The sequence below is a fragment of the Hippichthys cyanospilos genome, chromosome 22 (genome assembly GCF_059441005.1).
Source record: "Hippichthys cyanospilos isolate Australia breed blue-spotted pipefish chromosome 22, RoL_Hcya_1.0, whole genome shotgun sequence".
Lineage (NCBI taxonomy): Eukaryota > Metazoa > Chordata > Actinopteri > Syngnathiformes > Syngnathidae > Hippichthys > Hippichthys cyanospilos.
The window spans coordinates 8499550-8568402 of record NC_142390.1 but is presented as its reverse complement, the minus strand read 5'-3'; the positions used below and the strand labels follow the sequence as shown (position 1 = coordinate 8568402).

Here is a 68853-nt window from a genome sequence, read left to right as displayed (position 1 = left end):
GTATATATATATATATATATATATATATATATATATATATATATATATATATATATATATATATATATAGAGAGAGAGAGAGAGAGAGAGAGAGAGAGAGAGAGAGAGAGAGAGAGATATTCATGTATTCATGCATTGTTGAGCCTACGAATGCGCTCTGCTAAGCCGCCCGCCGTCATGTCATCACTTCCCTAGCTAGCCTGGCAGACTGGGGCTGCGCTTTAGTGCCAATGTCCTCAATGTCCTGGTAATATGGGAGCTTCGCCGCGAGGGGATTATATCGCTGCAGCGTCTGCCTGCCTTGACATCACCAGCTAAATTTGGGTATGTCCGAAATTAAGTCCCCAAGAAAAAACGTCATATTTTCTTAATTTTGCTGGTGTCTAGATACCAGCAGGTGTCAGATGCACCGCACATAGACATCGAAACCAGCGTGTGGCACTAAATCAACTCCCTTTTAAGATGGGTGAGGCAACAGGTTACTGGTGCTAAGCTCATCCTCTTGCAAGAAAAACACACCTGCCCTCAAGGCTTACCCATTGATAGTCCCGAAAGGGGCCCCACACTGGCAACAGGGTGGAGGATAGGGAGTGGCACATAAACAACGATGAGCTCCCCTGGGTTGGTTGTGAAATTAACAAAGTAGTCAGTTATTTGCCCCTTACTGAACCCACCTTGCGCTCATTTGGCTGTTGAGAACTGAAAAAATTATATATATATATATAATTATATATATATATATAATTATATATATATATATATATATATATATATATATATATATATATATATATATATATATATATATATATATATATATATATATATATAATTTAATTATATATAAATTGTATATAATTATATATATATATATATATATATATATATATATATATATATATATATATATATATATATATATATATATATATATAATGTTCTGGTTAACCGTGAAGGAATTGTTTTGTTATTGTTTGTCTGCGATTTTGTCAACTGGCGCCCTCTGTTGGCTCAGGGTTGAATGTTTCAGCGAGTAAATGCAGGTCACATGTCAAAGAAATGTTTGCAGTACCCCAAAGTGGTCCAACCTGTGAGCAACCTAGTTTTCTTTGTTTTAGTCTTATGCTTATGGCTTCTAGGTAATGAAAAAGCCAAATAACCTCACCTGGGTCATCTTATCCACAGAGACAGGGATGCCATCGATGGTGAGGGGGGGCAGCTCCGATGCTAGCTCCCCACCAGCGGGGGCGTGCTCTGCCAGGGCGTTTTCTAGGTCCTCCAGTATCATGACCCTGTACTTCCTCACCTGGACCAAGCACAGAAAACTTGTGTAATGGCAATCCTTTAAAAATAGCTGGGTGAAAACTTGGAAAACCACTTGCGTCAATTTGACCAAACTTTCTGTACTTAATGACCCGCCACCCCTTTTTTTTTGGGTTGTTTTGTAGAATACTACCCAGAAGGTTTGGTCGAACTGACCCAAGTGGTGATGGAACACAACTACTTGGACATCTGATCCATCTTACCAGCATAATTACCATTATTTTGTGTTGTTGTTGAGCCAAACTGACCATTTTTTGCTGCATTAAACTGAGCCAAGATTTGGTAATTGAGCCAACTTGATAATTGTTTCTAATTATGCAGTACATGATTACTCAATATTTTGGGCATCATGTTATGTTGTTACTGTATGTGGAAAACAACACAGAAAGTGTTGTTAACCGAATTTTTGGGGAGCCGAATTACTCCAAATGTTAGGTCAAACTAATTCAGAGTTGAACCCTTTTGAGCTATATTTGTGTTTGTTTGATTTTTTTTTTCCACCTACTATTTTTTTCAAGTCATACGACATGTACACTCACCACATTCTCCAAAGGAGCAGCGCCAAAGACTTTAAAAACTGGGTTGGGTTTGTTGGGGGTGACGCACAGCACGATGGCCTGCTGGCCCACACGGGTGGTGTACTCATCCAGGGTGGCCCTCAGCTTCCTGTCGACAAACCTCTCACTTACTTCTTGAAACATGATTAACTCACTTTCTCTGTCGACAGCTAACCTGAGGAGACGAGTCTGCTGTCTTTTCCGGATGGACGGGTTGGATTCAAAGATGTGGGGCCTTTTCCTTTTCTTACCCGTCGCCACAGCGGCCGCTGCAGCCATGCCGACGGGACCTGGAATAAATTGACAAGTGGAGTTTGGAATTGTCCTAAGGCTGTACAGAAAGTAGAGGAAATTCAAATGGCCGTAAATGGCAATGGAATAATGCAACAGCTCCACCTCGTGAGGACTCTCAAACATTACATCAATTTCCTGTGGTGGTCATTGAAATGGACCAGTTAGATCAGTGGTCCCCAACCTTCTGATCACCGCGGACCGGTCATCGCCTTAAGATTTATATTGAGGACCGGGGGGGGGGGGGGGGGTGTGGCGGCTGCTCTAATAAACACATCACAAATGTATGAATTGTTATGCAACGTGCACACCGAACGCCGAATCGCTACGCTCATTCGCGGGGCTTTCTGTCGCTGTTGTACTTTTTGTCCACTTTTTTTGTCAGGCAAGGAGAGGAGAGGGGAGGAGAGGGGAGGGGAGTGGAGCGAGCTTGCTGTGCACTTTACGGTAGATCCGGAAAGAAGAGCATTGCTGAGAACTTTCACTTTTCTGGGATGTGACAGAGCCAATATTTTGACCGACAGCACCTTTATTCTTTGCGGCAATACTCGCCTGCCAAAAAATAAAACTTTTAATGTCACAACCAAGTGGCCGTGACCGTGCTAAATATTGTGCTGACAATGCTGCGCGATCGTTAGCTTAGCACAGTAACTACGGTTCAACAGCTGTTAAGTGAAGCAAACGCTGCATATACCAGTTGTCCAAAGTTCTCGCTTCAGCCTTTCTACAAGCCAGGTGAGTGCTCTTGCTTGGCTGGGTTTTGTATTGAAAGCTCAGCAGGCCATGTTGGATCGCTCCTGGTGAACGCAAAGCGGCCGCAATTATTCATTCCTGCCCCCTGCGTGAGCCGTTGAATGTTCCCGAAGTTGATTGGCTGTGGCGCCGCGAAACGCGGAACAAGTAGGAAAAAAAAAAACTTTAAGCGAAAGGAGAAATTTTGCTTCCTGTGACCGCCCGCGGCCATTTGCGTCGCTCCATTCGCATCCATCGCGTCACCCGACGTGCATTCGCGCCCAATCACGCGAACTCCATTGACTACGATACAAAATGCTCCGCTTTTTCGCCTCATTCGCGTTCGGCGTGCGTGTACCATTAAACTAGATCATCTCCAAAACATTATTTCAGGTGCAGCCCACACGCCCCCGGTACCAGTTGATCCACGGACTGGTACCGGTCCGCGGACCGGGGGTTGGGGACCAATGAGTTACATTACAATCAAAAGTTCCTGTCATTTCAAAATTTTTAACACTTTCATCCAACCTGCGGCGGCCAGATGGGCGGTGACCTCGTCGTTGCCAGCCGAGTTGAGGATATCCGTGTCGTCGTAGGGATCGTCATCCGGCGAGGAAGTGGAGTCTTCGTCTGCGCTCATCATGGACGTGTCGGTGAACGTGGTCACATGCACCTATAAAACATTTGATTCATTTACCTGTTGAACCTTTTATGTCTATTTTTTTTCATGCAAAACCTGTTGACTGACAGCGCTGGCCTCGATGGTAGTAATGTGTTCTGTCTGGTGGGCGGCGTGATCCTCCATGATCGACGCCTAGGTCTACACAGCTGGGTCCGGGGTACAACGGCTGGGGTGAACAAATTGCTGTTATATGCAAGAGTAAGTATTTTATTAAACTCAACCCACAGATCTTGGCATGGGCCAGTTAGTGTTCTCTAGGTAACGTCTGTTCAAGTTTAGGACTTCTCATAATTTTAAACAGAATTTATCCAAAAGGATCAATTGTAGCAAATATGCTGAAAAAAAAAAAACATATGAATGCTAAACCCTTTCAGATATGTCAATTGGCATTAATAAGAGGCACTTAAATGTTTTGTATTCACCTTCATGTTCTCAAACAAAATTCGAAACAAAGCCACCCCCCTCCCCCACATTGGTGCCTCTGACCACCTCACTATCATGCTAATGCCTGCATACAGACCAAGAGTGAAATTCATCAAACCTGCACTGAAAGAAGTAAGGGTGTGGCCACAGGAGGCGACCTCAGCCCTACAAGGACTGCTTTGAGTTAACAGACTGGGACATTTTTAAGGAAGCAGCCACCTACAATGGCATCACAGATATTGAGGAGTACACAGACACAGTGACCTCCTACATCACCAAGTGCATGGACGATGTGACCCACATCAGGAGGACCACCACACGGGCCAACCAGAAGCCATGGCTAACAGGAGACGTCCACAGGCTGTTGAGGGCCAGAGACAAGGCCTTCAAATCTGGGGAGAAATCAGCCCTGAGAACAGCGAGAGCCAACCTGTCCCGTGGCATCAGGAAAGCCAAACAAGAATACACAAGAATAAACAAGATAACTTCTCACTTCAAGGACAGCAAGAATGCATACAGCCTATGGGCAGGGCATTCAGGCTATCACAGTCTACAAACCTGCACCACAAAGATGCGAGAGCGACTTCACTCTGCTCAACAACCTAAACAGTTTCTTTGCACGCTTTGAGGACCAGAACACCACCCGCCCACAGAAAACACCACCACCTTCGCACGACCAGCCTCTGTGCCTGTCTGCTGCCAGCGTGAGGAGGACACTCTCTGCCATCAACACCCGGAAAGCAGCAGGTCCAGACAACATCCCTGGCAGGGTGCTAAAAGACTGTGCAGAGGAGCTGGAAGATGTTTTTACAGACATCTTCAACACCTTCCTGAGGCAAGCCATTGTGCCATCAGACTTCAAAGCTGCCACCATCATATCTGCCAAAGAAATCCTCCCCATCCTGCTTCAACGACTATCGTCCGGTGGCACTGACACCCATCATCATGGAGTGCTTTGAACGACTAGTCCTGTCACACATAAAATCCATCCTGCCCCCCAGCCTGGACCCGTATCAGTTCGCCTACAGGGCAAAGTGATCCACAGACGACGCAATCTGCTCTGCCCTCCACCCGGTACTCACCCACCTGGACAAGAAAGACTCATATGTGAGAATGCTGTTCATAGACTTCAGCTCAGCGTTCAACACCATAATACCACAACAACTCACCTGCAAACTGGACAAACTGGGCCTCAGCACCTCACTCTGCAACTGGCTGCTGGATTTCCTCAGCCAGAGGCCTCAGGTGGTGCGTGTTTGCAACAACATCTCAGGCAGGATCACCCTGAGCACGGGGGCCCCACAAGGCTGTCTGCTCAGGCCCCTCCTCTTCACCCTATATACACTTGACTGCACAGCAACCCACAGCTCCAACCACCTCCTGAAGTTTGCTGATGACACAACACTGGTGGGCCTCATCTCCAACGGCGACGAGACCCACTACAGGAAAGAAGTGGAACTTCTGACCAGATGGTGCAAAGACAACAACCTCCTGCTAAACATCAGCAAGACCAAAGAGATGGTCGTCAGCTTCCAGAGAGGCCACACCCAACACCCCCACTGACCATCGACGGTGCTGCAGTGGAGAGGGTGAGCAGCACCAAGTTCCTGGGGGTGCACACCAGCGATGACCTCTCCCGGACCACCAACACTGCATCTCTGGCCAAGAAAGCACAGCGGCGTCTCTACTTCCTGCGCAAACTGAAGCGGGCAATGCGGTGCCACCCATCATGACCACATTCTTACAGAGGAACCATCGAAAGCATCCTCACCAGCTGCATCACCGTGTGGGGCGGGAGCTGCACTGAATACAACAGGAAGGCTCTACAACGCATCGTGAGGACAGCTGAGAGGATTATTGGTGCTCCACTCCGCTCCCTGCAAGACCTGTACACCATCCACCTCAGCCGCAAAGCCATCACATTTGTCACCGATACAAGTCACCCTGCACACAGTCTGTTCAGCCTCCTGCCCTCCTGAAAAAGGTACAGGAGCCTCCGCTCGCGCACCCCCAGACTCAGGAACAGCTTTATCCATCAGGCCGTGAGACTGCTGAACTCTCTCCCCTCCCACCCGTGAAACTGCTGAACTCTCTCTCTCTCTCTCCCCTTCTCCCCTCCCCCCTCCCACACTCAGCCCCAGCCAGAAGAAACACCTAGCTGGCAGACGAACTTTAGGTTATTCGACCCCCCCCCCCCCCCCCAAAAAAAATCAAACTTTGCTCATGCACTTGCAAAATTTGCACAGACTTGCTGCTGCCATATTTATTTATAATTATACTTCTATTGCACTAGCGATTACACTTAGAACTATAACAACTACCTCAAATGCACACAACTGGGACAACCACAGCCAGAGTTGTCCTGCTTTGTCTCGTACTGTTGGATTGTCTTGTCATATGCTGCTACTTATGTCTTGTCTTGGGATACTCTTGCCATACCTGGTTTTTGTATTTAGTTTTTAGTTTAGCAACACTAGGCAAAGTAGATCTAACATACTGCACATTACATTACTATAGATAAGAATTTAGTTTTTAGGATTGTCTCATCTTGCGCACCTGCACTTTGATATTGCACATATAAACGCAGAGGATAGTGAGAAATGCAATTTCGATTCCTTTGTATGTTAAGCACATGTGAAGAAATTGACAATAAACTTGACTTTGACTTTGAAATGCTTGCTGTGCATCTTCAACAAAAATGTCAGCTTTGGTCATGATAAATGTTCTAAGTGTTCTGATTTAACAAAACTTTTTAGTCAAATTTTACTCTCACTTAAATTTTTACTGATATTTGGTATTTGACATAGTGATGGGCCACCTGTGCCCACCCCTCCAAAAAAAAAAAAAAAATCTTCAAATATCGCTAATGACAAATCATGTTTGGGACAAAATGTGGAAGACAATTTAAGGGGAAGACAATTTGGGGGAAAAAAACTGAAAATGATCAAAACTTAGATCAAATTGAACAATTTAGACCAGGAGTGTCAAAACTTGCAGCCTTCGGGCTATTTTGAATGGCATATCCTAAAATTAACATATTTCTTCCCCACACTTCCAAAATGTGAAAATATCATATGAATGGTTCCAAAGAAACTGCTTAAAAAATTGTGATCTTACATCAGGTGTATAATTCTGTTCTGAATGCAGAGATGGGATTTAGCTTCTGTTGATTGTAAGGGCTGATATCTAAACTATTAGATATAGAATGATACGTATGTCCAATCTTTCAAAAATGATGTAATTACAGCATTAACCATATGCAAATTATTTTGGTGTGCTTTCTAAATTAACCCTTTTGTTTGTCAGCAAGACACAGCAGAGTCACTTTTACCAGGGGTGTGTTTAGTTAATCCAAACGTGGCAGAAATGCATGGAATCCAAATTCAATACAGTACTTTGTTTAAACCAGTGTGTTATGTTCATTTCTCAGTACAGTAATATTTTCTCTGGGTTGATTTGGCCCAGGGGTGTGTTCATTTGTGCAAAATGTCAGAAACATTTTGTGTTTACGTGCATGTGTATACTCCTAATAATACATTATGTTTCCTTCATTTTTCCTCGGGAAGAGCAGTAATATTTTTGGGTCGTTTTGAGTCGTGTTAAGCTTAATTCAGACAAATGTGGGAAATATTTAAATGCACTGACAATAATGTGTATAAATGCTATTTTTACCACATGTTATATGTTATACTGTAACATTAATAGGGGGCAGTTTGACAACATAAAAGGAGGATAAAATAAAAATAAATAAATAAAAGTAGCCTTTGCATCCTTCGATTTTTCTGAAAGTTTGGACACTTCTGGTTTAGACGAACTTGTAGGCACAAAAATATGTTCATTATTCGGCTCTTTTTTTAAAGATTTATTTCCCGACCCTATACAGTGATCATGGAACTCCAAAACAGAAGCAATTTTGGCCCCACAGCCTACTGTCGATGCAGTTTTTTTTATCTCCTTGATGGAGCTACAGCTAACCACGCTAGCCCTTTCCTACATATAGCTTACCGCCTAGCGTGCTAACTATTTGACTTCACATACTCAGTACGTGTAAATTAATAAAAGCAGCACGCGTCGTAATAACATTGTTATTAAACAAGCACAATGATGTGTGCTCGCTGGAAAAAAAAATTAAAAAAAAGCTATCCTGGCACTAGAGCGATGTTTGCATCAATCCCGCGCAATAATAATGGCATTAAACCGATGCTATAAGCTAGCAGCGGCCTATCAACTGCTATTCTCGTCTTTGAGCTTTTCTTTCCTTGCACCGAAAAAAAACCGCGTAAGAAAAAGCCCGATTCGCAAAGCTTTCGAGTCACGCCGGCGATCAACATCTCGACACTAGCATCGCTCGACCAACAAACGCTACCGGGTTCGCGATGCGGCTGCGCCGGGGAAGAAATAAATGGAGATTGCGCGGTAGGGTACGAACCTCAGAGCGGCTGCGCTACTTCGGGCCTGCGCGGTACAGCTGGGATGGAGCCGAGCAACAATGGACGACTCAGTAGCCAGTGTGTATGTGAGCGCCACTGGTGGTGCCTTCAAGTGCTGCCCCCACCAGCGCTGCACGCAACACAATTAAAGAAATGCAGATCGTTTAACGCTGTTATCCTTTATCGGTCAAAATATTCGTTATACTTGTCCCTTTCCTACTATTTATTTGAATCCTTGTATATTTATTTTAACCCCTGCTTTATTGCTCTTTTTCGATCATTATAATTAGGCTAGAAAAGAAAAGAAAAGAAAAAAAGAACATTCAAGAATATTATTTACATTATCCTACACTATTTCTTGCAAAAAAATCATTTTCAAAAATGTAAATTTGCAAATGTACAAACGCTTACTGTTTTTGAAAGATTTACTAATATAATTAGTTTGTATATATTTTTTGACTCGTTATAAACTATTGCATTTTTACCCCTTTGGGCGGCAGAATGTTTCTCAATATTTTTTTATATCTCGATTTGAAAAGGTAGCTTGACAACGGTTAGAGATAAAGACAAACTGTAAAAGTGTGTTGATGCAAGTTTGCTACTTTGGCGCTAAAGGGTTAATTTGTTGCATACGGTTCTGTATATTCCGATCAATATAGTTTAAAAAATAATTTCCATTTATAGTTTTATCCATGATTAATTTATCTAATTAAAATTTAATACACAATTGCTTCATTCAACCATAAAAGGTACTGATAAAAAAAGGTATTAACCAATTATTTAGATATACTAAAAATTAAATATAATAAATGAATTACATCCAATAATAATAATACTAATACTAATAATAATAATAATATTTTTTGTAGATATTTGTTGATATCATCATCAGTGCAATTATTTATTGATTAAAAAAACTCAAAAACACGCCATAAGATACGTCGTTTCCATTTTAGCTTGAGAATTTCCGATAGTTTTGTATCTTTGTTACACCGACCGCACCTTTCACGTTTAGTCATCATTCGAGCGACGAAAGCCCAAACGTAGCCGTGCGGATACGTCATTTATCAGCGACAGATGAACGTTTCCCGTATTGATTTCAAATCTATGAAAAATATTAGTTCCTCGTTGCGATGGAAAGAGAAAAGGGTAAAAGTAAAAAACGTAATAACTAATGGAAATGAGACTGTTTTCGAGTTGTGCTTCAGCTGGTTAAAAAAAATCGTGAAACAGGCCTGCACTAAAATGATGGTACGCCAAGTAAAAAAGGGGATGTATGTGAATGTATAATTTGAACAAAACTCTACTTATAGATTGTTACGCCTTTGTTTTGATCAATAAAGTTTTTTGCTGCAGCATAAAAAAAAACTGAGAGTTTTTATGACGTCTCCACCGGAAGTCCTACTTTTGACTACGTGGAAGGTTTCGTTAGCATTCTGTCGAGATATCATACGTGTGCTGCTCGTCAGCCATTATCGACACGATGATAAAGAAATTTGACAAGAAAGACGAAGAGTCTGGTGAGTGTTTAACGGTCTTCTTTGATTTTGTAGTGGCGGCCATGATTGGTAAACCTCACAACACAAGAGGCTCGCGTCTGAATGCTAACACATTGCTAGCATGCGAACTATATATGAGCAATCGGTGTGAAGTAACGTCATAATGCTATCTCAGTTGACACCAGTGAATGATGTGGATGCCTATATTGATAAAACAGCGAGTTATTTTATATTGTAACGTGCAATGAGGTGGTTGTTTAAGACTTAGTGGCGAAGGCGTTGGGATTGATCGTTTTAAGTGCCGAGAACCAATGAACATTGAGAAATCGTGCGAGTAATATCATAATTGATAGTTCAATCATAATTGCGCTGCTATGTTAGAAAGTCGAGCTGCGTGTTGTCGGTGATATCCATATGCATGTCCGTTTTCATTCAGGAAGTGGCTCAAACCCTTTCCAGCACCTAGAGAAGAGCGCTGTTTTGCAAGAGGTACGTTTTCTCATTTGCATTTCTTCCGAATTTAACAAAATATATTTGCGTGAACAAACGGCGTTTTGTCCACAGGCTCGCATCTTTAATGAGACACCCATCAACCCTCGAAGATGCCTGAACATTCTCACCAAGATTATTTATCTGCTCAACCAGGTAGCACAGAATAACAGATGTTTTTTAAAATGAACAAATTTGCACCTCTTCTCATTTGTATTCCTTTATTTTATTTAGGGCGAACATTTTGGGACCACCGAAGCCACCGAGGCATTCTTTGCCATGACCAGGCTCTTCCAGTCTAATGATGTAAGCTCAACTAATAGATTTAGGAGTGTTAACTTGAACTGATATTGTCTTTTTGTGTCATTAGCAAACCTTAAGGAGGATGTGCTATTTGACCATCAAGGAGATGGCCAACATCTCTGAGGATGTTATTATTGTCACTAGCAGGTTCATAATTTTAGCATTACTTTAGTTTGTATTGTCTGTGTTTCAAAACTAATGTTAGTGTCATCATGCAGCCTGACCAAAGACATGACTGGTAAGGATGACGTGTACAGGGGACCTGCGATCAGAGCCCTCTGCAGGATCACGGATGTAAGATGTCTACCAAATGTCATGGTCCTAAGCTAACCGGAGCCACTGGGCTAAATTAAAATAAATAATTAAATAACATAATTCTGTCTGCACCCGCATCTCTCAGACCACCATGCTGCAGGCCATCGAGAGATATATGAAGCAAGCGATCGTCGATAAGGTGCCGAGTGTGTCCAGCTCGGCCTTGGTCTCCTCACTGGTGAGATGTGCCCGGGTCAACACTTGCCACTATGGATTCATGTTTTTAAATTCTTTATTTATTTTTCAAGCACATGGTAAAGATGAGCTACGATGTTGTAAAACGTTGGGTGAATGAAGCTCAGGAGGCCGCTTCGAGCGATAACATCATGGTGCAGGTGGGAACGTGCTACAATATCAAGCGAATACCCCCAATTAAATAAAAACATACAGGATTCATAAAAAATACAATGCAAATTTTGACATTTGTTTTCCTTGAATGAGTATACTTTTGAGGTCACGTATCTTTTGAGACATGTCCATACATAATTTAATCGCCCGTTTGCTTTTATTAGGTAGTAAATAGTGAGCATTTATTTCACCGTTTTAAGTTATTCATCAATCAATTGTCAAATATCTACATTTCTCTGATATTAGCCAGTTGAGTATCTCAACAAATCAGGGGACTGAATTTTACACAAAGGGAAAAAAATATTTTCTGCTCATTCACTGCTAATGACTGCTATAAACTTTTTACGGGTCCATCAAACACCTATTTTTACTGCCAGTCAATGTTTACAATGCTATGAATGAGTTAAGGGCCAATTTAGCTGCACGTGAAATAGTAGTTATTGACGGAAAATTTTGTCATGCATAAAAAGTTATGTCCTCACCTGTTGTTGTGTTGGCAGTACCACGCTCTGGGCCTCTTGTATCACCTGAGGAAAAATGACCGACTGGCCGTCACCAAGATGCTCAACAAGTTCACAAAGTCAGGCCTCAAGTCACCGTTCGCCTACTGCATGCTCATCCGCATCGCCAGCAAACTTTTGGATGAGACGGAAGGAGGGTAGGAGGGCTGTCTCTCTACTATTATCCCAGATGTTTCATTTTATTGGTTTTTTTTTTTTTTTTTTGGGTAGTCACGATAGCCCCTTATTCGACTTCATTGAGAGCTGCCTGAGGAACAAGAATGAGATGGTCGTGTACGAGGCGGCCTCTGCCATCGTGCACATGCCCAACTGCACTGCCAGAGAACTGGCCCCGGCGGTGTCTGGTCGGTTCAAGCAGTGATTCTCAACCCTTTTTTTTTTTTTTTTTGAAGACAAGTACCTCTTAACCAGTACAAATAAGTTTTAGGTGAAATAGGAGTCACTATAACACAATTTAGCTGTTGCTTTATGATCCATTTAATTTGCTCTTAGTTTGAAAAGACCACATTTCTGTCTCAGCATTAATTGTGTAGAAATCGCATGAGTAAATAAACACTGAATGACTGACATTAGTGTTTTTTTTATTCTTGATTATGAAGTGTTGCAGCTCTTCTGCAGTTCCCCCAAAGCTGCGTTGAGATATGCTGCAGTCAGGACCCTCAATAAGGTACTCCACCCCTCCCCTCTCTCAGTTGACATGGCCAAGTGACATTTGGTGTTGTCCTCCCGGCCATCAGGTGGCGATGAAGCACCCCTCAGCTGTGACGGCGTGCAACCTGGACTTGGAGAATCTGATCACCGACTCCAACCGGAGCATCGCCACACTGGCTATCACCACACTGCTGAAGACTGGTAGCGAGAGCAGCGTGGACCGACTCATGAAGCAGATCTCGTCTTTTGTCTCTGAGATCTCTGACGAGTTCAAGGTGAAACTTTGGTGGCAGGAGCGATGCATCCAAGGTGATTTTACTTGATGGTTTGGGATTGCAGGTGGTGGTGGTGCAGGCCATCAGTGCTCTGTGTCAAAAATATCCCAGGAAACACAGCGTCATGATGAACTTCCTGTCCAACATGTTAAGAGACGATGTAAGCAAGCAGACATTCATAGCACTCCAGGAAATAGTCGCTTTAAAAAGGGCTCACCTGCATTTTTGTCTTCATTCAAGGGTGGGTTTGAGTACAAGCGCGCCATCGTGGACTGCATCATCAGCATCATTGAGGAGAACCCTGAGAGCAAAGAGACGGGCCTGGCCCACCTGTGCGAGTTCATTGAGGATTGCGAGCACATGGTGCTGGCCACCAGGATCCTGCACCTGCTGGGCAAAGAGGGCCCACGCACCCCACAGCCGTCAAAATACATCCGCTTCATCTTCAACCGGGTGGTGCTGGAGGGCGCGGCCGTGCGAGCCGGTTAGCCGCATTTCTCGACAGCCCACGAATAGAAGCGCACTTCTGGTTTTCAAATTCTTTTTTTTTTTTCCTTCTTCACCGCCATCAGCTGCTGTTAGTGCTTTGGCCAAATTTGGGGCTCAGAATGATGACCTTCTGCCAAGTGTTCTGGTTCTCATGCAAAGGTACTCATTTATTTTTATTTTGGTTACCACCAGATGCCATTTCAACCTTAATTGTGGCAGGTGCATGATGGACAACGATGACGAGGTGCGTGACAGGGCCACATTCTACATAAACGTGCTGCAGCAGAAGCAGAAGGCGCTCAACGCTGCCTACATTTTTAATGGTGAGATGAACGCTAATGCTAATCGTTTAGCAATCATCAGATCGGGCTGAGCGAGTTCTGATTTGCACCTTTGTCAAACTAATACAAGGCCTTTAAAGGGAGGTCAAGTTAAGAATATGTTCTAAGCGCTGAACTTACTTGAAATTTTGGACTATAAGCTGCATTTGTCTCACATTCTGAACCCTGCCACTTATCTTTATGTACTTTACTATATATACTTATACTATATATATATATATATATATATATACTATATATATATACTTTACTTATGTAGTTTTATCTGCAGTTTTTTTTTTTTTACTAGCCACCAGTGGGCAATCTCACAAATAAAAATTAAATAAAAAAAGAGACAGAAGAGGCTGTGGAAATATTCACTCGTAAACATGAAGCAGGCATGTTACTGTTGTGCTGGTCCAGTATTCTAACAATCTGTGTGTGTCAGTCAGAAAATATGTTGGTGCTGCTCTTATTTCTAAACACGTTTAGTCTGTGTGTTAGGCGTGATGTTGCTGTAACCAGGCAATTTAAAGAAAAGGTTTTAAACTGAAAACAATGTACAAACCTTGTTACAACCAGCAGACCAAAACATATTTTCCTGTTCAATTTTTGTTGGTGACGCTTATAGTCTGAAAAAAGTGGTAGCCTAAACATAGCATTCTGATAAATATTGCACTTGTAGACTAAAATTTAAGAAAAATTCACTGCTTTGTTTTACTACTTGCTGAGTAAAGTGATTTCACAGTTGCTCAGGTAACAACCAATCATGGCTCATCTGTTTTCTCACTTTGATCATGTGACTCTCAAGCTGTGCTGTGATTTCTCGCCTGAGCAACTGGGATGTACTTTTCAGTCGAAAGCAAGTGATAAAATGCCACTTTGAGATGGCTAAAAATGGGTGGATTTTCTCGCTTAATTTAAATTCCTGTCACAGAATGTTAAACAGATTATCGTGTTTACACTAGCAGGATAGAAATGTGGTAAAGAAAAAAAGATTGACTTCAGCTTTAACTTATCACTAAACAAAATTGTAACAAGAAAATTCACTGAGCTCCTTGTTTACGTGTTCGTTAGTGACATTTTCATAGGTCTGTCTGACATCTATTAGGAAATTTTGCTGCCAGGTTTGTTTAAAAAGCATGTTTTATGTTTTGTAGACGTCAGTGGCAGTCAACGAGTGAATTACCCAGTCCTATTGTGAATGTTTTCCAAGCATTCTTTCCTCATTTCTTATGTTGTTGTGTTCAGGCCTGTCCGTGTCCATCCCTGGTCTGGAGAAGTCACTGCACCAGTACACGCTGGATCCTTCTGAGAAGCCGTTCGACATGAAGACTGTTCCCCTAGCCACCACACCCATCACAGAACAGAAAACGGGTCAGTCAGCCAGGTCTCCTTCTAGTTCTGATGAGCTTATTTAAAATGTTGTTTTTGTTGTTTTCATTCAGAAATCACTCCAGTGGCCACCAGCAAGCTTCCAGAGAAATTGGCCCCGTCACGCCAAGATATCTATCAAGGTGAGAAGTTTTCATTTCGTTCGTTGACCTTTACAGACACTTAATGGAAATCCGTCATCGCTCAGAGCAACTGGCGGCCATCCCAGAGTTCCAGGGTCTCGGCCCGCTTTTCAAGTCGGCCGAGCCGGTGCAGCTGACAGAAGCCGAGACGGAATATGTTGTCCGCTGCATCAAACATACCTTCTCCAGGCACATGGTCTTCCAGTTTGACTGCACCAACACGCTCAATGACCAACTCCTGCAAAAGGTTTGTCAGGGTTATCTTTAAAAGAAGACTAAGACAAGCCCCAGCTGCTTAACAGCAAAATAGTAACTCAGACCAACCAACCGGCTTTTCTTTGCCGGCAAAGGGAAGGCTTGGCGTACATTCTCATGCTTGCCAACAGCGTTCGAACCTCAAGTGCCCCCGCCTGCTTTTTATTCATTCAGCAAAGCATTGCACATTACAAGACAACAAAAAGAGCCAGCGGGGCGCCACCAACAGCTGGCCCAAGGTCCCGCCTCACACTTACCTGCGTCAATAGCTTTATCAAAGGACTGGGGCGAGATGAACCCGGACTGCATAAATGGATAGCAATGCACACTATTCTAGACAAGAAATAAAAACATAATGATAACAACTTAATGTATGATTCCTTTCACAAGGTTCCAGAATGCAGTTAATCACATTACAATTCAATCACTGTCCGCTAATATTCACAGTCGTAATTCCAGGTTCTTGTGCAAATGGAGCCATCAGAATCTTATGAGGTGATACACTACATTCCTGCCGCCAACCTCCCATACAGCCAACCAGGCTCCTGCTACACGCTAGTGCGCTTGCCTGATGATGACCCAACCGCCGGTGAGACGAGCATTTCGATTGGCTGCCCGTGACACAGGAACAATTTCAATATTGACACTCGTTTGCAGTGTCGTGTACATTCAGCTGCACAATGAAGTACCTGGTCCGAGACTGCGACCCCAGCACGGGAGAGCCCGACGACGATGGTTACGACGACGAATACGTGGTATGTAGCGGCGCTTCGGCAACGGGTTTTTTCCGTTCCGATTCTAATCTCATTCCTCTCGCAGCTGGAGGACCTGGAAGTGACTGTGGCAGACCACATCCAGAAGGTGCTGAAGCCAAATTTTGGAGCAGCTTGGGAAGAAGTGGGAGATGAGTTTGAGAAGGAGGAGACGTTTGCACTGGCATCCGTACGCACCCTGGACGGTACGCTTTGGAACACGCTTGTCACAACTTGAATGATTTTATGTCAAATAGATCCAGAAATTGACAGATAGCGAACAGTCTTCAAGAGAAATGAAGAGGCTGGAGTAAATTTGGGCTGTTTACTGTTGTCTTCGATCTCGGAAGGTTATATTTTGTAAAACTAAAATGATACAAAAATACGTAGTACAATTATCACACATTCATACCAACGTTTATACGACATGAAATGTACTAATAAACATCCATGTGGCATAAAAGATTACCACATAACAATTTCATCACACTATTTATAGATTTATCCCTCATCATCCTATGTTAACTTAAATTTATTATTGTTTCTACAGAGGCAGTGAAGAACATCATCAACTTCCTTGGCATGCAGCCATGTGAGCGCTCTGACAAAGTACCGGAAAATAAGAATTCACACATCCTTTTCCTCGCTGGTGAGTTTCAGTAATTAGGGGGAAAACATTGCACAAAGACTCTTTATTTTTTCTTTGACGTGACAGGTGTTTTCCGAGGCGGTCACGACACACTTGTCCGCGCTCGTCTCGCACTGGCTGATGGCGTCACCATGCAGGTGACTGTCCGAAGCAACGAAGAAACGGTTGTTGATGTCATCCTGGCCTCTGTGGGCTGAAACATAACTTTTACATTTTTGTTTCCTTTTAACATCTGCCACTTAATCTGGGAGTGAAATAAACAATGATTATGATACATTTTGCTTTTTGTATAAATCTATTTATTTGGTCATCAAGCTCTTTGCTCACAAAGGTTCAAAACGAATGGATAAAGGTAAAGTAAGCATTAAGAAAGCCAGTGGGGTCTTCCAGCTGTGGATAATGACTGATGTGCTCGTCTAATACGCTGACAGTGGACCTCTGAACCAGTTGCCTGGGGAACATAACAACACATTAACTAGATGCTAACAACAGCGAAAAAGATGCGACACTCACTGGTAAAGTTGGACGAAGTCGGGGTGGGGGTTAACGGGGTCCAGTGGGCCATAAATCAGGTGCACTGAGTGGACAAGGATGTTATGAGAGTGGACATGAAGGAAAGTATAGTTTGTAATTTCACTTACGTGGAACAAATGTGGACGTGAGCGTGCCGACCCATCGCTCTCTGTGTTTTATTCTCTGGTTGATGTACTGGAGAACACTGGCATGGACCAAAAAAAGGTTGTGTTCTTTGGCGCAATTTATGAAAGACCGCTTTGTTCATGTTAACACAACCTGAAATGTCTTAAGCTACAGAAACGAGCTATTGTTTAAAAACGTGCAATGCATGACATTTTTAGACATGGTGAAGCGTAACATGTAGCTAAACAATTTAACAACACTTCATGGGCTAATATTTAGGGCCCGAGCAACTACCGCTGGCGAGAGCCCGCTTGTTTTTCGCCGGATTATTAGGGCCCGAGCAGCTATCGCTGGCAAGAGCCCTCTTGTTTTTCTCTGGATTACTATTATTAGGGCCCGAGCAGCGACCGCTGCGAGGTCCGTATTGTTCTTCTCCGGATTATTATTATTCTGAATAAATCGCATTTTTGAAGTCCTAAACCTCGTCAGCTTATGGCGTTATATTTGTGCCACAATTACGAGCGCGCGAAAAAAAAATTTGAGCGGAGAAAATCAAACTGAGCGAGCGAAAACAGATTTTGAGAGCAAGAAAAAAACTAATGAGCGCGTAATGATAAGAGTTTGAGCGCGCGCCGATGGAGTTTGAACACAGAAAAAGAAATTGTCGCTCAAAATTCCTTTTTGCTCGCTCGGCACAGCCCACTCTCGCTCAACATCTCGCTCTCGCTCGCGATACTCCTCCCTCCCTCGCTCAACATCGCGTTTGCTCAACATCGCGCTCTCGCTCGCTCGAGTCGTCCTCTGCGCTCGCTCAGTTCTGCACACGCGTTACGTTTGTGCCACAAAACCAGCCAATCAGAGCTTGTTAAAGCACATTGATTGACAGCTTGGTATCCAATGAGATTGCTTGTTGTGTTCACCCGGAACGAGCAAACGAGAATGCGTGTGCGGGAGGGGTGGGCTTATATTATTAAGGTACTTCTGTCAAATGATACAATACAGTAATAATAATAATATTAAAAGTAATTCTCCAGCCCAAGTCCGTGTTGACGCACTCTCGTTTGCCCTTTTCAGGTGAACACAGGGCAAACGAGAGTGCGTCAACGTATAGAGTACAAGCAATCTCATTGGATACCAAGCTGTCAATGAAAGTGCTTTTACAAGCTCTGATTGGCTGGTTTTGTGGCACAAACGTAACGCGTGAGCAGAACTGAGCGAGCGCAGAGGACGACTCGAGCGAGCGAGAGCTTGATGTTGAGCAAACGCGATGTTGAGCGAGGGAGGGAGGAGTATCGCGAGTGAGAGCAAGATGTTGAGTGAGAGAGGGCTATCCCGAGCGAGCAAAAAGGAATTTTGAGCGAGCAATTTCTTTTTCTGTGTTCAAACTCCATCGGCACGCACTCAAACTCTTATCATTACGCGCTCAATTGTTTTTTTCTTGCTCTCAAATCTGTTTACGCTCGCTCAGTTTGACTTTCTCCGCTCAATTTTTTTTTTCGCGCGCTCGTAATTGTGTCACAAATATAACGCCATATCAGGTCTGCTGTAAAATTTGATATTTTGGTGTTTTCATCCATAAAATCTAAAAAAAATAAAATAAAAAAAATAAAAATAAAAAAAATAAAAAATAAAAAAATCGATTTTTAGCGCCACCTAGAGTCGAACAATTCTACTGGGTCACGGCCAGTTTCGCCATAGATATGAAACTTTTTAGGCATATGTAGGACCTCAAGACCTACAAAAAAGATATGGAGCCCCATTTGCTAGGATGTACAGAACCAGAATTAAGAATTTTTTTATGTGCCTTTTTGGACCGTTTTTGGATGTTTGCAGGTACCAAACTCCTCTTAATATCTCTTAAACGGTTGACCTGATGGACTTCAAATTCAACGTGCTCTATTATCAGACATAGGGTCACAACTGGGCGAAATTTCATGAAGATCAGCCAACATATGATGGATGCGGGGCTTCAATATAAACAAAAATATAGCTTCATTTTTATTGTTATGTCCTTTGTTGAGCCTGTCGAAGTAATATCACTGATTTTTTTTTTTCTGACGGCCCTTCAAACACATCTAATTTCCTCCACCAAATATTGCGATGTTTTGATAATGGCCGTGGCCTATAAGCAGTGCTCTTTATGATGATTTATCATAACAGTAAATGCTGCTGTCATTTCACCCAGATGATCTCATTTAATCGCGATTTCACACGTTGAATGAAAGTCCATTTTTACAAACAAACCTTCATTCCTTTGTAGTGCTAGAATCACCTTGTGGCCGAAAATAATATAATACAATTTTTCCGATTCCATTTACTTAGTTGCGCCCGCTGAACAAACGCTAATGAAAGTTTGACCTTTTCTAAAACATTGACTTCTACTGTTCACAGCATAAGTCGTGACGCATTCGGACATACATACACTGCAAAGGCCTGCTTGCAGCTCTAGATGTTTTTATTTTGCTGTTTTGTTTTCCATCGCTGTGGTTTACTTCACAGTTGTGATTGCCTTTTTCATGTATGTCTGGTGGACAATGTGTGTTCGTAACACCTGTCCAAAACAAGATTTCCGTCATTGTAGCGCAGACCGGTCCACATATCCCAGAACTCTGCATCTGCCGGCTGTGTGTATGGCCCAAAAACCTCCGCGATCCTGTCAGACAAAGACAAAACCTGTTAGTAAGGTATGTTCCATATATTGTGCATGCGTATGTATATGTAAATACTGCATATGTGTGCATATGACCGACCCCATTTGGAAAATTATGTAGTTTGTGAGCCGCATGAGAACAGGAGCAAGGAATTTAGAGTCCTTGAGTAGCTTTAGGGAGACAAAAGGGATTTCGGTGAGGGATAGGAACTTTTGTGGTATGAATAAAAACTGGCAAAAGGGCAGGCAGGCGGTGCAACTGACCATCTGCAGCAGACGAGGGTGGTGGGCTTCAGGGAACAAGCCTGTGGGGAGTCTCAATTGATTACAGTGACTCCCAAAATGAAAAGAACATACTGAAAATACACCTACCTCCGTTTGAGAGACACAAGCTGTTAATGTTAAGGTGACCGGTGCGGTTCTGGTCACTCCTAACACACACACACACACACACACACACACACACACACACACAAATAGAAATTTGATTATTATGGGCAGGTCCATAATTAAAACAACATTGATGCTATTTTCCGTCAATCACTCAATATATAATAACTTAGGTAAAGTTGGCAAGATATTGGCAGATTCGGACTTCGCGATCAATACCTCTCAGACAAAACGTCGTCGAAACACCAAAGTTGCCTTTATGCCTCCTTCATTACACGGACTACCAGCTACAATGTCAAAAAAGACATTTGTAAAATATTTAAACCGTTTGTTTTGCTGAAAAGACGCAATTGATCTCTATGAGCAGCAGAGGCTGGGCGAGTGCGCAAAGGACCGTCTGCAAATTACGAGATGAGGAGGGAAAAAAAAACAATAACGCCACAATTTGTGATTATGAATTCAACAAACACATCAAAGACATTAACATAATCATATTGGAACAGTACTTTGGGATTAAAAAAAAAAGCGTTTGTTTAATTTTTGAACAAGTTTTGTTCTTAAAAATCATTAATAAACTAAATATTCATCTATAGCTCCAATATTGTTTAATATAAGGAGTCCAAAACCACTGGACACATTAATGACATTTTCATGATCACAGTACAAGACTCATTTTTTTAAATAAATTATTTTGATAAATTTGGGGGATTTATTTTAAATGCTTGTTAATCATAACCTCAAAATGAATCACTGGCTCCCCTTTTTGAGTTGGGGTAAACACTCCTATATTACTACAACCATCAATGAAGTACTCCCAATTATGCTACAACTGCTGGTTTTCTAATAAAATCCTTTGCCTAATTTTAAGGATTTTTTTAAAATGCATATTGACCATAATTTACCAATATATTGATCAATAGCTCTGCTGTTGGTTGGGTTAGGGACTCCAAAATCACCACACACATCAGTGACATTCCCCCCCCTTATGCTAAATTCTCTGGTTTTCAAATAAATCTCTTTTCCAAATTTTAAGGATTTTTTAATGATTATTGATCAATAATTACCCATATATTGATCAATAGCTCTGCTGTTGGTTGGGTTAGGGACTCCAAAATCACCACACACATCAGTGACATCCCTCCCCTTATGTTTCATTCTCTGGTTTTCAAATAAATCTCTTTGCCAAATTTTTAGGATTTTTTTATGATTATTGATTAATATTTACCCATATATTGATGATCAATAGCTCTGCTGTTGATCGGGTCCAGGACTCCAAAATCACCACACACATCAGTGACATCCATCCCCTTATGCTACATTCTCTGGTTTTCAAATAATTCCCTTTGCCTAATTTTAAGGATTTTTTTTTATGATTATTGATCAATATTTACCCATATATTGATCAATAGCTCTGCTGTTGGTTGGGTTGAGGTCTCCAAAATCACCACACACATCAGTGACACCCCTCCCCTTATGCTACATTCTTTGGTTTTCAAATAAATCCCTCTGCCTGTTTTTAAGGATTTTTTTATTATTAGTGATCAATATTTGCCAATATATTGATCAATAGCTCTGAGTTTGGTTGGGTTAGGGACTCCAAAATCACCACACACATCAGTGACATCCCTCCCCTTATGCTACATTCTCTGGTTTTCAAATAAATCCCTTTGCCATTTTTTTTTTCATGGTTATTGATCAATATTTACCATACTGCATTTATTTGGGGTAATTTGTACTCTCATCAATTATTTTCAAATTTGATGTTCATTCATAGCTTCTCAGTTGGTCAGGTTAGAGATGCTAAATCACTGTACATATAGATGACCATCTGTTTGATTATTGAATGTAACATAACCAACAACACCTAATATCTTCAGCCATCTTCACTTTATTGACTTGCATATGATGCAATACCGTGCATCCCATTTGGGATGGGATTTTGTTTCTCTTCATCCCCAGACAATTGGTATGGAACCATCTTTTGCATGCTCCTCACTGAATCCACACAAAACATGATAAAAGTATTATCAATATGCATGTTTGTATCATTGAATTCCTATTTTAATCATGATCCTTCTCACTCTTGTTAACGATTGAGAGCTGCAAAACAAATCTACAAAATATTAAAATTACCCATATCAGATCAACTGCAGCATTTGGCTGGTCTGTACTTCCCCAGAAGGAGCAAAAGTCATCTTTGGAAAACTGAAAATGCAGATACAAACGCATATCGTATGTATATGTGGGGGGGTTCTTTTACAAATTAATGAGAAGCACTAAACAGTAAATTACAAATTCTACCAGATATCTGATCCTTGGAGTAATTCTTCTGCCATATCTCTTAACAGCTGAGATATTGATCAATATATTGGTAAGTATTGATCAATAAGCACAAAAAAATCCTTAAAATTTGGCAAAGGGATTTTTCAGAAATTCAGAGATTGTAGACTGAAGGGAGGAATGTCACTGATTTGTGTGGTAAATTTGGGATCTCTAACCCAATCAACCGCAGAGCTATTGATCAATATATGGGTAATTACTGATCAATAAGCATAAAAAAAAATTCTTAAAATTTGGCAAAAGGATTTATTACCGAACTAGAGATTGTAGCCTGAAGAGATTTATCTCACTGATGTGTGTAGTGATTTTGGAATCTCTAACTCAACCAACCGCAGAGCTATTGATGAATATATTTTTAAGCATTGATCAACAAGCATAAAAATAATCCTTAAAATTAATCAAAGGGATTTGTTTGAAAACCAGAGATTGTAGCATAAAGGGAGGGATGTCATTGATCTGTGTGGTAATTTTGAGGTGTCTAAACCAACCAAAGTCAGAGCTATTGATCAATATATTGGTAAGTATTGACCAATGAAAATAAAATAATCCTTAAAATTAGGTAGAGGTAGTTTTTAGAAAACTAGAGGTTGAAGCATGAAGGGAAGAATGTCACTGATCTGTATGGTTATTTTGAGGTGTCTAAATCAACCAAACTCAGAGCTATTGCTCAATATATTGGTAAATATTGAATATTCAATGATCACAAAAAATCCTTAAAATTAGGCAGACGGATGTTTTAGAAAACCAGAAGATGTAGCATGAAGGGAGGAATGTCACTGATGTGTGTGGTGATTTTGGAGTCTCTAACCCAACCAACAGCAGAGCTATTGATCAATATATGGGTAAATATTGATCAATAAACATAAAAAAAATCCTTAAAAACAGGCAGAGGAATTTATTTGAAAACCAAAGAATGTAGCATAAGGGGAGGGGTGTCACTGATGTGTGTGGTGATTTTGGAGTCCCTAACCCAATCAACAGCAGAGCTATTGATCAATATATGGGTAAATATTGATCAACAATAATAAAAACATCCTTAAAATTTGGCAAAGGGATTTATTTGAAAACCAGAGAATGTAGCATAAGGAGAGGGATGTCACTGATGCGTGTGGTGATTTTGGAGTCCCTAACCCAATCAACAGCAGAGCTATTGATCAATATATGGGTAAATATTGATCAATAATCATAAAAAAATCCTTAAAATTTGGAAAAGGGATTCATTTGAAAACCAGAGAATGTAGCATAAGGGGAGGGATGTCACTGATGTGTGTGGTGATTTCGGAGTCCCTAACCCAACCAACAGCAGAGCTATTGATCAATATATTGGTAAATTATGGTCAATATGCATTTAAAAAAAATCCTTAAAATTAGGCAAAGGATTTTATTAGAAAACCAGCAGTTGTAGCATAATTGGGAGTACTTCACTGATGGTTGTAGTGATTTAGGAGTGTTTACCCCAACTCAAAAAGGGGAACCAGTGATTCATTTTGAGGGGTATAATTGAAAACAAGCATTTAAAATAAATCCCCAAAATGTATCAAAATAATTTATTTAAAAAACGAGTGTTGTAGTGTGATCATGAAAATGTCATTAATGTGCCCAGTGATTTTGGACTCCTTAAATTAAACAATATTGGAGCTATAGATGAATATTTAGTTTATTAATGATTTTTAAGAACAAAAATTGTCCAAAATTAAACAAACGCTTTTTTTTATCCCAAAGCACTGTTCCAATATGATTATGTTAATGTCTTTGATGTGTTCGTTGAATTCATAATCACAAGTTGTGGCGTTATTGTTTTTTTTTCCCTCCTCATCTAGTAATTTGCAGACGGTACCTTGCGCACTCGCCCAGCCTCTGCTGCTCATAGAGATCAATTGCGTCTTTTCAGCAAAACAAACGGTTTAAATATTTTACAAATGCCTTTTTTTGACATTGTAGCTGGTAGTCCGTGTTATGAAGGAGGCATAAAGGCAACTTTGGTGTTTCGACTACGTTTTGTCTGAGAGGTATTGATCGCGAAAGTCCGAATCTGCCAATATCTTGCCAACTTTACTTATGTTATATAGTCGGCCCCCGGTTTACGAACACCCTCTCTTACGAACATTTCGACTTACGAGCGTGGTCCGCTGAGTTTTTTGTCCCCTATTTACGCACAGACCATTCGCCTTACGAGCAATCTGACATGCCGGCCATTGGATTTGTTCATATTTTTTCGCTCTGCCACGTCATCAAATTCAGTGGTTAAAGCTTGTCACGGGAACGTAAAACAATATTGCTCTTACAATGTCACAGTCACTGTCTCAGTCACGGTGTCAGTCACGGTCTCACTCACGGTCTCACTCACGGAGATGCTATTGGCCGGCGTCACGTCAATCACAGAAATGCCGATATGCTATTGGCCGAACACCTTTAACTAGCTTGATGGCACTGCTGGTCGGGATGGAAGGAAGGAGAGAAAATGAGTGAAAAACGGAAGGAAGGAATGTTGTGTAGACTTTGCAAACTTTATGTTAGACATGGCTTCTAAAATTGTAAGTGGCGGTAAAGGAAGAAGTAAGAGGATAATGACAATAGAAACGAAGCAGGAGATAATAAAAAAAAAAAATACAAAGGAGGCGCGTGCATAGTTAACCTTGCTCGTGAGTATGGACGGAACCGCTCGGCAATCTTCTAAGGGCATGACTTTCCTTGCCGGGGGACGGACCTCGCTCGACAACAAAATGGAGAGGCTTCTTCTATTATGGATTAAAGAGAAGGAAATCACCGGTGATATGTTTTAGTTTGAGAAAAGTTCTTGTTTAAGAAAATAAATAAATAAATTCTGCGGGTTGGTCTCTGCTCACCTCCATCTCCACTCAGCTCGAGTCACGTCGCCCCAGAGGAAAACGTCATTTATCCTTTGTTTATCCATGCTTGTTATATTAACTGTCCAGTAGATTATGGTACTAGTTTTAAATATGTGTGTTAATTTGTCATGGTCTTCACTATGATTTCGCCACGCGTTGCCAGTCAATGTGGACATACAATTGACCTCGCTTTGCCACATTAACGAAAGCATCTGCTCATGCATGACACGGTAACGCTGATATGCTATTGCTCTTAGAATGTCACAGTCACTGTTTCAGTCACGGTCTCACTCACGGAGATGCTATTGGCCGGTGTCACGTCAATCACAGAAATGCTGATATGCTATTGGCCGAACGAACGCCTTTATCTAGCTTGATGGCACAGCTGGTCGGGACGGAAGGAAGGAGAGAAAATGAGTGAAAAACCGTTTTCTAGCCATCAAGCTAGATAAACTTTATCTGTTAGACACGGCTTCTAAAATTGCTAGTGAAGGTAAAGGAAGAAGTAAGAGGATGATGACAATAGCAACCAAGCAGGAGATAATAATAAAAAAATAAAAAAAATACGAAGGAGGAGCACGCATGGCTAGTGAGTATGGCCGTAACCGCTCGGCAATCTTCTAAGGGCAAGACTTTCCTTGCCGGGGGACGGACCTCAATCGACAACAAAATTGAGAGGCTTCTTCTGTTATGGATTAAAGAGAAGGAAATCGCCGGTGATATGTTTTAGTTTGAGAGAAAAGTTCTTGTTTAAGAAAATAAATAAATAAATTCTGTGGGTTGGTCTCTGTTCACGTCTCCACTCAGCTCAAGTCACGTCGCCCCAAAGGTAAATGTCATTTTTCCTTTGTATATTTATGTTATTTAATTTAACTGTACAGTAGGTTATGCTACTCATTTTTAATATGTGTATAAAGTCGTGATGGTTTTACCTAAGGTTTTTGCACGCGTTGCACGCATTCACGAATTAACATAGGTTTGGATTGCCCGTAATACGAGCAGTTCGAGTTACGAGCGTAGCCGCTGAACGGATTAAGTTCGTAACACGGGGGCCCACTGTAATAGATATATATAATATATATAATAATAAACTTTTTTTTCTTGGAATGCACTGGAACGAATTGATGGCATTTCCATTCATTCCAATGGAAAACTTAGATTTGAGATGCAACACTTATTAACAATACAAACATAAACTCAAGGCACTAATATAAATACAATTAGTTTAATGGGAACATTTAATTAACACAATATTGAAGCTAGTTCCTGTATTTTTCTCACTAGATTAGCATTAAGATAGGCTTTGGTTTTTGGGGATGTGCTAGAACGTTTTTGGCATTTCCATTCATTTCAATGAAGGAATATGAAGTGAGAATGCACATGCTAAAATTTAAACTAAAGGTATCGCTATAAATTCAATTATTTTATAGGAAGATCATAACGCAACATCAAGGCTAGTTTGTTTTCCTCTCAGTGTGTGCAAGCATCAAGCTAGCAAACTTTTCTTGTCTAATATGTAGGTTAGGCTGACTTAAATATGTTTTATGTGTCAGTTTAAAGTTATGCTGCAGCCTCGTCTAGCACACATCTGAAAGAACAACAACAACAAAAAAAGCTTAAAAAAATGCCTGAAGCCTGCACACTTGGCCTCTTACTTGGGCTGCTTTGCTTACTACCCAACTGCACAGCTAACCCTTCCTAATTAAACCTACCGGCACTACAAACACTTTAATCTTGCAGTCTACCTGTAGAGAAGCTCCAACGCCACCGTGTTGCCGTAGTCATGTGACAGCAGATTGATTCGCTGGTTGGCTAGACCCAAGTGCGCCACCAGCGCCTCCACCACACTGGCCTGCTCAAAAATGGAGTACCTGTGCGGTCGCTGTCCCCACGACAACAGGAAAAACAAATTCAGTTTTGATTGATTTCGCAGACTCACACAAGAAGATATTTACTGGCTTGTCGCTGAAGCCAAAACCCAAGAAGTCCAGCGCTATTACTCGGTTGAAGCGTTGGGTGAGAGGCTCCCAGATCTGTGGTAGGGTGGAAAGAAGTGTTAAAACAAAATTAAATAGTCAAATGGTTTGTTGCTGTGTTGCTCAGACCTTGTTCCAGTCGTAGCTGGAGGTGGGAAAGCCATGAAGGAGAAGTATGACGTCAGAGCTTCCCAAGGCGCCACGTGAGTCTGTTTATGTATATTACACATACACAGTACAAGAAAATAGCTTTTTTTTTTACATTTACAAAAAACACTGTGTAGAGGTGTCAATTCATTTTGGCTCTGGGGCCATTTGGTAATCTATTGAGGGTGATTTAACTTAACATGATTCTTTTTGAGTATTGTAACATTCATTGTTAGGCACGAGGACGACTGCAGAGGACTGAGTTAGTTGTTATCGAGTGCTAGCCTGAGTTGTAGCTGACGGCAGCTTGAGACTACACGATTGTTTACGGTTTCTTCTATTTTGTAAGTTGCAAGTGCTGGTCTTTACGTCGCTTGCAAAAATAATATATTTTTTAATGTATTCTAACGTTTTTGTTGTTAAGCATGAGGAAGCCTGTAAATGAGGGCTGAGTCAAAGTACTATAGACAGTAGACAAATGTTTTTTTAATGCTCCACAGAATCATCTCGCAGGCCGGAAGAAACCACCTCGTGGGCCAGATCTGGCCCATGGGCTGTATGTTTGGCACCACTGATGCGGTTTTGATTGTTTTTGCAAAAGAAAAATGCAGTACAATAAGGCGTTTTTGTTTGCAAAAAACAAACAAACAAACAAACCACGTAATATGGTGAGGACTTTTTTTCTCCGCAAAATCTGACAATGTATTGTGGAAAGTTTTTGTAAAAGAGACTACGTATAAACTAGAAACACCCATGGATTGGATATACATTGAAGATGTTTTCTTTTCAAAAGCATTTCGTTGATTACTGTATGTCGTATAGGGGTGAAAATATTCGATCACCTCTGTAGAAGATCTCGCTTCCTCTGAAGGTGAAACCTTTGCCCGCATTGTGCCACTTGAGCAAGGCAGCAGACAGCTGAGGCGGTGGAATGTGCACGTAGACTGCCAGCAATGGGATGCACACCAAGCCGACGTGGAGCCACCACTCTTTCATGTTGGGCGGCTTAGCTCATGTCTGCAGAACCATATTGCACGCCGTGCAAATTTCGAGCAGTTTGTTTCACTTCCATTTGTGACCAAACCAAATGCAACGTTATCACTAGCTTGCACGAGCGAGCTATCTTAAGCCCCGTGCACTTGCTAAAGCTAGCAACACATTAAAAATACACACTCGTAAACATATGATTTTTTATCTAACTTGTCTTAGTAACGGAGTTGAAAAAGGTGAAAAGGTTTTCAATACTCACTCGATAAATTCGCGTGAAGACCTTCGGACTGTGAACAGCGTACATAGCTATGGCAGCAAAGATTATCTCATTGACAGAAGTCTCACTCATTTGGACAACGTAATGTCGCCATTTTCAATACTCATTCGCCGCCAAAAAACTTGACTAATATCTCTTCAAAGTCTATACTGTGTCAAAAAATGAACACTGACTTCTATTGATTTTACACCAAAACTATTGAGGTGTTTGTACGAGTATATGCGTAAGAGAGCGCGTCTAGCTCAATACATGATCTGCCCTGTCCAACGCTTTAAAAAGACACGACGAGAAATGCTATACTGCCCTTTAGCGGCCGTACTGCAAACTGTTAAATGTACAAACAGTAATCCCTCGTTTATCGCGGGGGTTACGTTTCAAAAATAACAAACGCAAAGTGAAATCCGTGATGCAGCCACCTTTATTTATTTTTTTTATTATTTTACCAATGCAATACTAAACTATAGAATAAAACCAAAAATCAAAACCTATTTTAAAGCCCCAAATTTGTTAAAACAATCATTTTAATATAGTAATACAAAGTTGGAAACATTGCCACTCACGTATTTCACAGTCCCAGCTATGCCTCCTCTTCCTGAACCCGCACATTCTTATGAGTAGGTGTTTTAGCTCTTTCTTTTTCTGAGCAAGAAGATTTTTTATAAACGAATATGCCCCGACATCGAATTAAAGTGAAGCCTCTTATATCATAACAATAGACTTGAAATTTCAATTTATTACAAAAGAAATATAGGTAAAAGTCATATTTCCAAAGCTGTGCATTTCTCCGTTGCTCTCTATGTAAGCACACAGACGTGTGCTTTTCCTCTCCGCACACCTACGAGTCAAGTGATTGGCTCACACCGCGTTACAGCGAGGGATTACTGTATTGCAATACAGTAATCCCTCGCTGTATTGCGATTCATCTTTCACGGGTTCGCTGCTTCACGGATTTAATTACAGTGTGGATTTTTTTTTACAGCGCATTGTGCTCTGAATACTGATTGGCTCAGGGGCTTTACTGAAATCCGACGGAAATCTAAAGAGCTCCAGGATTGCTTTCTGAACTCATCTTTGTTGTGGGCTTAATAGTGGGCTCAATAGTGGTTTTGCGAAGTCACAGGTGGATCCGCCACTTGCCAGAAGCTGAAATGCGGTGCGGGGTGCCTGCAGCACCCCTCCCTAGCCAAATTTCTCGTCATCTAATTAGTGACGCGCATGAATAGATGAACGAGAATCCCACTGTCCCTACTCACCGTCTAGCGAAACCACAGCCAAGGGAACGGGCTTGTCAGAATCAGCGGGGAAAGAAGACTCTGTTGAGCTTGAAACGGATGTTGAAAGAACCACAATTTCGACATCTGGTCCCAAATAAGTTGCATCTTGCACCAAACATGGCATTTGGTCTCCTACAGTCAGAAAAGTACATGTTATTTCATTTACTTTGCTGCATGTATACACATTAAGGTCACTTTAGAATGCTTTTTTTTCCAATACTGTGTTTATATTTTGTGTTTATTTTTTGACACTTTTTCGTGCTCACCACGTGTGACGCTCCTTGTGTGATTTGTTTCCATTGCCCTTGATTATTGTTAATTGATCTAATGTGACTTGTTATTTCTTATGCAACATTTAAATCCCTGTTTTAAACATACTTATACTCTTATATTTTTTTTTCAAATTTGAGAATTTTTGGCCTATTTTTAATTTAAAGCAGCAAGCTTAACCGTCAATCCCCGTAACACTATTCCCTTCAGCTCTTGAGCAAAACCATCGCCGTTCACATCTTTGCAAAGCTTTTAATTACTGTTAACTTTTACCTAACATCACTGAGGGTGCTTTTAAGTTCCATGTTTAGTGCAAAACCTAATAAATACAGCAAATGCAATAAAAACTGCATTTAAAATAGTCACTGGATACATAAGCAAGCAGCCCAATGTAAGCAAAGTGGGACTGGCATCAAAATGAATAAAAAACAAACAACTGGTTGCCTTGTATTTTAAAAAAAAATGTCACTATATACATGTGCAAGCTGTACAATATAAGCAAAGAAGGTAGGAGTGACATTGAAAGGAATAAAAGAAAAGAAAGTCTGGTTGCCATGCATTTAAAAAGTGTCACTATATACCGGTGCAAGCAGTCTAGTATAAGCAAGCTGCAACGCCGCCTCTGGCTTACTCATCGTAGCTTCTTGATCTGCAAGAAAATAATAACTACCGCATAGTCTACTTTTTAGACAGCTGATATTGAAATAAAGACAGTCACGTCTTGCTTGGAAAACACTAACAGGCTTTTATCCGTAAAACTTCATAAATACAGCAATTAAGAGAAGTAGGACTGGCATTAGAATGAATAAAAAAAACAACTGGTTGTTTTGCAGCTTGTTTTGTTTCTGCAGCTGTGATTTTCAAAATATTACAGACAAACTATTTTGCAGAATAAGATTCAACACATTATATTTTATCTTACATGTATTAGTTTTTCACCCACATGGTCACACATAGAAGGAAGAAGGAGACGAGAAGTAGCAATTCAAAGTAATTTTAGAATGTTTGCATGCGTACTGTGAAGACAAAGCAAATTGATATGAACAGCTTATTGGGGTGGGGAAAAAATGAGCAAGGAGGAGACGATAAGTAGCAATTCAAAGTAGTTTTAGAATGTTGTGAGGAAGTGTGTTGTGAGTAATTGGAACAGCAATGACAGATGTATTTGGGGTTTGCTATTGATGTAAGCAGTTTGCATATAGAAAAGAGAACAAACATCATGAGCAGAAGTGATGGCATGGTGTTAATTAGATCCCTCAATGAGAGACAATTATCAGTTTTCTATAAAGTTCGACAATGGTGCTTAGAAAAGGTAGCAGGCAAAAATCCTGATGCAATACACATATTTATTACAGGTGGTGCCGGTAGAGGGAAAAGGTCACCTAAGTAAAGCAATTCAATATGAAGCATCATGTTCCATGCCTCAACGCTATTCTGGCCAAATTTCAGTTAATTAGCTCAAACGGGATTTGCATAGTACAAGAAAGAATTGTTGTCACTTGTGGCAAAGGAAATTTGAAACAAGTATTTTGAAGCTCCGCCCCCATCCTATATGGTAGCCGATCTTCACGAAATTTTGCCCAGGTGTGCCCCTATGTCAGATAATGAAGCACACCAAATGTCAAGTTGATTGGGTGAAGGTTTTCGGTACCAAAAAATATACAAAAATGGGATAAATGGCACATTCAAAGGTTGATAGCTCTGGTTCTGCACATCGTAGCATATTGCTTACTATGATGTTTTATAGGTGTTGAGGTCCTACATATGCCTACAAAAATTCGTAGCTCTAGGTAAAACGTGTCGGAACTGGCTGCAGATTTTGTATCGTGTGGGTTCAATTATAGCAACTTTTACCGATTTGGGGAAACATCTGTCTTTGAGGTGGCGTATAGACCACCTCCTTTGTCCTAACGTAGTAAAATTTAGTAATGTTCATCCTCCATGTGTCTCAAGGCTATTCTGGCAAATTTTCAGTTGATTTACTCTTACAGGCTTAGCACAATACATGAAAGTTTAAAATAATGACAATTTTGTCTGTAACTAGGTGGCACTATAATTAATTTGAAAATTTATCATTGAGATGTTTTAAGGAAATGACAAGTAAATCTTTGTGTAAAGTGTCAGAATTTTTTAAGATTGCACATTGGAATTAAGGTTTTTGTCTCTCATGGCGAAGGAAATTTGAAACATATTTTGAAGCCCCGCCCCCATCTTATATGTTGGCCGATCTTCATGAAATTCCGCCGAGCTGTGGATCTATGTCTGATAATAGAGCATGCCAAATTTGAAGTCAATCGGTTCAACCGTTTAAGAGCTATTAAGAGGCGTTCAGTAACTGCAAACATCCAAAAACGGTCCAAAAAGGCCCATAATAAAATTCATAACTCTGTTTCTGTACATCCTAGCATATGGCGCTCATACCTTTTTTGTAGGGCTTGAGGTCCTACATATGCCTAAAAAATTTCATAGCTCGAGGTGAAACGGGCCAGGACCCAGAAGAACATCTCGACTATAGGTGACGCTAAATATTAATTTTTTGGATTTTATGTATCAAAACATCAAAATATCAAATTTCACAGCAGGCACGAGGAGTGTGCAAATTTTGGTGACTTTTTGTGCATGTTTAGTCCCTCAAAAATGGAAAAGTTCTGCACGGTAAATAATAATAATAACTAGAGCTGCAAGAGCTATAAAGGGCCCTCACAGACCTGTGCACGTTGTGGTATGAACAGGTCAGGGTATGAACAAGTATGAGTATGAACGTGTTTGGGTACACGCATGTTGGGGTAAGTTAGCATTAGAAGTCAATGTGTCAGAAAATGTCCAAGTTTTATGACATTTGACCAACCGGCATTAACCAAATGATGTTATGTTATTTTGTGCCAGCCGGTGGTGTTAGCACTACGATGAGAAATGAGTTCGTAGATGACTTCAGTCCAGGACTCTTATCAAATGTGTGAACTTTAGAGAAGGTGGGATTATGTGGGTTGAGTTACAGCAGCTTTTATTGTTAGAGGTGTGTGGTTTTGCACTGCCGTATAGGCCACGCCCATTATCTAAACATTGTACTATTTAATGGAGGGTATTGGGCATGTCCGATGGCTTTTCAGACAACATTTAAGTGATATCACTAAAAGGGACTCAGCAGAGTACATAAAAACGTTAAGGAATTGCTATGTTTTTTGCTGCCACGAGGTGGCGCTTGCACTACAAAAAAATAGGTTTGTAGGTGTGTTTCACATTGGGCTCCCATCCCACATATGAAGTTTTGAAAAGATTCAATTATCTAGGTACAATTACAGCAACTAGTACCGATTTGTTGGGATACTGGAATTTGAGGTGGCATACAGGCCACGCCCTTTATTGAAAAATCCTAAAAGTTGAGAATCTTCATGTTCCATTGTCTCAAAGCTTTTCTGACCATTTTTCAGTTAATTTACTCAAACAGGCATTGAACAGTACATGAAAGTGTAAAAAAAAAAAAAAAGATTTTTGTCCGCCACTAGGTGACAATGTAAATGATTTTGAAGTTTAACACATAGCTGTGTTAAGGGCACGAGTTGTGCCGAACCGCAAAACACCATTGTTCTTTCCTGTCTGCCCAATCAGACCAACGTTTTTTGTGTATTTTCTTCTTTTGTGCGTGTCGGCCACATTGTATATCCTTTGTTTTCATGTGACTTATGAATGACAGAACTCCTCCCTCCACACACACGCACACACACACACACACACACACACACACACACACACACACGCAAACACACGCGCACACACACGCACACACACGCACACACAAACACACACGCACACACTCAGATATATCACGGCGCCCCCTATGGTTGGAGGGCTTAGTCTGGTAAAGTGAAATGTATATTTCTTGAATGTTAACAGTATGTATGTTTTGCCTGGTAATCAGCAGGAGGCGCTATGACATTTTCCAATCGTTATTATGATTGCTACAAATTGTTCCATGCAGACGCTTCCCTCTCTCGCCTCCAACCTTGCGAGCTTCCTTAAAAACTTGCATTTACTTGGCCCCTTCAGGGGTCTGCTTCCCCCAGGCCCTGCCTTCTTCACTACACATGGGCGGAGTGTAATAAACTTACAACATAGTAATAATTTAAAAAAATAATCGATGAAGATCTTTGTCAGGTTTTTTTTTTTTTTGTAGCTTGTTAGCGTGATTGAAGAGCTTAAATGATTGATTTGCTGCTTCTTTTGAGTTTGTATGTGTGTCTGTACAAGTGTGTTTAAGTACATCTGTGTGTTATGTTAGCGTGTGTGCATTGGTGACTGAATTGTGTGTATGAGTATGGACATGGTAGTGAATGTGTTTGTGCTCTTTGGCTTTCAATTTCATGCGTTTAAACTTGACAAGCAACTTCCTGTTTGGCGCGGCTTTGTGGTCATGTGATTTTTGGCTGGTTTACAGCAGGCAAACTGAGCCTTATTTATGTTTTTAAATTTTTCATTTGCAATTTCCTTTATTTTGGGTATCTCGGTGTGCTCAGTGGAAATCTTCCCGCTGTTTTGATTGGGCACAGATTACATCAGTTTCTCCTGCGCTGAATGTTGTCATATTTTAAAAATCAAATAAAGTGATGAGATGTCTACAATTAATGAGACTTTTTTCAAATCCAATCACATTTGACATATGCCCAATTGCTTGTCTTTTGTTTAGTCTGGTTGACTTCGATCATATCCTGAACACACACACACACACACACAAATGCTTTAGTCATCTGCATGAAGTACCAGAGTCATTGTGTTGGGTTTGAAGTGGGCTCGATACCCCACAAATGACCCGAGGAGAGGTGTAAATAACAACACAGGAGTCAGAGATTCAGTTTTACCACTGCAGTGGGGAGAGCTCGAAGGAGAGTGTGACCATGTCAGCCTCGTTGCAAAGTCTCTCTCTCTCTCTTTCTCTGAGCTTTCTGACTGCAGTCTATTTATTAAAAAACTGAGGTGTGGGGGTCTCACATTCCAACCGTCACACAACATGAGCATTGTGCACCGTGGCAGAATTTGCAGATAACTTGCGATTCAGGCCTTGACCTTGACATTGTTTTTAACACACACACACATATGAGATAAGGAGGCGCTGTGGTGTCTGAAAAAGTAACAGTTAGAGTACATGAAACAAAGCTGTTGTACGAATGAATCAGCTGGAAAAGTAGCAATTAGAATACATAAAGCAAAGCTGTTGCACTATTAAATCAGCCAGTTTATCTTACACATTGTTTACAGTACATTACAGATGGAATAATTGTATACTGTTGTAAGATAAGTTAATTATAAACTGGCTGTTGCACTGATGAAGCGGCATTGTTTCGTTTTCCCTATTGTCTATGCATAGACATTTGGATGTGTGAGTTGTCAACAATGTTCAAAGGGTGAGTGGAGCCTGCCATTTGTACAATAGCCATGTGATGCCACTGATTGAATCATGACACCCACCACGACTCTGTACAATAGCCATGTGATGCCACTGATTGAATCATGACACTCACCACGACTCAGCAACAACTTTTCAATAAAAGACTGCAGCCACAGAGCTCGTGGAGAAGGACTTTGCAACGAGGCTGACACACGGTCACGCTCTCCTTCGAGCTCTCCCTACTGCAGTGGTAAAACTAAATCTCTGACTCCTGAGTTATTATTTACACCTCTCCTTGGGTCATTTGTGGGGTATCGAGCCCACTTTAAACCCAACAACTGTAAATGTATACAGTGAACCCTCACTACTTTACGGTTTCACTATTACGGATTCGCCACATTGCGGATTTTTTTTCCATTACGCAGATTCACCACAGAGGATTTTTTTTTCCATTACGCGGATTCACGACTTCAAGAATTTTTCTTCATTACATATTGAACTTTTGCTATAGCTTCCAAGTGTGTTGCTCTCGCAAAGGCTTGTACTGAGCCTAAACGCCATCAAAAAATGATGACAATTGCTGAGATACTTCTCGAAGGGAGAAATTATGCAGTCGTGGCCCACCATTTGGGAGTGAACGAATCTACCGTTTGCTACATTAAGGACAAGGCGAACATTAGAAGACGGCTGCCATCATCTTTGGCATTTCACATGGCTCGTCATAAAACGATCGTCTGTATGAAAGCTGATTTAGCAATCTGGATTGCCGACCGCCGATGGAAGAAGCACTTCCTTTTGAAGTCTCGTGCAACTGCGGTCATATTAGTACCGACGTTGAATTAAAGTCTAATCTGTACATGATCAAACATTGTTGAGTTTACACTTGAAATACCATTTTATTATAAAAGAAATCTAGGTGAGAGATTTCCAATGGTCTGGTGGACCGTCTGCTGTAGCCACACTTGATGCCACCAGTAGCCACTCTTTCCGAGGCATTTCCATGTTCGTCTGTGGCTGCTGCAACAGGTAGCCACACTTGTTGCCACTCTTTCTGAGGCATTTCCTTGTTCCCTCTGTGGCTTGGCTTCACCTCCACGTTATTATTTTTCGTGTTAGACTTACAATGTATTGTTGTTGGTTTGTATAGTTGCTTTTATTTCACCCATTATTGTGTGGATTCCTCTTTCGTCGTCGCTGCCGTTGCATTTTCCTCGGTCTTTTTTATAAATATGTTTCTCGTATTTTCATTTCATGTATGTTTTTTAGATGTACTGGTATTGTACCTCAGAAAGAGTGGCAACAAGTGTGGCTACCTGTTGCAGCAGCCACAGACAAACATGGAAATGCCTCGGAAAGAGTGGCTACTGGTGGCATCAAGTGTGGCTATCCGTGGCTCTCGGTGGCAGCTGCCACACAGTCGCCACACTGCATGCCGCTGCCACAAAAAGAGCCTGCTCTTACTGCTTCCTGTTGACAACAACAGTGCCAGGGTGCGCTTCATGAGGTATACGTGCCTGTAGAGTTTTAATCCACTCCCGCCCCACAGGCACGGTCCTGTCAGTCATGAAGCGCACCTACAGCAAAAGGCACACACACACACATTGTTGAGGCAGCGAGTGAGACCAGTAAGGAGCAGACGTTCGCTAGACCGTTGGAAATATCTTACCTACATTTCTTTCATAATAAAATGCTATTTCAAATGTAAACTCTCCATTGTCGTGTATAGATTAGACTTTAATTGAACATCTGGGCCGCTGCTAAATATGACCGCAGCTGTGCGTGACTTCAAAGAAAAAGGGGAACAGTTCTTTTGTAAATTTCTCGTTGCCGCTGGGTTGATGTGCATAAGGAAGGATTGCATCCGTGCGTGTGTAAGCCAGGGGAGGTCCTTTGATATGGCGTTATATATGTACCACAATTACGCACGCGCGGAATTGTGGCACAAATATAACGCCATACTTTGAGCGCTCTGGTTGGAGCAGGCATGTTACGGGACAGCTAAGCGGGGTCCTACGACGTTGAGCGGAGGGCTTGTTTACATTGTATTGGTGGGCAATGACAGCGTGAGTTCTCTCAAAATATTCGCCATTGAAGAAAAAGTGGGCATTAATAGAAATACGGTTTGGGTTTTTGTTTTGGAGTTGCCAGGTTCAGTTGTGAAGTTGTAAGCAAAATAAAAGCCACGTTGTTGAACCATATAGAGTCATATTTTTTGATCTGAACTGCTTTGTGAATGAGGTACTCTAGAGCAGGGGTGTCCAAACTTTTTGCAAAGGGGGCCACGTTTGGTGTGTTAAAAATGTAGGGGGGGCAACCTTGGCGGGCGTTCTTTACATATAATAGCAATTAATTTACAAACATTTCAGCGAGCCGTTCTGTGTTTAACATTCGCTTTTTTATTTTAATTTCAGCTATCTGAAGCATGTGTTTTGGTTAATTCGAAACGTGCATATCAAAATTGAATTGACATTAAATATTGAAATTGAATATTCACTTAACTTTACTTTTTTTAACACTAAACTTTTTTGTAACAGTTGAACAGAAGTAATTGTATACTTGGACGCAAACTACATTTGAAACATAAAAAAATATCTCACCATGGCAGTTTAATATTTATAAAAATTGTAACACAATAACAGAGAAATGAACAAGTAATAGTCATATCAACAAGTTGCAGGGCTCATTTAAAATATGACATCAGTAACTATAAATGTTGATTGTTTTTTTAAATGATTATTATTCTGGAGTGAAAAGTTAAAAAAAAAAAAAAAAAAACGTTTTCAGATTGATTGTAAATGAAAAATGACTCATCCGCATGAGTGTGATGGGTGAAACTGAGATCTGGAGTGCAGGACAAAGGCCAGGTGTGGCTCAATGGCAGTAGTATGGATGCGCAAGAGGTCTTGTAAGTGAGAGTCCGATAGCCGTGTCCTCACATGGCTCTTATTTAAGATCATAACCGAGAATGTCTTCTCACACAAATACGTCGACATGAACAAGCTTAGCATTTTCTTACCAAATGCTCAAATCTCTCGTACTTGTCCTATCCAGCTGTCGGTAAAAGTTGTAAAATATTGCTGCTGTGAGATTAAACTAGGTTCTAGATGTTTCAGTTTCCCGCTCATTACCTGTGATCTTGCCAAATATGTCTGCATGTTTTGTTTGGTAATGTCGCTTCACATTGAACACTTTAAAAACAGCCACTGTTTCTTTACAAATGAAGCAGACAGTTTTTCTGTATTTCAGTGAAGAAATAGTCCAATTTCCACTCATCCCTTAACCGTCGGCCCTCGCAGTCAACTTTCCTCCTTTTGTTTATTGTCGCCATTTTACAAAGTTAGGGGCTCATACAGTCAATTACTCATATACTATATTGCTGTTCCTAATTGAGCCTATAGATGCCAGCAATTAGCACACGCACGTAATAGCGCTGCTGCCTAATGTATTCATTCTCCATGCGAGCCAGACGTTATTGATTTTATGACAGCTGGATGGAAATTGACCACGGGCCGCATTTGGCCCCCGGGCCGGACTTTGGACATGCCTGCTCTAGAGCCTACACAGTCTCTCTCTCTCCTCAACAAGTTCACTACTGTACAGTGTATAAGGTTTAAAAATTTAACATTTGAGTAAATATGTGTACTGCAGTAATATTTGTCTTAAATAATATGTATAGCATGAAGACTTTTTAATATGTATAGCATGAAGACTTTTCACGTTTAAAGAAAATCCATCCATCCGCTCATCCCCACAGGGGTCGCAGGCTTGCTAGCGCCTATCTCAGCTGGCTTCGGACAGTAGGCAGGGGACACCCTGAACTGGTTGCCAGCCAATCGCAGGGCACACAGAGACGAACGACCAATCATGCGCCCAATCACACCTAAGGACAATTTAGTATGTCCAATTCACCTGCCATTCATGTTTTTGGGGAATGGGAGGAAGCCGGAGTGCCCGGGGAGAACCCACGTGGGCTCGGGGAGAACATGCAAACTCCACACAGGAAGGCCAGAGCCAGGTGGATTTGATCCGGGACCTTTAAACTGAGGCGGACGTGCTATTCAATGCGTCACCGAGCCACCCGTTCAAAGAAAATTAAAAAGAAAAAAAGTTTGTTTTTTCTGTTTACTTTTTTTTTTAATGTGAAAAGTGGGGGCGCTATTTTGTGGATTTTCGGCTATCGCGGTCAATTCCGGAACATATCTACCACAATAAACGAGGGTTCCCTGTATATATGTTATCGTAAAAAAACACATTGTTTGCACAGTTATTAATCCACTACAGACATAAACAATTCCTTATGGTATTATTTTAAAACTTGTTAACGCCTTCTTTGTAATAATACGAGGAGGAGAGCCCGAGAACACCGGAAGACCTTGGTGCGCTTTCCTTCTTTTGAAAAAGATCGTTTCTGACTCAGAGTCTTGGCTTTTTTTCGAGTCTCTTATTATTGATAACTCTGTCATTGTCATTGATATCTAGAATGAATATTTGGGCCTCAATACCGACCTCTATAAATCCGGAGAAAAAAATGGTGCCCGCCAGTTGTTGTGCAGGGAATCTAACTAGTAATAAAATAATAGAAATCAAAGGGCGTGTTAAAACCCTGCTTTTAAACCCTAACCCGAGTTTGAAAAAAAATATTAATAATGTTACAATATTATTACAATGGTTTCAGTAGTTGTTATTGTTCATATAAATGATGAATAAAAACTAGAATGAATCGTTTACTATGATTAACCATCGCTGTTGATCTTTTAGGATTAATAAAATCAATATTACCGGTACGTTTGTTATTTATTTTTTGCAACTGTCCAAAGGCAGTTGATCCTCTCCGCCGTTAAGGGGCAGCAGCAGGCAAGATATTTGCGGCAGCAAGCACGCCAACTTTAACCCCGGAAATAGTTGAGTCTTTCCTTTCTAGTTGAATCTTGAGCAGCGCAGCACCGAGGTGAGCTTCCGTCGCCTTTTTATCCGTCCCAATCTGCGTTGTTTGAGTTAATCGTTATTTTGTTTTGCTCCGTGTATAATTTGCCTCACATTAAATGTTCTGTCTGACTGAAATATTTGTCGTTGGCGCTCTTATTTGGTCGCGTTGACACCTTTGTCCCCGTTTGCTTCTCGCTAACGCGCTTGCCCACCCGCCTTTTTAATCTATAAAAATAAGCATCGGTTGCTCATTTTCAAATCGCATGACAAACAGACTATCCATATTTCATATAGAATTGCGAATTTTTGCCGAAAATCAAAGCAACTTGAAAACTCTGGCTTTGCGATGCACTTTTGGTGACGTCAGGCAGAAATGGCGTCGTTTACCAAGCAATGATGGCGAGAGTCAATCGCGTGTTTAGTCAGTTGTCCTGTACTATACGCTACAGTAGACACATAAGAGTAATATTCCAGACATTTGCTGCCCCTTCTTGCTGCCTTTATTCCACATTGTGGAAGAACACATCATACAACGTCAATGTTTGACCATTGTATACCGTGAAGAGAATGTGCCAACTACGTAACGTATGTCATACATTTATAGAATTATATTTGAAAGTGGTCAATAAAGTCTGTCCAGGGTAAGTAAAACCCAAATGAATATAATATTAAATAATGGTTTAGATGAATTTATTTTAGTTTGTTATCGTATATATGTTAGTTTGTGGCAGAAATTGCCTTCCTTCACATTAAAATTGTAAGGGATGTTATCTTAGGTTATATCTTTCTTAAGATTATATGGAAGAAATGAATGATTTTAACAAATTATGATTAATGTCAAAATATTTCCAGTTTTAATCTGATTGATGAAACTGCTCTTAATTTTTTTTTTTTTTTAATGAATGCAAACAATGCATTCCTGATAGCGCTTGACAACTGTAAATCTGAAAATATATATATATTTTTTTGATTAATCTCTTATATTAGCTCAGCTATTTCCTCGTATTGCTGAAATGACAACAATCAAGTGACCGTGCTCACTAAGAACCGATCCTCCATTCAAATTTGTCCCTGAGGGTAACCAGTGTTCACAACATTCCTGACCATGCATGAATTACCGTAACTCCCCAAAATGTAAGATGCATTTCATTTTGGATTCACATTCTGCTATTTTTTTATGTTACTGTGTACCAACACTTTGACGACAAAACAGAATGTCATCTACTAAACTCTTTTCTATTATTTTTCTTGAGTAATTGATGTTCAACCGCTTGGTCGTCCCGTGACAGTAAATATTTTAAGAATGCGCTTGATTTAAAAACGCAGATCTTAGCTCTGGCCTTCATTTTTGGAGGGAAATGGGATGAATTTCTGTAATTATTACAAACATTCATTGTGCAGATGTGTGCTCCCAAACACACATTTTATTGGTACTTGGACATTTGCTACTGTTAAAGAAAAAAAATTGTGTGCGAGAGTTAATTATTCATAGGATTTTATAGTAATTTCAGGAAAAAATGAATGCGGAACTTGCGGCGAATTCGGGGCATATGTAAGTTGCGTATTATGGGGGAATTTAACAATGGAGCACATTTGTGTGTGTAGACGAGATGGCACCACGCAAAGGCAAAGAGAAGAAGGAGGAGCAGGTGATCAGTTTGGGACCTCAAGTGGCCGAGGGCGAGAACGTTTTTGGCGTCTGCCACATCTTCGCCTCCTTCAACGACACCTTCGTGCACGTCACCGACCTCTCCGGGAAGTGAGTGCTCTCCATGCGTCAAGTGGACGCGCATGCGAGTGGCCTTTTGATTGCCTGTGCCTGTCCTCAGGGAGACCATCTGCCGCGTGACGGGCGGCATGAAGGTGAAGGCGGACCGAGACGAGTCGTCCCCATACGCCGCCATGCTGGCGGCCCAGGATGTGGCGCAGCGCTGCAAGGAACTGGGCATCACTGCGCTGCACATCAAGCTCAGGGCCACCGGCGGAAACCGGTCGGTCCGCCGTGCCATTTGCCTCTTCAATGACCACCAAAAATCATATTTTGACATTCTTTCTATTTGGGGCTTTGACTAGAAGCAGGTCTAGTGAGAGTGTGTGCAGAAATATCATGTGGAATAGCATATGCAGTATGCCATCTCGTCTACACACACAAATGTGCTCCATTGTTAAATTCCCCCAGTGCGTAAGCAGTGTTATGCCGGGTTCAGCTGGAGCGCAATGGAGGTGTAAAAGCGGACGGTTTTGGAATTTGGCGTTTGCATCCTTTTTTTATCAGCTGGTGTACCGTATTTACCGTTTTGAGATAGCAATAGTGCAGCACTGATATTCGGTGCGGTATCTGCCACTTTAGACATTGAAACATTTATTTATTTTTGGGCAGACGAATATTGCTGCAAAGCGAGGGACATGGCCGTGTAAAAAAGAAAATTAAAGGTGCTGTTGAGAAAAAAATTGTCTCTGCCACATCCCGGAAAAGTGAAAGTTCTCAACAATGCTCTCCTTTTCGGATCCACTATGAAGTGCACAGCAAGCTCACTCCCCTCCCTTCGCACGACACTGTTGCATAAAAAGTGACCTTCACCTTGATTTCGCAACAAAACGCCTTGCGTAGAGCGTAAGCGATGCGCTCCATCTGAATGCGGCATAAGGACGTACTGATGTGCGTTTCTCTATCAGAAGTACTCTTTATGGTCATAGCCTGAGTTCACTTGTTGTTTTTCAAATCTTTCAGAATATTTGTTGTTTATTTCAGGAAGATTCTCATTTCAAGAGACTTGTTGGTTTCATGTTAGCAAGCAAATGAGGCTTTCACGGATAAGTTCAGAAAATTGTGTTTGGAAAAAAAATCTGGATTTACTATCGTTACTTATTACTAATGTTACCTCTTCACAATACGCTTGTGTGTTTTAAAAAAAAAAAAAGTTTTTTTTGCTAAGACTTCATTCCTGCAATTTGTTAAAGTGCACTTTTTAAAAATATTTTTGAAGTCTTATTTCCAAAATAATGCATTCATGAATGCAAACCCTTCAAAAACTTGTCAAGTGTTTTCTAGAAAGGATTGATACATTCTGGGAGGGAAATAGACCAAAGTTTTCAGTTTCTGGAAAATGTTTGAATTTTCTAGAAAGAATTCCTTTCTGACAAGTCTTATTAATTGTGTGGAACTTTTTGTTTTGTTTTGTTTTGTTTGGCTCGTCCAGGACCAAGACACCCGGACCAGGTGCCCAGTCAGCACTCAGAGCCCTGGCACGATCTGGCATGAAGATTGGTCGCATTGGTTAGATACATGCCGGCGTGCGTGGCGTGGGCGCACACACTCAACACTCACACAGGAGTTTTTGTGCTTTCAGAGGACGTGACACCCATCCCGTCAGACTCAACGCGCAGGAAGGGAGGACGCCGTGGGCGCAGACTGTAAACTTTGTGTCTCATGCAATAAAGATGTTCAACCACAACAAGGCGTCTTGCATGTTTTTTTTTTCTGTTTGTTCGTTTTTTTTTTAAACGAGCTTCTGACACCTTAACCAACACCCTGGTTAGTGAAACTTATTTTTTTGTCAAATAAAAAAAAAGGCCATGTGTAGTAAGGAGTTTTTGCAGAGGGGAAAAAGGGTTGATTGTAGTATGTTTTTTTCCCCAGTATAAAACGTAACTTTTTTTTGTTTTTTGTTTTTTTTGCCAAAAGAAGCAGCCAGTAAGTTTTTTTCTTTTTCATTAAAGGCCATGTACAATAAGGTTTTGTTTTTTTAGAAAAGCAAAGACCGTGCATCAGGTGTTTTTTTTCCTTTTGCCAAAAATAAAACAAAAATTGACCTGGTGATATGGGTTTCTTTTACTTTTCTTTTTTGTTTTTTTTTAAATGAGAAAAAAATAATGTTTGCAACATTTTTTTTTAAAACTAACAGTATGGCAGCATGTATTTTAAGGAATTAGTTTTGGGTGCAAAAGTGGGCTGAAGTAAAATATGACGAGGTTCTTAAAACTTTTTTTGTCCAGAGGTCAGGGCCCGAGCTGCTACCGTTAAGAGAGTCTTCTTATTTTTCTCCGGATTGCTATTAGGGCCCGAGCAGCTCTCGCTGCGGGAGCCCTCTTGTTTTTCTCTAGATTATTATTATTATTATTAGGGCCCAAGCAGCTACCACTGCGAGAGCCCTCTTGTTTTTCTCCAGATTATTGTGTGAAGGTTTAACCTTCACACATACGTTACAGTGCTCGGCTATTTTCTTTATTATTATTGTGTGAAGGTGTAACCTTCACAAATATGTTATTGTGTTCAGCCATTTTTATTATTATTGTGTGAAGGTGAAACACACTTATGTTTTTCTTCACCTTTATTAATGTGTGAAGGTGTAACCTTCACACATATGTTATTGTGCTTGGCCATTTTCTTTATTATTGTGTGAAGGTGAAACCTTCACTCATGTTATTCCTGTCGGCCATTTTCTTTATTACTGTGGCACAGTGGTAGAGTTGCCATCTTTGAATTGAGTGTTCCCTGGTTTGATCCCCCGTTTGGGCATTCTCATTTCACATTTAGTTATTTTTTTCTGTTTTGTTCTTACATCGTATTATTCACACTTTTTTTTTTTTATTATTCAAACCATTCAAACATTCATTTTTTTTCAGTTTTTCAACTTTGTGTTCTCATATTTTTTCATAAATTCACATCATTCCACGGTTAAACTTTTTTCAGTTTCATTGTTTTTCCTCCAAGTGTTTTTGTATAATTCACATTTACATTATTTGGCCTATTCAAACTGTTCTTACATTCATTTTATCTTACATTTCATTCCAAAGTTCAACTTTTTTCAGGTTTTTAACTTTCTATTATTCATAGTTCTTCACAGATTCACGTTCAAACAGTCTTCACACTTTATTTAAAAGCTTTCGCAGTTTAAATAAGTGTTGTGGTGCCGTGGCCCAGTGGTAAAGTTGTTATCTTCTAGTTGAGAGTTCCCTAGTTCGGGCACTCTCGTTTTACATATACAGTTCATTTTTTCTGATCTGTTCTTACTTTGTATTATTCACACTTTTTAATTATTCAAACCATTCAAACATTCCGTTTTTTTCTTTCAGTTTTTCAACTTTGTAGTATTCATATTTTTTCACAGATTCACATCATTCCACAGTTCAACTTTTTTCAGTTCTTCATTCATCTTCAAATTCCACAGTTCATGTTGACTATAAATCTTAATTTAAGCGTTTTTCAGCAGAAATGATGAATGTTGTCCTCTTAATTCTTGCTTCTAAAGCATACCCAAGCAAAATTTCATTGTAGAATGATGTTAGCAAAAAAGTGTAAAAAACGGCACCACTCGGGCTCAAAACGCTGTTTTGGAACTTTCATTAACATTAACTGTAAAACATAAACTAAACATATATTAGCAGAAATGATGAATGTTGTCCTGTTAATACTTGCTTCTTAAGCATATCCAAGCAGAAATTTCCTTGTAGAAAAATGTTTGCCAAAAGCGGTCAAAATGTGCTCCACTCAGGCTGAAAAAGCTGTTTTGGCCATTTTATTAACGTTGACTGTAAAACATAAACTAACCATATTTCAGCATAAATGATGAATGTTGTCCTGTTAATTCTTGCTTCTAAAGCATATCAAAGCAAAAATTTCATTGTAGAATGATGCTTGCAAAATAGTTTAAAAATGTTCTCCACTTGGGCTGAAAACGCTGTTAAGGCACTTACATTAACGTGAACTGTAAAACATAAACTAACCCTATTTCAGCATGTATGATGAATGTTGTCCTGTTAATTCTTGCTTCTAAAGCATATCAAAGCAAAAAAAGTCGAGGTGAGTAAATAATTGCTATGCAGTGGTATTTAAAAATTGACTGCCTGTGGTCTACATAGTCAAGGTGTTTTAACACTTATCCGCCAACACAAAAACAAATAGTAGTACTAATTGTACTTCTGTCTTTATCATGCTCTTGGTAAGATGCTGCCATTTTTAAGCATGCTAAAGGAACATAAGAGTTTGAGCTTAAAGTAGTTCATTAAATGTTGCTCCATCCTGTGTATGAGAGTGTGAGACTGTAAAGTGCTGGGCGTGTGACTGGTGGGGCAGGACAGGGCAGGTTGTGTGATGCAAGGGGGTGCAAGAGTGAAATGTTGCAGAACAAGCGGTGGTGGTCGCAAGGAAGATGCAGAGACGAGATAACCCCGAGGCAGCTGTGGGAAAACTACAACCAGGAGGAGCAAGCAAGCGATTCTGCAGGGGATGAAAGACCAATGAGAGCAAGCTAAAGTTAACTGCAGTCTACACATAGCCAATAGAATAATGCCAGGATACCTTTGTTACTGTGCCATTTGCATATTGTGTAGTATAACTCTTTGCTGGGCAACTCGGATGTGACGTACGTCTGCTGGTGGCAACAGAGGCGTACAGAGCTGTATTGAGAGGGACCCCAGGTGCTGTGTGTTAGGAATAAATCCACTCGTGTGTGAAAATGCCGGCTTCCTGATACCTTTCTATTGCAGAACGAGCGTGCAAATTGTTGGATGAGTGGCAGTTGGGTAAGGTCACAAATTGGAGTCAGATTACTAACTTGAGTTTATGTTGATTTAGAAATAAAATTCCAACAATGCGAACTACAATGTCACAACACATTTCAGCAAAGACATAACCATTGATGCAGCTTAGCTATTCTGATTGAACTGTACAGGTGATATGTGTTTGGATGACTTAAATGAATACAACACACCTTTGCATCCAAATGAAATTCCACTAAGTTTTGGATATTTCATTCAGATTGAGGTGTTAATATGAAGCATTATCATACCTTTGAGTCATTCCTATCTATTCTGATTGGGATAAATGGAATGAAATAGACACACTGTTTAATACTCAGCTATTGTTGAACTTACAGTTGCACAAATCCTGTGACTTCTGAATTTCAACAGTAGTTACAATATGATTTCTCTAGTCCTCCTTCATTATCCTCCCTGCATAATAAGCTTTTGTGTTAAAAAAAAAAAGAGAAAGCTAATGTTGGAATTTATTTCTAAATCAACATGAACTCAAGTTAGTAATCTGACTCCAATTTGTGACCTTACCCAACTGCCACTCATCCAACAATTTGCGCGCTCGTTCTGCAATAGAAAGGTATCAGGAAGCCGGCATTTTCACACACGAGTGGATTTATTCCTAACACACAGATCTAATACAAGCACCTGGGTCTCGGGTCCCTCTCAATACAGCCCTGTACGCCTCTGTTGCCACCAGCAGACGTACTCTCATCTGCGTTGCCCAGCAATGAGTTATACTACACAATATTCAAATGGCACAGCAACAAAGGCATCCTGGCATTATTTTATTGGCTATGTGTATACTACAGTTAACTTTAGCTTGCTCTCATTGGTCTTTCTTCCCATGCAGAATCGCTTGCTTACTCCTCCTGGTTGTAGTTTTCCTCACAGTTGTTTCCCACCAGGTGCCTCTGGGTTATCTCGTCCCTGTATCCTCCCTGCGACTAGCACCGTTTGCTCTGAAACATTCCATTCTTACACTCCCTTGCACCACACATTCTGTTTTGTTCACTTTACAGTCTCACACTCTCATACACAGAATGTAGCAACATCTAATTAACTACTTTAAGCTCAAACTCTTATGTTCCTTTCCTAAGTACACTAATGACCAGTACTTTTGTTGTTTTGTATTCCATCCATCGTGAAACTTCGACTTAGGAATGATAAATTCCTAAACAGATATGCGAGTCAAGCCAAGACATCATTGTCATCAGTACTGACTATCTGGTGGATACAGTGGAGGTGGTGACGGGCTCCGGACAACCAGTCAGCCTCCCACTGACTGTGTGGGAAGCCGCATTTGATGAGCGCCCAGTCATCCCTGCCGCTGGCCTGCACCTCACTCTTTTGAATAGTGCACGAGGAAGTGATGTGCATCCACACCGTATAGCATTTCTGTTTTGTTTTGTTTCTTGCCTTTTCTAATATAAATAAACAAGCATTTTTGGCATAAGTTTCATTTTTATTCTTGTTTTTGTTTTGTACTAAGTGAGTGGCAAAACCAGCCAAATGCACCTTGCAGATACAAGAGTTGATTTGATGGGGCACCATTTCCACAATTGCACCCAGCGGGGAGGTCAAAGCTGTAAGTGCTGATGAGTACAAATGATTGTGACATACTGTGTTTTATTATTACTTTAAATCTTCAATTACGTTACATCAATTGCTCTTATGGATGAATAGCACTGTGGCTTCGGTGTCACGCTCACATCCCTGAAGTACTCGGATCAATTGCATGATGGAGCCTTTTGTTTGTTTGTTTTTTGTTGTTGTTTTTTTTTAATTCATCGCTAAGAATGCATAAGTACAATGAAACACTAACACAGCTCCAAGTACAATGGAGCACAAAGCATTTTCCACCTCAAAAAGTCAAATAGATTTACATCTGGCGAATTTTGGTGCATTGCGTGCATTCTCAGAATAAGATTTTACGCGGTAAAACACAGTTTGGTACAGTTGTTAGAACGCATCTGGGCATTGCTTGCATAAAAAATGTATATAATTATTTCTTTGTTTTGTATAGTAAATACTGTAACTTGATGCTGTAATGTCTCTTGTTGGACACTAGGATGCACCCATGTTATGATATGCATGCTGGGAGACGTTACAACAACTCACGAAGAAGTCATGTCACCCATGGACGTTAACTATCGAGATGTAAATTGATTATGTTTAAAAAGAATTACGAGACTGAGCTATTCATAGGACGTCACAGAAAAAAAGGCAATGTCTGGTGAGAGCCCGGGTGGCGACCCTTGCCCAATGTTTATCTCTTAAAGGGTGATCGAAGTATTTATCTATTCTGCACTGACTAAAAGAACCACAAAGCTAATATGCTAATGCTAATATAAACTGAGCCATGTGGTTTTCCGCCGAATGCCATTGCTTGTTCGCAAAAGAAGTATTCTTGCATGTCCTAAGACTATCTCGTTACATATTGCAATGATTGTTAGGCACGATCATTTTCGTTCATTTACAATGAGCTCATTCGTTATTTTGAATACGTTATAATGAATTTATAATGGTTCTTAATTTAAAATGATGATTTATTAATTTACATACATTCTTTTTATACTTTCTGTGTATCAGATTTACCTAATTTTAAAATATATGTGATGCCCTTTAAATGCAGTCCAAATATGACATGAAACGTCATGTAATAATAATACAAAACTATCTATTATACTATTTATTATAGTGCAAAAATGAAGTTTGAAATGGAAGCCATCCTTGCTGCTTAAACGGGTGCTTTGTGGTCATCCGCTGAGTTCAATCAATCAATCAATCAAATTTTATTTATATAGCCCTAAATCACCGAAGTCTCAAAGGGCTTCACAGAATGAAAAGAGGTCGTACAGAGACATCTTTTCAGTAAAGGGTACACAACAGCATCCCCTGTCAAAGCTCCCAGAAGGGGAAGGAAAAACTCAAAAACCCCAAATTTGGGGAAAATCAGAAACCTCCAGAAGGGACCACAGGTGGGAGGAGCCCCCTTCCAGGCCCACAGGTTGAAGTGGATGCTGCATGTACCAGACACAGAAACAACATAAATTACAGAAAACATATTGTGCTATATAGTGCAGTGATGTCTTGACAGCAGGCAAGGCCATTGGGCAAGAACCATCCCACATTCCAGCCAGGTGGACTGCAGACGGCCGAACTCCTAACCCGTGATGGTCGACCAACGCAGGACCCAATGGGGGCGGTCACGTCAACCCTCACCATCTAGCTAGCCCCCTCTCCCAGCCGGAAGAGGGGGGCAGGAAAAAAGAAAAAAGAAGAAGGCTACAGACAGGCTAAATTAACTAAATGCTTTTGAATATAAATGTGTTTTTAGTCGGGATTTAAAGATTTCTACTGAGGTGGCTGCGCAAACTTCCATAGGTAGGGCATTCCATAGTACTGGCGCGCGAATGGAAAACGCCCTTGATCCCGCAGACTTCTTTTTAGCCCGTGGGGTCGATAGCAAACCGGCATTTTGCGATCGAAGTTGTCGGGGCGGAACATAAGGTGATACTAAGTCGACGAGATAGGAAGGAGCTAAACCGTGAAGAATTTTATAAGTAATTAACAGCACCTTAAAATCACATCTCACGTGTATTGGAAGCCAATGCAGGTCAGCTAGAATCGGAGTAATATGATCAAACTTTCTCGTCCTTGTCAATAGTCTCGCTGCTGCATTATGTACACACTGCAGGCTTTTAATGTAGGACATGGGAAGTCCAGAAAACAAAATGTTGCAATAGTCTAGGCGCGACGTAACAAATGCATGAATTAATGTTTCTGCATCGCTAAGAGAAAGAATAGGGCGAATTTTAGCTATATTGCGGAGGTGAAAAAACGCCGTTCTTGTCATGTTATTAATATGTGTTTGAAAGGAGAGAGTGGAGTCAAATATCACGCCGAGATTTTTTGCAGAACTACTTTGGGAAATAGTACAGTTTTCTAGGTTCAGCGTGGTATTCTTAAGCAAGTGCTGATGATGAGCAGGGCCAATAAATAACATCTCAGTTTTATTAGGGTTGAGAAGCAGAAAATTGGAAGACATCCATTGTTTAATCTCGGCAAGGCAAGCCTCCAGTTTACTGCACTTGCACGGATCCGTTATTTCTAAGGGCATATAGAGTTGGGTATCATCAGTATAGCAATGAAGACTAATAGCATGTTTGCGTATAATATCACCGAGAGGAATCATGTAGATGTTGAACAGTAAGGGACCAAGTACTGACCCCTGCGGGACACCACATGAGACGGAGAAAGACTCAGAGATCGCATCACCATAAGAAACACTATGCGTCCTTCCCAGGATGTAAGATCTGAACCAAGAAAGTGCTGATCCCGAGATACCAACACATGATCTAAGACGTTCTATAAGAATATGATGATCAATAGTGTCAAATGCGGCACTAAGATCAAGCAGTAACAATACTGAAGAGACGTTGGAATCCAAGGCTAATAGAAGATCATTCGTCACTTTTACTAGGGCTGTCTCAGTTGAGTGGTTGGCCCTAAAACCTGACTGAAGGAGTTCAAATCTATTGTTGTCTATCATAAAATCGCTAAGCTGTTGTGTTACAACTTTCTCAAGAATTTTGGCGATAAACGGAAGGTGTGACACTGGCCTATAGTTAGAGAGATCTTCAGGATCTAGGTGAGGTTTCTTAAGTAATGGTTGAATGACAGCCGTCTTAAAAGTTTCAGGTACAATGCCAGAGGAGAGTGACAGGTTGATAATATTCAAGACAGATGACCCTAAGACCGGGAATAAATCTTTGACGAGTTTGCCTGGAAGCGGGTCGAGCATGCAGGACGTCGGCTTTGCTGCATTAACTAGTTGTGTAAGACACTCCAGGGATACTAAATCAAACTGGGACAGGGTAGCCAGACTTTCATGAACCTGATTGTCCGAACTAGCAACAGCACTCATAGTCGAGGTGGTGAGCGGCGCTGCCTTTTTTATTTCTTCCCTTATTAGCTGAATCCGCTGAGTAAAGAATTGCATGAAATCGTGTGCTGAATGGAGGGAATTATGATTAACCTGCTGCTGCTGTGTTAGCTGCGCTACCGTCTCAAATAAATACTTTGGGTTGTTTTTATTAAGACTAATCATTTTGGAAAAGTGATTGGTTTTTGCTAACCTAAGAGCCTCTTTATATTTCAGCAAGCTATCGCACCAGGCCTGACGGAAAACCTCGAGTTTAGTTGTTCGCCATTTACGCTCAAGTTGTCTACTTAACAATTTACACATACGCGTTTCCTCCGTAAACCACGGAGTGTGCCGCTTCGGACGAGTTTTAAGTTTCAGCGGCGCAATAGAGTTAAGGGAATTTAAAAGAACCGAATTAAAATCATTCGCGACCTTATCGACTGAGCCAGTGAAAGACGGAAAGGCAGCTGTTGCGGAAGGCAGTAATTCAGAAAGTGCAGCAGTGGTTAAAGAATTAATATCACGGCTCTTAAAGCCTTGGTTGTGGACAACAAGACCACACTGAGCTAGGACTTCAAATGTTATAAGATAATGATCAGACATAACGTTAGAATGCGGCAGAATTGTGACGTTTGAGGCTGAGAGGAATTGTAATTAGTGATGCCGTTGAAAACCCAAATATATTGTGCAACCATGGTTATATATGCTGTTTTTCACTAACTTGTTTTTGGTCAGGACATTTGACCGCTTTACTGTCTTGTTCCCATAACAAAGAAGAACATTGTCGTGGGAAGTTGACAGGTATTATTGTACAAGATGTTTTCGAGTATGATGTTTTTGAGAGCCTGAAGGACACACTTAAGTGTCAATATCAAATCGGGAAACAGGTGTTGCGGCGCCAGGGCGGACGGGTAGGCCACCCGCCCTTCCTCGCGCACGCAACTAAAAAATACAAAAGAGAGATGCAGAGTACAAACAAGTAGAGTCTGCTGCGGGTTACGTACGGACGCCCAGCCGGTTGACAAGCGGAGCTCTACTTGGGTGTTGGCTCTCCACCTTCTCGGCATAGGTAAGAGGCTCATATGATGATTTCACGCAATGTCAACTGTATTTGAGAACTACCACACAGAATGGTGGTGAGGAGCTCGATCGCATAACGAGAGCCTCAAATGTCTTGAAAGTGTGACTCGTGCTCGTGCTAAGCCTAAAATCAGATTCTGAAATTAGGGCGACACCCCCCCCTTTATTACAAGGACGGGCAACATGTGAGCCCACAAAGTTTGCGGGTGAGGCCTCATTTAATGGTAGGAATTCATTTGGTTTTAGCCAGGTTTCGCAGAGGCCAAGTCAAAGTCAAAGTCAAGTTTATTGTCAATTTCTTCACATGTGCTTAACATACAAAGGAATCGAAATAGCGTTTCTCACTATCCTCTGCGTTTTACATGTACACAAGACAACGCATTGTCGGGAGAGCGAGTGGCCGCTGCGTATACACGCGCCGCCATCTTATGTATGTGGTAGTACTGAATAATTAGACATGCTTGTGGTAGCGATGCAGTCAAAGCCAACCAAGGCGTAGAAGCAGGTGGCGGCACCAGACAGGATGCCGGCGAGGCCAAACGGAGCAAATCCGAGATGATGACGAAGCCCAGCACCACCAGATTGATGCCGGTGAAGATCTTGTTGACCAGCGCAGATTCGCTCACGCCGAAAGCAAGCAGGCCGGTTAGCAGGAGCACCAGAATGAGCGCAAACAGGTCAGGGTATTCTGCGTGCTAACGCTCCTGGTCCCGTCAGTGGCCTCCACGGTCAGGTTGTAGTTGGACTTCTGCTCGGCGTCCAGCGGCCTGGCCACAATTAGGGTTTTGCTGGCCTTACCCACGTCGAAGCGGCTGTCGTAGTTTCCGCCTGTGATCTCGAACCAGACGTCGAAGCGGCTGTCATAGTTACCGCCTGTGATCTCGAACCAGACGGGAACGTCCGAGGACATAACGCTCAACGCCACACGAACCGAACTTTCGTCCTGGGCTGACGTTACCACGTTAAGATTTTGATCTGTAATCAATCAATCAATCAAATTTTATTTATATAGCCCTAAATCACCGAAGTCTCAAAGGGCTTCACAGAATGAAAAGAGGTCATACAGAGACATCTTTTCAATGTAAGGTACACAACAGCATCCCCTGTCAAAGCTCCCAGAAGGGGAAGGAAAAACTCAAAAACCCCAATTTGGGGAAAATCAGAAACCTCCAGAAGGGACCACAGGTGGGAGGAGCCCCCTTCCAGGCCCACAGGTTGAAGTGGATGCTGCATGTACCGAACACAGAAACAATATAAATTACAGAAAACATATTGTGCTATATAGTGCAGTGATGTCTTGACAGCAGGCAAAGCCATTGGGCAGGAACCATCCCGCATTCCAGCCAGGTGGACCGCAGACGGCTAGACTCCTAACCCGTGATGGTCGACCAGCGCAGGACCCAATGGAGGCGGTCAAGTCAACCCTCACCATCTAGCTAGCCCCCTCTCCCGGCCGGAAGAGGGGGGCAGGAAAAAAGAAGAAGGCTGCAGACAGGCTAATTTAACTAAATGCTTTTGAGTATAGATGTGTTTTTAGTCGGGATTTAAAGATTTCTACCGAGGTGGCTGCGCGAACTTCCATAGGTAGGGCATTCCATAGTACTGGCGCGCGAATGGAAAATGCCCTTGATCCCGCAGACTTCTTTTTAGCCCGTGGGGTCGATAGCAAACCGGCATTTTGTGATCGAAGTTGTCGGGACGGAACATAAGGTGATACTAAGTCGACGAGATAGGAAGGAGCTAAACCGTGTAAAATTTTATAAGTAATTTTATAAGTAAATCTGTAATAAGATCGTTTACAAGAAGGGCTTTTGAAGGGAGTGACCTAATATTTATAAAGCCGAATTTAAACTGGGACATTTTTCCCGGACTATTCTGAGTCCTCATGTTGGTAGTACTAATACCAACAAGATTTTTATGGCTGGGGCTTGCTCTGTATTTTGAGTAATTAAAACCTCTTCGCAATGTTAGTAAAGTAGGAATTCGATTGTTGACGACTACAGCGCGCGTATTGATGCTAATATTCCGCCTAGGCACTTTGTCACTAGTCTTACTGATTATAGAGGCAGGGCTCTTTTCCTTAATCCACACCACCTCAGCAGAAGTCTTATCATTAGGGCATTCAGCATTAGGTATTGAAACAGTGTGTGGATTGCAGTGACCTAGACTAAGTATGCTATGTGTGTTGTAACAGTCCAGCCTAGTGCCGGTTAACTCTAGCCTTAACGACTCCACACCCGTTCTAGCAGGCTCGCTACTCGCCTGCGACCCGACATGCTCTAATGTGAGAAGTCATGGAAGGCTCAAACAGTAATCTATGTTTCTAGAAAGAGTAATGGCGCCTTTCCAGTTAGGGTGAAGGCCATCCATTCTCAGCAGGTCGGGCCGGCCCCAGAAAGAGGGCCAATTATCTACAAACTGGAAACCCTGCTGTTTACAGAAACCAGCCATCCACCGGTTAAGCGAGAATAATCTGCTAAACCTCTCATCATTGCCTCTCGCAGGCAGAGGGCCAGAGACAATAACTCGATGCCGACTCATCTTTCTAGCGAGATTACAAGTCCTAGCTATGTTCTTCTTTGTAATCTCAGACTGCCTCATTCTAGTATCGTTGGAGCCGACGTGTATCACTATGTCCGAGTAGCTAGTGTTGTTTGCACTAGACTGGTGTCTAGCCCTCTTGCGTGTCAGCTCCCTAAGGTTAGCTTCAATGTCGGGTGCTCTGGCCCCAGGGATACACATTACTGTGGCTGGCTTTTTAAGCTTGATGTTACGGGTGATGGAGTCCCCTATAACTAAAGTGCGGGAGCCAGTAGACTGAGGAGGAGTTTGCCTAGCGAGGGGGCTAAAACGATTATGCGTCCGAACAGGCTCACCGCGGCTAGCAGGCTTCTTAGGGCTAATGCTAGCCGGACTAGCGGGTAGGCTACGACCCGCACTAGCCGACGCTAGCGGCATTGCGGGAGGGCTACGGCCCGCATTGTCATTATCAGACGTGTCCGTCTGATCTACGATTATCAGACTACTCTGCTCTAGCTGACGGACACGGCCCTCTAGGAGAGAAAGCCTCTCCAAAAGAATAACGCAGGTGTCGCAAGTGACAGATGAGGTGGAGGTGCACGGAGCGATGCTCACCTTAGTACAGCCGAGCGACATACTTACGCTAGCAGAGCTGCACGAGGACGAACGGAGCTAGGGGCTGTTCAGAGAAACGGCGAATCACTAGCTATCGAAGAATGGAAGCAGTCCTCAAAAATGAAGGAAAAAGAAGAAAAAACAACGACGAACACAGGTCCGACGGGTGGTGGTAAAAATAGAAAAATAGAAAAAGAAAAAATATCGTTCGTCTCTCCAGCTAAGGCTAAAACAGCGACAGCAGCAAAACACTTCCCCGGAACCCGAGTTGCGGCTGTGCTTCACCTCATGGCTAAATTTCACATTGAGGTTGTGCAGATACGAGCTTCTGTTGTACTAATGCAGTTACTCTCTTGAAACAATTAGAATATATCAAATCAAAAACCGTGTTTTTGGCTTTCTCTTTCAGAATGGCAACAGCATTGCTCTTTGCTAAGGTGGTTGCAGAACACATAAGTGTAAGGCAAAACCTGTGTCCTTACCTTGTGTCCAAAGACACATAGAGCATCGATTTTGTGTTTGTCAATGAGCAGAAGGGCCACAAAAATCCATGTCGGGCTCCAACTACAATTACCAGAGGAAAAGGAGGCCCAAACCAGAGAGCTGGTCCATGTCTCATATGTGCCATCAACACCAGCCCATGTAAAACAAAAGCTGCCTGAGGGTACGGTGACTATGGATGGACAATTCATCCATGTAAGTTTGTTGAGTCACAAACATCTACATACACACTCACAACAGGGCTCCATCCAGAATATTTATTTTACTAGGAGCATGGTATCTGCTAATCAGAAATTTAAGAGGTTATTCAAAGTAACATACAAATATATTTTAAAAAATCATATTTTGAGATTTTTCTACATTTTATGTATTTTTTGCAGTGTCACCTGCAATATTTAAATTATTCACAAATTACATACTGTACAAACATACATACAAATATACATATACGCGCACCACATACTATACATACCTACTGTACTGTACACACATACATATATACATGCATACAGTGTACATACATGCATACATAATGTACGTACTGTGCAGTACATACTATATATACATACATACATACATACATACATACATACATTTGAGGTACCTAAAATATATTTACAAACACCTGCAACTCCAAAAAATAGGAACCAGTGCAACAGAAATGATTTTATTTTGGAAAAAAAAATATGTACAACACATAAATACCGATTCCAGTGTTTCAAACATTTTAAATACCTATCCATCCATTGATCCATTCATTTTCTATCTCCTCTTGTCCTCACAAGGATCGCAAGCTTGCTGGTGCCTATCCCAGCTTACTTCAGGCAGTAGACGGAGCACACCCTGAACTGGTTGCCAACCAATTGCAACAAGGTACCATCAAAGTCAAAGTCAAAGTCAAGTTTATTGTCAATTTCTTCACATGTGCTTAACATACAAAGGAATCGAAATTGCGTTTCTCACTATATCAAATACAAAAAAAAAATGTCAATAGTTTTTGCTTTTCTATTTCAGAATGCATACGACATCGCTAAGGTGGTTGCAGAACACATGAGTTTCAGGGTAAAAATTGCATCCAAAGTCAAAAAGATGGCAGCAGTTTTGTGTTTGTCGAGCACAAGGGCCACAAAATTGATGTTGGGCGCCAACTGCTATTACCAGAGGAAAAGGAGGCCCCAGCCAAAGAGGGCTCCTCTATGCCTCATCTGTGCAATCAACGCTATCCGACGTGAAACAAAAGCTGCCTGAGGGGACGGTGACAGTGGATGGACAATTCACCCATGTAAGTGACAAACGAATACACAGACTGTCACGAAGTTATTTCCCATGAACCCCTCATTAGGCGGCCATTTCGGACTTTGGACTACATATGCTATTACTCCTTCGCATCAACCCTCAGGGGTGGCCATCTTGGATATCTGATCAGACATCTCATGAGCGCTCAGCCCAACTTCCACCCATGATGGCGGCCATCTTGGTTAACTCAGAACAATAAAAACAACACTCTCCAAATGTTGAACATCCAAACGATTAAACATAATCCCCGAAACTTCAGAATTTGAACTTTGAGTGTACTTTTTTCTTACTTTTTGAAATATTGTAATATTTTACAAAATTCAAAGAATTATTGTTTTTTTCACTTTAATGACTACAGTGTTTGTCCGATTCAGTCCGATTCAGCGGTAAACCGTTCATCTTGACCCTGCCTATGACCTCAGAGAGTCATTTACCCATAATGCATCTTTTTTGCGTAAGTAATAGCCCCCTAAAACTTGCGAAAAATCAGATTATTTTATGTTTCTTCTTGTGATATCTCCATTTGCGTACGACCTATACTTGTCGTTCGAACTTTGGGTGTTTCCCATTATGTGTAAGAATTCAAGAACACCCTTATATGAAAAATGTTCATTTTTTTCCAATTATTTTACCCATAATTCCTCATTTCATTGTTCTCACCAAAGTTTGGAACCTTCTATCTTTGCCATTCTTCATTCGATTTCGACCGTTCCAACTTTAATCAATTCCCCCAATTCCCACCATTACATTGGTGTATCCAATTTCCTTTTCTCAGAATTCATAATATACCCACAATTCCACTTTTTCCCTTCTATATTTGCCATTCTTCATCCGATTCCGACCGTTCCAATTTTAATCAATTCCCCCAATTCCCGCCATTCCATGGTGGTATCCATTTTCTTCTTCCCAGAATTCAAAATTTACCCACAATTCCATTTTTTCAGTTTTTCCATTGTATCTTTTCCATTCCTGCTCCGATTACCACCGTTCCAACTTTAATCGATTCCCCCAATTCCCGTCCATCCGTTTTTACCCACAATTCAAAAATTACCCAAAATTCCACTTTTTCAGTTTTTCCCTTATATCTTTGCCATTTTTATTCAATTCCGACCATTCCAACTTTAATCAATTCCCCCAATGCCCGCCAATGCATTTTAACCCACAGTTCAAAATTTCCCCACAATTCCACTTTTTCAGTTCTTCACTAATATCTTTGCCATTCTTCATCCGATCTTGACCGTTCCTACTTTAATCAATTCCCCCAATGCCCGCCCATCCACTTTTACCCACAATTCAAATATTTCCCACAATTCCACTGTTTTTAGTTTTTCCCTTATATCTATGCCATTCTTCATCCGATTCCTACCGTTCCAACTTTATTCGATTCCCCCAAATCCCGCCATTCCATGGTGATATCCGCTTTCTTCCCAGAATTCAAAAATTACCCACAATTCCACTTTTTCAGTTTTTCCCTTGTATTTTTGCCATTCCTGCTGCGATTTCCTTCGTTCTAACTTTAATCGATTCCACCAATGCCCGCCCATCCATTTTTACCCACAATTCAAAAATTACTCACAATTCCACTTTTTCAGTTTTTCCCTTATATCTTTGCCATTCTTCATCCGATTTCGACCATTCCTACTTTGATCATTTCCTCCAATGCCCGCCCATCTATTTTTACCCACAATCAAAATTTACCCACAATTCCACTTTTTCAGAATTTCTCTTACATCTTTGCCATTCTTCATCCGCCATTCTTCAATCGCGTTTCAACATCACGTTTCACGTTTACAGTTCTTTTTTCTCTTCTGCTTTTACTTCGGATCATCCACACTTTTTTATGATTCAAACATTCGTTTTTCTTTTCAGTTTTCAACTTTGTGTTATTCATATTTCTTCACATTAACATTATTCCACAGTTCAACTTTCAGCTACAATTCAAGTTTTTCTACCGTAAAAATGGCCTGATGTTAAGTGAATGGTGTGATTCAAAAACATGCAGGATACAAGCCCTCGAGGACTGGAGTTTGACACCTATAGTTTAGTTACACAAAGTACTCCATTTCCCATGATGCCATCGGGCGGCCATCTTAGACCACCGAAGACTCCAACTCCCATCTGCCCTCATGGGCGGCCATCTTGGATATTTTCTTAGACGTCTCATTACCTCTCACTACTGCTTCCACCTAGTACAGCATCTGGCTTGGTGAACTCAGCTTGATTCATACATTGTTTTTTTCAGTTTTTCAACTTTGTATTATTCATATTTCAAACAGTAAAAAAACTGAAAAAGTTTGATTAGGGATCATTTTTAAACTTCTGTTAATGAGCTAATCATTTGAATGAGGTGGATTGTGGATTGATGTGAAACAGTGAAGAAATGTGAATAATACAAAGTTGAAAAACTTTGTATTTTCTCTTTTTTATGATTCAAACATTCGTTTTTTTTTCAGTTTCTCAGTTTTTCAACTTTGTAGGATTCATAATTTTTCACAGATTCACATCATTCTACAGTTCAACTTTTTTCAGTTTTTCATTCATCTTCAAATTCCACAGTTCAACTTTTTTTCAGTTTTTCAACTTTGTATTCATATTTCTTCACAGATTCACACATTCAATCGTTCCACATCATTTCACTTTTCAACTCCCAAACCTTCAACGGTTTCACCTTCACACGCAATTTCTTCAGGAATTGCACATTTTCTAGTTAAACGAGCGGTCCATCGGACCTTAAACGTGCGGTCCATCGGACCTTAAAAGAGCGGTCCATCGGACCTTAAACGAACGGTCCATCGGACCTTAAACGGCTGGTCCATTGGACCTTAAACGTACAGTCAATTGGACTTTGAACAAACGGCCTGACTTAAAAAAGAGAAAGTTTAACATCCGGTGCACAGTTACTGATCATTTCTGTGATGTATGAGTGTGGAATGAATGTGGAGTGGTTGTCCTGAGTGACGGGAAATCTAAAACTGGTGAAACGGTCGTGAGTACAAACACCTGGGGATATCCGCCTTTCGAGGTAGAAGCTCGGTATCCGACACGACACCAGGCACGTAGCATTTCTCCCGTGACGAAGGAAACATAGTTAATCATGAGAAGAAAAAAAAAATAAGTCCTCCGAGGCCGCAACTCGGCCCAAGGAGGCAAAATGGGAAAAGGAATGTTGTTGTTTTGTGGATGAATTGAAGGAAAAAGTACGTCGGGCAGAGATAGATAGCAAAGAAAGTATGTGGAAAAACGGAAATTCCAATACGGTTTTTCAGGAGACGTGGATGATTGTGGTGGATTGGAGAAAGTGTTGCGGAAGTTGTCATTGAAGGACAGGGAAAGGATTGAAAACAGTGATGATTAACAGTGGTTTAAATGCAAGGCTTTAGTTGATAGAGCCAAACCGAAAAGAGTATAGAAGGTGGCTGAGAAAAAAAGGAAAGCAGATGATGATTTGACCGCAGCCACTGACCTGTCGGCAACTAACACAGCCAGACAGTAAACCCAAATTAACGGTGGAAAACAGACACCAACAATTCGTACCTGAGTTTACCACCATGTTCTTAAACCCAGACACCTGAGGTTTTCAGAGGCGGAGTTGACAACCAGGCAAGACCGTGGCCACGGCAGTAAGACCCTTTTCGGGACTGAGTCTCAGCTCCACATCTGAGTACTGAGGGTTGACATGAAGCCAAAGGAGTGATGCCATTTGAGAAGTTGTGTGCAAAACATGTGTCTTGTACGTGCTTAACAAAGTCCGCATATACGTTGTAAACTGCATGTTGTGTGATGTGGATTTGCGTGTGTATCTGTCAGTTTGTTGGTGTGTAACTATTGGTGTGTTACATGTTTGTATGTCAGATTGTTAGAAATAAACAATGATATTTGTTGAAATTTGGCTAAAATACATTGTGAGATCGGGCTTGATCTAGTCTGCATGGTTAAAAGTCAAAATGACAAATTTGAGATGGTTTCAAACCTGAGGTTTGTGGGCAGAAACTGGTCCATTCACAGGGTTAATTCTCAGCACACAGGTGAAATGAGAAATATGGAAAAATATATTATGGGATCAGTTGAGACTAAATTAAGAATTAGGATGTTTTCAAATGCTAGATTAACTGGCAATGAATAATTAATGGTTGATACACAAATAAAATACACAAAGTTGTTGTGTTATATGTGAGGCTATGCCAGGGGTGGATAGCCAGATGACGTTGAATTATAAATGTTGTGTTTTCATAGCTTAATAACATGTAGGCATGTTGTCGTATGATAGCCAGTTTTGGAGACTGTGGTATGAAAATGAGAAGTGATTGTGAGTGTAAGCCTGTGAAGCTTGCTCTGTTGAAATTTTCACACAGTTTGCTGCATGTGTTGCTATTATTGTTGTTGTCACAGTTGTGAGAATTGTCGTTTTTGCTAAAGTTGATTTTGTTGTTGTTGCTTTTGTTGTTCTTCAAAGTGGAAAATATTTTAAATTGGCAAATTGATAGAGACCACTGAATTTGTTAGAACAAAGCTGAAGAAAAATTTCAAATAGCAAAATCGATAAAAGAGAAAAAGTTGAATCTGGAAATAGCAGCAGCCACTAAATAACCTGTAGAGAAAATAAAACAGCCAATTAGACACCAAACAAAGCTGCTTGCGAGAATTGCAGATAACGGGACAAACAGAGGCGCGGAGAGCAGGGGTGGCAATCAGAGGCCTCTGCCTCCCTTTTTGACCGCGACTGCAACCTTTTGTTTTTGTAATTTATCCTCCACTTTCTGAAAACAGGAATGCGACCCTTCTCTACCAACCACACCTGTATAGAAAATTGCATAGATACGTGATAGAGAGTTGTTTTTCATGATCCAAGTAGCAAACCCTGCATGTTAAGACAAACGGAGGCAGAAAGGGCAGAATTATTTTTGTATACTGGCCCTGCTCAAAAAAACAAGTACGCAAAAGCGGAAGAAAGCCTGGCACCTTACAAAATATGAATCTAAAAGGTAGAAGATTGATGCCTTATATGTAATAATTGTTTGGAGAGATTAGCATGATAGGATCAGATCTTACAGTAAAATAGATTCAACTGTGCAAAAGGAGGATGAACCAGTTGATATGTTAATTGTTTGATATAGTAAAACAAATCACATTATGGTAGATAATGGATAAACAGGCTGAAAATATTGACAGCAGCTGAAAAAATGCAAGGCTAAATGGAACTATACTACAAACAAAAATGTAGATGTGAGTGACCTCCAACACTCAGAGATTAGATAAATCGACTACTCAGCTGAGAGTGGAGTAGAAGAAGAAAAGTAGAAGAATGTAGGGAAGAAAACAGACATTCTGGTGTGATGGAGAAGAGGAAGTGCATTGTGTTGGAAACAGGAATTGTGGTAGCGGAAAAGAAGGATGTAAGAGAGAGTTGAAAGACAAAATTGAATGCATTAGAATGTTGGCGTTGTGGCAAGAAAGATTTTCGGCAAGTGGAAACAAATGGAAGAAGGTTGGCAGAACTAATGAGATAAGAATGGCAGAATTGTTACTGACAGACAAAAGGAGGCCATTGCAAAAGCCCAAAAACACAGACTAAAAGACAAATGATGTCATTTTTGAGGCTGAATAATTATTGTAACATATGGATTCCAAAAATTGTTTTGAATTGACTAGGCCACTGTTTGATCTCAGTTATGAAAAAAGCTGACGAGGCATTTGACAGTGTGAAATTGGAATTGGTTTAATTCATCCGTATTGACACTACCGGATTACAGCAAACCATTTGAGCAAAGAGTGACCACTAAACAGTGATTCATGACTTCAGTTTTGTTGCAGAAGCATGACGGGAAACTGAGGCCAGTCAAATTTTACTCTGAGGAATTGGATGCAGTTGCTGGGCCAACCCCTGAAGGCGTTCAGGTGGTGCTGGCCGCAGCATTGGCAGTGGAGGCTTCAGTGGAGGTTGTGTTGTTTCACCCCCTCACGTTGAGGGTTCCCTATGTATTTGTTTTGTTGCTGGAACCCCCCCCCCCCCCCTCCCAAAATGACACTCTTATCGCCTGCATGACATTTATATTGCACCGCGTTACTTGTATCACAGGGACACATTATAATTGTTAGATGTGGAGCATCAAACCCAGCGACACCTTTGCCCACACCTGTAGACGGCACCCCACACGACTGTGGAAGCCACGCCCAAATTTCCACCAAACCAAGACCTGACCTGAATGACACCCCTCTCCCGACTGGAGAAGTTGTGTTTTTTCTTGACGGTTCAGCTAGCAAAGGGGAAGACGGCCGCAAAAGGGTGGGATATGTAGTAAATTTTGTTTTGAGGAACATTAAAATCGACATGTTAATTGCAAGCAGATGAATTGGCCGCGCTAATCAAAGCGTGTGAAATTTTTGAAAGCAAAGATGTTACAATATGGACAGACAGCGTGTATGGCATGTGTTTTATCATCTTTGGGCTAACTGCGGCTTCCAAACCATAACAAGAAAAGAAAGGACCAAATTACAACAGGAAACCGATTAGGCAAACAAAGCAGCCAAAGAAACAGTCATAGGTGTGCCCACAGTTGCCAAAGCACAAGACAGCCGCGTTGAAACACTACATGATGAACAAGACACACAGACCATCTTGATATCAAGGAAAACATCAGCTCCTAAACTGTAGCAGCAAAAATGGCTAAATAAAGGAGCATAACAAGATGTTGAAGAAAAAAGTAGATTGGCGGTTAGAAAACCATGATTACTAAAATTTTCATTTGAATGAGCAGCAAAGTTGACACATGAGCTTGGCCATGTGTCAACAGGGGGGAATATGTATGATCAGTTGTATATGGATTCACCTTTTATACTCAAAATGTTTGTGGTTTTGGAAATGTTGTGATATCTGTTTTTGCAATAATGCGCAAGTTTATTTGTGACCACATAGAGGCAAATTTCTAGAACCACCCGAAGCATTTCATATGATATATATGGATGAGAGTAATTAGAAGTGACAATTGATTACATTTTGTGAAAAAAGCTGTTACAAAAGTTAGAGAACTGTTGAATATCAGGAGGGCTTGTTGAAAGAACGAATGGGACAGTCAAGGCCATACGCATAAAAACAATGCAAGTGATAAAGAGACAGCGACCAGATTGCATTCTTATTGTGGCCACAGAAATGAGATTTGTTCCGCTGAAGAAAAAACTTTATCACCATTTGAAATAGTAAATGGAGGATCATATGGACTAGCAGACTTAACCCATGACCAGCCACCTAGTGGATGTTCTTTTCCAGTTCACATGAAAAGACTGTTTGGCACAAGGGAGATGCATAAGCACAATGACAGGCCAGTGTGTTCTATCCTACAGAAAACCCGGGTCCAGATCGGAGACCATGTGTTCCTCAAGGTGCTGACGACCTCGTTGGGACAGTGAATGCTGGGATGGCCCGTTCCAGATGATCGCAGCGACACCAACTGCGGTGAAAGTTGAAGGACGCGACGGGTGGATCCACCAGTCGCAGTGCAAGATCCTTCGACCCCCTGCTGACGGGCCTAGCGACGCCAGTCCCTCGAAGTGAGGATCAGCACCCCCGAGTGCACGGACGGTGCACCAACGAAAGACCACAGTGGGAGAAAGGGTTTTTGTGGTAAACACACCCCTCTCAGGAGAATGGCCTGTCCGCCAGCACTCCTCCGAGCAGCATGCTGCTTGATGCTGGGCGGCGCTCTTGTGTCCGGACGACCAACAACGCCCACCTCAGACAGACAGCATTTGCCCACCAGCGTCATGGGCAACCTCCAGCTCCAGACGGACATCACGGGAACAGCGATAAACGCTACGTTTGTTTCAGTGTTGAGAACTCCACCCATTGGTCCAAATGCAACACTGACAAACCACCAGTCCCAAACACCAGACAAACTTCCGTCTATTTTTGATGCGATTGGCAAATCGCAAATTGATTGACAAAGCAAATGCAGCGGGTTCGCATTTGCCATATTTGGTGCTCTATTTCCAGTGACTGTGTACAAACACACCGATTTTTTTCAATGATGTCAATCATAAAGTATACTCGTCGACTGATATAACGGACGCACCTTATAAATATACCTTATAACGCACACAGCTTCACAACTACATGCTACTTCACTTATGACTATTCAAAACAGACAGGCACTCGACATGACTGGCAGAAAAGGGTGGCGTGTGCAAGCTTTTGCCATCAGGTGAATGTTGCGCATTTATTCCTTCACACACTTTGTCTAATGGCTCGTTGTCTGAGACACTGACACTGCTCAGGGAGTGCAGACTGAGGACTCTTAAGTATGGAGGGAGTTGAAGCTCAACCCCTTCCTGCAGTGGTTGCAGGACTTCTTAGGCAAATGGAAGGGCGTGGCTGTAGCCATTGCTTCTGTCATCATCTGCATTCTCTGCACAACTTGCGGTGTGCCCTTGTGTAAGATCTGTGCCACCAAAATCATGGATGCTGTTGGGGTTAGCAGCGCAAGTGACCGTGACCATGACTGACTATCAACCTATTGACTCTGACGACGATTCAACAACTGTCTGAACCATTCAAGATGCACCTACGGAAAAGATTTTAGACATAGGATGTTGATATGGTTTGTGATGTGTATATACATGTATTGGACCAAAAGGAGCTTTAGCTTTTGCTTTTTCTATTTTTCCTTGTAACAAGCTCTTGCTTGGGAAGGGTTTCTACCTTTTCCCACTGGGTTTTTGGGTAGTTTTCTTCCCACTCAAGCAATAGCTTTCGACATCGTTTGATGTGTTTTAATAATGATAATCAGGGGGGATATGTGAAGGGAATCATATATTAGGTTGTTATCATTATGTGCTTATTTCATTGTTACCCATTTATGCAATCCTAGTTCATCTTGACCCTGTCCTTAGATAGAGCTGTTGACGCACGAAAGTGTGAGCCGGGACCTTGGCCCAGCTGCCGGTGGCGCCCGGCTGGCTCTTTTGTTGTGTCTTGTAATCTGCTATGCTTTTGCTCAATAAAAGCCAGGGGGGGGACGGCTGGGCAGTGAAATTAGCGTTGGAAGACCCACGAGTTCATTTGCCCAAGCTTTTTTCCCTATGCCCGGCATAGAAAAGTCAATCTTGGCTGGTCTGAGTTACTCTTTTTGCTGTTTAAGCAGCTAGGCTTGTCCTAGTCTTCTTTTCTGAGATTTCTCTGACAGATACCTCCTTTTGTGTTCAACCTATACTAGTCGTTCCAACTTAAGGTGCTTCCCATAATTGGTAAGTCTGCTTAGAACACCCATGCATGAAAAATTTTCAATTTTTTTCTCCATTGTTTTACCCATAATTCCTTATTTCATTGTTCTCACCAACATTTTGTAATCATCTATCTTCGCCATTCTTCATCTGATTCTGACCATTCAAACTTTAATTCCACATTTTGGAATCGTTGGAATCATAACGAACCAATTCATTTTCAATTAGGTCATTCTTTGTGTGTGCGTTCAGCCTTTGTGGAAGACTATTTAGCTACACAAAGTACTCCATTTCCCATGAGGTCGTCAGGCGTCCATCTCAGATACTTGACTACATAAACTGAGACTCCATTTACCAACAACCATCAGAGGCAGCCATCTTGGATATCTGATTAGACGTCTCAAGAGCGCTCAGCCCCACTTCTACCCAGGATGGCAGCCATCTTGGTTAACTCAGAACAATAAAAACGACTCTCTCCAAATGTTGAACATCCAAACTATTAAATATAATCTCCCAAAGTTCAGAATTTGAACATTTATAGTACTTTTTTCTTTTTACTTCTATACTATACTTCATATTTGAAACTTGTTTCTTCATTATATTTTCTAATAATTACCGTACCTTTATATTAAGGGATTAATTTAATTTGATTTTGGACAGCATTTTTTTTGCCCCCCCCCCCCCCCCCCCCCCCCCCTTCTCTCTCTCCTCTCTCTCTCACTCTTTCCAATTTTCAATTTTTTAGAGCGAAATTGCATCATCAAGACCTTGAATGACTGGCAACTAGTGATGTGAGAGGAAGCCCTCTGAACCTTGGAAACTATCAACTAATTGAAACCACACGTACCAACACTTCATTGTTTTATTTACGTGGTGCCATCAAAACTTCAATTAAGGCAATTAAGCCAGCAAAGCTATACTGTAGTGACATTTTATTTTCTAATGCTATTTTTGACTAATTAATAGGCAGCAACCTGTTTGGGGTGAATTGACACGGTTTGTTCTAAAGACGTGTGCAATTGCTCGAGAACCAGTGCCAATAAATGAGAAAAATTATGTTTTTGCCGTTGCTAACGCCACAAGCTCTGTGGGGAAATCCATCGCGTTTTGCAGCGCTCTTTATGCTTTATACCTAGTTTTGTGCTCTCATTGTAGTATTTTTTGTTGTTGAGAAGGTACATGTTTACTGTGTGCCAAGGTGTCAGTTTGGACGATGTTTGTTTTCCCGCTCG

General features: G+C 41.1%; 4 protein-coding genes and 1 long non-coding RNA gene across 12 annotated transcripts in view; 3 read left to right on the top strand and 2 right to left on the bottom strand.

The window, feature by feature from the left end:
- Positions 1–8576, bottom strand: part of nrf1 (nuclear respiratory factor 1) — a 21582-nt gene extending 13006 nt beyond the window's left edge. Inside the window, exons 1-6 of one of the 3 annotated variants that reach the window (XM_088406256.1) lie at positions 8438–8576; positions 3652–3751; positions 3432–3576; positions 2056–2170; positions 1863–1989; positions 1166–1306 (exon numbers count right to left, since the gene is read on the bottom strand). In XM_088406256.1, coding sequence (XP_088262382.1) covers positions 1166–1306; positions 1863–1989; positions 2056–2170; positions 3432–3576; positions 3652–3708 — 585 coding nt within the window. In that variant the 5' untranslated portion in view covers positions 3709–3751; positions 8438–8576. Of the gene's footprint in view, positions 1–1165; positions 1307–1862; positions 1990–2055; positions 2171–3431; positions 3577–3639; positions 5537–6329; positions 8328–8437 lie in introns of those variants that run through there. The other 2 variants (XM_088406257.1, XM_088406255.1) reach the window with 2 other exon arrangements.
- A 1227-nt stretch (positions 8577–9803) lies between these two features.
- Positions 9804–17097, top strand: copg2 (COPI coat complex subunit gamma 2). The gene is made up of 24 exons (XM_088406560.1): positions 9804–9958; positions 10374–10426; positions 10502–10582; positions 10661–10732; positions 10797–10876; positions 10948–11023; positions 11130–11222; positions 11293–11379; positions 11893–12050; positions 12124–12257; positions 12513–12580; positions 12651–12839; positions 12904–12999; positions 13080–13323; positions 13412–13487; positions 13548–13651; positions 14900–15025; positions 15097–15165; positions 15231–15412; positions 15880–16009; positions 16078–16175; positions 16240–16378; positions 16723–16821; positions 16888–17097. Exons 1-24 carry the CDS (start codon positions 9922–9924, stop codon positions 17016–17018), a joined length of 2622 nt encoding a protein of 873 aa, XP_088262686.1. The 5' UTR covers positions 9804–9921; the 3' UTR covers positions 17019–17097.
- On the bottom strand, positions 16850–29341 carry mest (mesoderm specific transcript). 3 transcript variants are annotated; one of them, XM_088406561.1, is made up of 12 exons: positions 29062–29341; positions 28655–28829; positions 27795–27874; positions 27645–27722; positions 27435–27580; positions 20483–20541; positions 20375–20415; positions 20211–20281; positions 20012–20113; positions 17463–17539; positions 17335–17398; positions 16850–17272 (listed from the first exon to the last, which is right to left on the bottom strand). In XM_088406561.1, the coding sequence occupies exons 2-12, from the start codon at positions 28806–28808 to the stop codon at positions 17155–17157; spliced, it is 990 nt and encodes a 329-aa protein (XP_088262687.1). In that variant the 5' UTR covers positions 28809–28829; positions 29062–29341; the 3' UTR covers positions 16850–17154. The 3 variants fall into 3 exon arrangements, with proteins under 3 accessions (XP_088262687.1, XP_088262689.1, XP_088262688.1); XM_088406563.1 differs by having other exon boundaries at positions 16850–17014; XM_088406562.1 differs by having other exon boundaries at positions 27435–27571.
- Positions 29342–40867: 11526 nt separating this feature from the next.
- Positions 40868–44390, top strand: rps14 (ribosomal protein S14). The gene is made up of 5 exons (XM_088407048.1): positions 40868–40954; positions 42538–42691; positions 42762–42923; positions 44133–44209; positions 44283–44390. Exons 2-5 carry the CDS (start codon positions 42543–42545, stop codon positions 44348–44350), a joined length of 456 nt encoding a protein of 151 aa, XP_088263174.1. The 5' UTR covers positions 40868–40954; positions 42538–42542; the 3' UTR covers positions 44351–44390.
- Positions 44391–49592: 5202 nt separating this feature from the next.
- Positions 49593–67502, top strand: LOC148405792 (uncharacterized). Of its 4 annotated transcripts, none has more exons than XR_015864189.1 (6): positions 49593–49702; positions 57021–57069; positions 57145–57307; positions 57898–57985; positions 58127–58394; positions 65747–67502. It is a non-coding gene; the product is annotated as an uncharacterized LOC148405792 (long non-coding RNA). The 4 variants fall into 4 exon arrangements; XR_015864191.1 differs by lacking the exon at positions 49593–49702 and adding an exon at positions 51066–56920; XR_015864190.1 differs by lacking the exon at positions 49593–49702 and adding an exon at positions 51066–56920 and having other exon boundaries at positions 57021–57307.
- Positions 67503–68853: the final 1351 nt, after the last annotated feature.

Coding starts and splice junctions, on each gene's coding strand:
- copg2 (XM_088406560.1), top strand. CDS start 9,922: ATGATAAAGAAATTTGACAAGAAAGACGAAGAGTCTG. Junction 10,877..10,947: donor GTTATTATTGTCACTAGCAG/GTTCATAATTTT, acceptor GTCATCATGCAG/CCTGACCAAAGACATGACTG. Junction 13,652..14,899: donor CGCTGCCTACATTTTTAATG/GTGAGATGAACG, acceptor TGTTGTGTTCAG/GCCTGTCCGTGTCCATCCCT.
- mest (XM_088406561.1), bottom strand. CDS start 28,808: ATGAAAGAGTGGTGGCTCCACGTCGGCTTGGTGTGCATCCCATTGCTG. Junction 17,399..17,462: donor CACGTCCACATTTGTTCCAC/GTAAGTGAAATT, acceptor TTGTCCACTCAG/TGCACCTGATTTATGGCCCA. Junction 17,273..17,334: donor GACTTCGTCCAACTTTACCA/GTGAGTGTCGCA, acceptor TATGTTCCCCAG/GCAACTGGTTCAGAGGTCCA.
- rps14 (XM_088407048.1), top strand. CDS start 42,543: ATGGCACCACGCAAAGGCAAAGAGAAGAAGGAGGAGCAGGTGATCAGT. Junction 42,924..44,132: donor AGGGCCACCGGCGGAAACCG/GTCGGTCCGCCG, acceptor TGGCTCGTCCAG/GACCAAGACACCCGGACCAG. Junction 44,210..44,282: donor CATGAAGATTGGTCGCATTG/GTTAGATACATG, acceptor TTGTGCTTTCAG/AGGACGTGACACCCATCCCG.